Genomic DNA, 72089 nt, shown 5'->3' with positions numbered 1-72089 from the left:
TGGAATGGGATCTGTGGAATGAAACAGAAACAATTACTACTATTTATGATTTGACAAAATTATGGGAGGCTGGTGTGATGACCGTGCCCTGGCCCAGCAATCAAGGAGCCTCAATCCTCACCACTAACACCAGGGAGGTTGTCTCCTAGAAGAGGAAAGGATGACTAATACACACAGTAAAGTTGAATTTCCCTTAAGTGCACACAGAGATCACAGTCAGTCTGGGGCAGGCTGCTCCCTTGCTCACCAGATCCCCAATAAGACTCCCCACTGGCACAGCTATAGGGTCCAGGTTTTAGCCTAACTGGGCAAGCTAGAACTACCAGTACCCTCTCTGTCCAACCAGAGCTTCATGTCCCTGCCCAAGTAGCTGACACAACACACACACTTTGAAATAAATATTTATACAACTTCACAGACTCCTGGGAAAGGCTGACACAGATTCTCCAGCTGTGCCCCTTTACCCAGACTATACGGTAGTAATTACTGCCACCACCCAGTTAATAATATCAGCTACTAAAAGGCCCTTAAAAGGGATGGGAGAAAGGAAATTCACCCCGGGGATTACGTCAGTTGCCCTGGTAGACAGGGGTCCAGGGAAGTAAACAGTGTGGGAAGAAATAGCCAGGGAATTGTTATGGCTAGGCTTGTATAGGCCCTAGGGCTGGTAGTACCAACCTACGAACCTATGAACCTATGTACAATTATTACTGTGCAATATTAATATCCAATGGTAATGTGACTATACAGTCTAAGGCTTATTGGAAGGATTTAGACAGTAAACTCTATAAATATATAATGTACTCTAGTCTAAAGCATACTTCATCTCTACACAAACCAGCCACAGGTAGAAGGTTTTAAAAATATTTAATAATAAATAATTAAAACACAAGACAAATCTACTACACCACAGAGATATCTAAGAGTTCACAGATCACACAGAAACTTAAAATAATATCATAGGAAAGATCTGATTACACAGAAAAATACTTAATCTAACTTTCTAATCTTTAACTAATCTTAGAGAAAACACAATGCTACAATCCTACTTACATACATAAAGAGCATAGGCAGTGCTGATAAGTTAGATGTCCAAGATCAAAATTATCCAGGTCTCTTGTGAGAAATAGTATTTAAACATTACTAACAAACATGTCTCTAAGACCCACCCAAAAGTACATCATTTTTGACACTTAGGTTTTCCCAGTATTCATTTTGCATCATCTTAACACCTGGTATGAGTTCTCAGGCCACAAACTACATTATTTAACAATCTAACACCTGCACAGAAACTTACAACAATAGAAGACATTTCACATGTATATACTAACAGAAACTAAAGCAATAAAGCACCTTCCATATCTTAATTATAGTCATAAACTTTAGCCTTAAAACAATGGACATGAAATCTTTATCCAGCCGCCCTTGGGCCAAACTCTAACATGAAAGGATACAACATGCTTCACTGAGCCAGTAGAGTGCAATGTTGTCACATATTTTGCAGTTCCACATTTCACAGTGTTTTCTTACATTTAAAAACACAAGCCTATATTTTACATTTATTTATACAGTTGATAGAATTATATATTCAACTCTATTTGACTAGGCTGGCAGCCTTCTCCCATCTCACCCCGGTCGTCACAGACTGTTTAATGGTTAAGGTGTTTATCTTACAGACACAAGGTACAGGGTTTAATTCTTACATGGAGTGGGCTTAAAGTGACCCACAAGGGTAGTCACCCTAGTACTTATCTATGAACCTAATTCTTAAGAAAGCCAGACAAATTGTGTCTATTTTGGAGGTAATTATTTGGATCAGATTAAGAAAAAAGCAATTTACACCTGAAACAAATGTCTCTAACAGCTACTTTGGTATGGTACAATAAATTTATATAAAAAAAAACACCCAAATGAGGAATTTCTTGATTTCAAAACAGTATGATATGGAAGATGCTGATCCCACTTGGTACAGATGGGATGGATTTCCTCTTATGGACATAGTGGACATAATGCTGGATTTATTCTTCATACAGATTTGCTACTACAGATAAGCAACAGGATCCCCAAATTCAGGAGCAGCCTTAGGTCAACTGGAGCCCTAGGCAAAAGGGCTTCATGGCTCCCCCATCACACCACCCTGTGCCCCCATCCTGGTCTACCTACATTAAATAAATACTGGAAAAGTGCCCCTGCTAGAGAGGTGCCCTAGGTGACTGCCTAGTTGGCTTATGCCTAAGGCTAGCTATGCCCACATTAGAAAACTGCACAGGAGGTGATAAAAATGGAAAGCATGTAGGGCCAGAAGAAGGTAACAGGCACTGTTTTTCATAAAGGAGAAGGTGGCCTGGTGAGTCAAGGATTAAGTCTTTATAAAAGGGGAGAGGAGATGTGATTGATGCCAGCCAATAAAACCTTAAGTTCTGATGAGAAAATGGTTACTGCAGGTAAGTGGTGAGGCAAAGTGATGAACTCATTTGCGTAGAATATTGATGTGAATGTTATACAAAAATTAGCACATTTAGCAGTATGACTGGAAAAGGGAACTGACTGGCAAATGGTAATATTAATAGGGTGGGGGCTGCACCACCCAACTGCTGGTTGAAAAGTATCTTGAGATGCTTCTGCTGTATCTTATGGTAGATTAGAGGGCATTAAGGCTTGCCTCCTTCTTAAACAAAAACAAAACAAAATCAAAAACTCTCACACACACACACACACACACACACACACACACACACACACACACACACACACACACACACACACACACACACAGTGTAGAAACATAGGAATATCTATTCCCTACCCTTACTAATCCTAACCTGCCAACACTTACACATATACATGCATCCAAAGAGCCAAAACATTTGATATAACCTAATGTTCTTGCATTCTACTTAATCAAATTACCTTCCAGTAATGGGTAGCTGCACTTTAGCTTGCCTATAGATCACATATGATCTATTGACAGGCACCCATTTTAAAACTTGCAATTAGACCTCAGTACAGCAGCCAAGGCTTCAAGTGATAAACATATTGATTGCTTGACTCTCAAATTATTCTAAATTTAAAAGTAACAAACTGTGGAGAGGTCTTTGAGATAAAAGATGGGGACAAAGTGGAATCAACAAATCAGTGGCTAGACTCAAATGTCCTGTATATGTATAACAAAATATCATTGCATATCAATAAGTACATAAGCTGATATTCACCAGGTAGAACAGTAGTAAGCATATGTAGAATGTGTTACATGCCACCATGAAGTAGAAATGTATGTAAAATTATAGATGTTTATTATAAACAAACACTGATTGCAAGGCCACTCTGGTGCAGTTATTTGCATGAGGAAGCCCACAAACAATAACACACCCCACTACATACCCGGAAGCTTTTAGGTATATAGTAATGAAAAGGGATCAATAGCATAGTCTGTGATTCACAAACATATAAATAACAGAATATACTGTGGAGTGGGAACAGGAAGTTATGGCAGGACACTAGTGGATATATGGCAAAAATCTCTTAAGTGCTAGAAGTTCAGGAAGTTGTAATATTTTGCTCAACATAACATAGTTGAGCAGTACTATCATCATTACATGGAATGGCACTCCAAACAGATTAGAAAATTGCAAAAGGCTGCATCAGCACATCTCAATCTGTAGCATTTTGCATGCAAGTGCTGCAACAACCACGTCTGATCTACCCCAGTTCCATAACCCAGCTAAGCTCCTGTCAATGCAGGGAACTACCATACTTAATGTTTTCGACAACTATGGTTGGAACTTTCACGAATCAACCCTTGCCATGAAGGATTGTTGATGAACCACCAAGTATAAGTGGTCTTGGTCAAGACATTTTGTGAGATTTGACATATTCTGCTTTAAGCAGTGAACAAGTTAAAAATGGCTTTCAGTGGATTTGTCTGAAAATGAAAAATAAGTACTCTGTTTTCCAGTGTAGTACAAAAGTGCACATAGTTTAAACTCTTGGCAAAAGGCATATAGCTTGGCATTCATTTTTATTAGAAATCAGAAGTAAAATATTTTATCTTTATAAACTATGCAGTTTGTGAAATTTATTATCTAAGCAGGTCAAAACAAACTCTTGTATGCAGCTGTGTCTCATCAACAGGACATGCAAGATAAGAGCAAGGCCAAGGAGTTATACTTCAGGAACAGAATGTGTGAGATATGGAAAACAAATGGTCAGCAGACCAGCTTCAAAAGCAAGACTTGTTATTCTGGCAAATTCTCTAAACTGCTGATGCAGGCAAAAAAGAGATTATAATTGGACTTCTTCTTTTGTATGATACACATTGATTCTTACAGTTGATGCTGTAAGCTGAAGTATGATTTTGTTACATGTGTATCTTTCATTTTTATACTAGATGTTACTTCGTATACAGTAAAATGAATGTCATATCAGATTAAACCATTTCAATTGCCTTCATTGAGTAATGGTACAGACTACCTTTCAGTGTAGTAACATAAATTTTACAGTGGTGAGACCAGGCCAGTTCAAACAAAAGAGGGAGGTGTGACCTGCAGAGGTACCTCTCACAGTGTGACATTCCTGCATAGTTCTTCTTTTGAGTCGACTCTTCTTTTTTCCTACTACTTCATCCATTGCCTGGCGGACAGAACCATTGCGGTGCAGTACAGAGCAGTACGGTAATACCTCTTCAGACAGTTAGTAAGATACGAGGTGTGGATCATACTGCCTGACCTAACATCACAAGCATCTAGTGACTGACAACAGAAAATTCTTCCACAACTGATCTTTGTGTCAAGACTGGCCATCTTGACCTGAACATTTGTGGTAAATATTTTTTTCTGTTTTTCATTTAACAATGAATGCAATTTATGAAAATGCCAAGAAGTGCACTAAGTATTTTACTTTTAATGTATCTAAATCATATGTAGATGTGTGGAATTATTTAAATACACAGTAGTCTCTCCTTTGATAGTCACATTGCCACAGTAGTCAGGAAGTCCTTCTATGTAGCACACCTCATCATAAAATGGTTCTCATCCAGGAAAAAAGAGGTCATTGTTCCCCTCTACTTGACACTCATTAGACCCATTATAGAGTACAATGCCCCTTTTGGAATGTACCTCACAAGACATCTACAGCAGCTGGAAAGGCCACAGAAGTACCTCACAAAGAGGATCACTGGCCTCAAACAAATGCCCTACACTGACCACCTCAAGAAACCCAAGTTTTACTCCGTAGCATATCGCCTACTCCAAAATGATCTCTGCCTAACATATAAAGCTTTGTCAAACCCAGAGCTGTTGGACATGCTACACCTAAAGACATCCCAATCCCTCCGAGCTACATGCTCTAGGGACCTAATCCTTGTCACCACAATAAACAGGACACGGAGGAATAGATTTGTGTCCCAGAGACTTCCTATACTCTGGAACAAGCTACCCATCTATGTCAAGCAAAGTTCTTCATTAGCACACTTCAAGAAAAATCTTGACGAGTGGATGGGAAATAGGAAATACACCCCGGGAATCACTTCTATGTCTCTGCTCGACAGTGGCACAGGAAAATAACTTTCTTGGGTGGCGTAAGCCATGGAACCTTGCTGGCTAGGCTTATGTAGGCCCTTGGCTTGATAGCCTAGTACCTACCTATGAACCTATAATCAGCATGTTAGTACCTGTAAGTCTTTACTACATTGAGCAGAAGTGTCACAGAATATACAGAAATGTTTCAATTAAATGTTGCTTTTTGCATGCCTTCTCATAAATGTATTGTACGTGTTGTACAAAACCTGGAACAAAACCAGGGTAAAGTAATGCTTGAAGCACAGACAATGGTTCCTGTTTCTATATATCAAAGTTTGTACTTTACAGTCTGATTTCTAGGAGTTTATCTTGACCTCATGGGTCACTTTCAGATTTACTGTGATATATGCAATGTGTCTGGTAAAATACATGCTAACACTGCTAAATGTACAAAAGAATTTTCTCAGTTTTTGAAAGTCTCACAGACTAAAATTAAGACATAAACTGTCATTAAACAAGGTAGTAAAGCTATTTGTATAATAAAATGGTTAACTGTTCGTTTGCAATAAACATATGACAGGCAACTGGGTGACACACAGTAAAGCTATTTGTATAATAAAATGGTTAACTGTTCGTTTGCAATAAACATATGACAGGCAACTGGGTGACACACAGCATGACGTAATTGTTGCATGGGAGGAGACTACAAGCTTAGAGACACTGAAATCTGAGGCTGCTAAAACAGCATATTTAACTAATGTTAAAAACTGTCCCTACGTGGGATGAACAGAAGGATATTTTTAATAACATGATTACATTTAAAGCTTGGGTTCTTAAAACTGTAGGCACTGTATGCAATGATAAACTTAAGCGTCGCTTCTGGAATTTTATTTCTCAGCGTTTCATGGCTTATATACAGCAAAAGTGACAAAAAAGCACTGCACATTAACAGAGACGAGGTTCATGGTAAACTGACAAACCAATTTAATTAACTTCTAAGACATAGTCAGAGTGAGTTCAAAAAGTTCAGACAACATATGTAAACACTTTTTTAAAAGTGCATGATACCTTTAAAGTCAGCAGAACAGAATACTGACAAATATAATCTGGCTAGTAAAGAGTTAAAGCAACAGCAGTTAATTACGCTGATAGAAAATAATTTACTAAGTAGTTAAACGCAGTAAACATATGATGTCACATAATTGACATGCATGTATTTTCTTTTTATCTACTGTGCAGCAAAAGGCAAATGACAGCAAATATAAATATATCTGTTTTAAGCATGTGTTAGTTAAGTCAGTATCTATTTTGTTTCTTACAATACTTTGTAATCGTATGATAGCATAAAAAATAGCAAAGACTCCAGCAAAAACAGTATTCAAAAGCAGTATTATGCATAGTTTAGCAAGTTAAAGTTACAAGTATATTAACGAATGACTTAAGGTACGAGTAAGCGCTGAAGGAGTTATGGGTTAAGCATCTGAAATGTGCAGAAAGAAAGCAGAAAAAGTATGTAAGCTGAACTCTTTCTAGGCTGGAATGGGTAGTTACAAGGAATGTTGCATAACATAAAATGTTACTGGTACTGAAATTTATAATATCAAGGAAACAAGACTGGTTGCCAGGAAAAATGGCTTAACAAAAATCCTGTTTGGTAATTGTAATAACATGTCATACTTGTGTATACATGTCATTAATAATCTGTTTGTAAGTAGATACTGCTATAGCAATAACCCACGCCTGGGTGTGGGTAATGTGGGATTTACCCACGGTTGGCGTGGTTTGGTCCCGAGGGTGAAACAGTAAAAAGCAACGGAGATCTTGCTTTCTCCATTGCTTTTTTTTTTTTAAACCTGTGTCGCTATGTTAAATGGGTTTAACATAGCGAGACAGCTTTAAAATAAGCAACGGAGATCCCCATTGCTTATTTTAAAGCTGTCTCGCTATGTTAAACCCATTTAACATAGCTTATTAGGTTTAAAAAGCAACGGAGAAAGCAAGATCTCCATTGCTTTTTACACACTGTGTCACTATGTTAAAGGAGTTTAACATAGCGAGACAGCTTTAAAAAAAGCAACGGAGATCTCCATTGCTTTTTTTAAACCTGTGTCGCTATGTTAAACTCTTTTAACATAGCGAGACAGTGCTTTAAAAGAGACTTATACTAATGGAAAAAGTCCGGGCGACCGGACTTTTTCCATTAGTATAAGTCGATTTACAACGTGCACGCTGGCCAATCAGCGTGCACATTTTGGAATATTAATGGGGGGTCATGGTATAATATGAGTACAGTCAGTACATAGTATGCAGTTAAAATATGCGGGTACCTTTACAAAAAGGGAGGGCAGGTAACAACCAAAGGGCAAGCATACACTAAATGTATCTAAAACAAAAGAACAACATTCTACAGGTCCTTCAAACACTGCAGGAGGCAGGGTTTAAGGTTCAAAGTAAAAAGGTACGATTCATGTCAAGACATGCTTTTTAGCCAGAAAGAATTACCCTTTCTGGACTGGAGACAAAAAAAAAATACAGCTTTTTGTAATTTAAAGGCAGCATTGGTCAAGGTTACAGAGCTAGTAGCTCCAAGTTTAACACGTCCCTTTGTGTTACAGGCAGCAGCTGGACCCAACACACTCGCTGTTGTGCTTTTACAGGAGTGGCCTCATGCCTCTGATGCTAAAATGAAAAAGACTTTACATTCTTCAGTAAAAAAATGACACATGTTGAGAGGGAATATCAGCCGTGCATTCAGCAACTTTTGGCCATTTACTGGGGTTTAAAACAAACTGAATACTTAACAGCTTTCTCCAAAGACATTATAGTACAAACACCATATTATGCCACGCAGGCTTTGAAAAATAAGACTCAGTTAAATAAACTAATTAATGACGTCAGTCAAGCAGTGTTTTGCAAAATTGTTGGCATTATTTAGTGTCAAGCAAATTACAGTAAAGGCAGGAGATAAGTATTACTTATCTAACTTCATGGAATATGAAGGAATTTTTACGTAGTTAATTCTCTGCAGTTGCATATGTCTGCATGGGCAAGAAGAGGGTTTGTTAATAATATGGGCAAACCACTCAAGCATGCTTCTGTGTTACAGACTATTTACAATTTAGTTTGTACTCAGTCTCTTGTGGGTTACTACAGTATTTTAAAGGTAAAAGCTCATCAAAAAGCTACAAATGAGATTTTTCAGTTAAATAACTATGCAGATCAGATGGCAGAAAAGGCAGCCAGGGAAGGAATGCAATTGTATCCTACAGAACACCTTTCTGGTGTACCAGATAAAACTACTGCAGTACATGTCATACAGACATTTTCAGCTCAGAATTTGCAACATGATTTGCTGCAGATCCAGACTAAGTTTGGACTAAAAAATAATTAGAAAACTGTACTCTTGTAGGAGACAGTCCAGGGCAATATTATGCAAAATGTTTTAAAGAAGTCTTCCTTATATACCGTACCAACAGGCACGACAGTTAGTGACATTTAATCATCAGGTATTGGGACATTTGGGCACACAAAAAGTTATAGCCCATTGTAAAGAACAAGTAATGGCATCCACAGCTAAAGAAAATCTGTGATTTAGTGCATGCTGAATGCTTCATATTTTTGCAGGTTAATGCTCAATTGAAGAAGCCACAGTTACTAAAGGCAACTCCAGCGGATGGATCTTGGTATGCCATCCAAATTGGCATTACCCCCAGCTAAAGGTGGATACAAGTATATGTACTAATACCACAGTCATTACAGGCAGCATATATTAGGCATATTTTCTATCAATATTAACAGGTAAACCTACTCTGTTCATACAGACCATTTGGTTAAAATCCCTGCTACCTGTAAAGAGGTAGACAGACATTATCAAAAGGTTGTAGTTCATTTTAACATTACATTCCCAGACACAGGCAAATGCCAGTACAAAAGAGCTTGGTATAATACTCTGCTAGGATGCCTAGGCACAGGCATTAGAGTTATTAATGCAGCTGATATTGAAATTCTAAGTATTCATTTAAAAACAGTGAGGGAAGATATCTCTCAGATTGTACATTTACAAGCATCTTGGAATCCAGAGATACGGAAGGCACACTCTTCACAATATAAACTACCAGCAGCAATTTTTAGACAATTATGATGCCATGCAGTTACATCAGTTAAAATTTGATGGTAACATGACAGTTTTTGTAAATTGGACAAAATGCACTATGCAATCTTTGTATGTTGAAACTCAAAAAAATAATGTACAAATGGAACTGATGTTACAGAATGAAAATGTTTGGTGACAATTGTTTCATAAATTGGTACCTGATACAGATTGGATTAAATTATATACTGAAGTAACATATTGTACTCCTCAATACTGCACAGGACAGTTTTCACATTATAATTTTACTGATACCACTGTTATGTGTCAATTCATTTCTAGTTCCAGAAGGATATGAGTATTGGTTGCCACAATTTGAAGGTAATCATATAGATATTTGTGGACAGCATTTGCCTATCTATGAACCATGCTTACTGCAGCATTCTGTTAACTTATGTAAGTGGACCATTGTAGGTCATAATTTAAAATTACCTTTTGTAGGATGTGTATCACATGTTGATTTCCTTAAATGGAATAATCTGAGCTATGTGTTTACTAAAACCATAGAAGTAAATACTTCCATAAATTGGAGTTATGATTTAATACAGCTTTCCAATATATCTGTATCTTTGGATAATTTAGGAAAAATAATGAATAATACCAAGATTCTCAGAGAGTATTTGGAAAAAAAGAAATGAAAGTATTCTGTATTATGAGGCATTGAGCATCATTGCAAAAGATAAATTGCTTAGTTTGGCTGAAAAGACCAAAAAAGACACTGCTCAAAATTGGTGGGATATCTTTATGGGTCAGTCCACATCAGGAAAAAATCTGTTAAATTGGTTAATACATCCTGTACTAGTAGTGTTAGGCATTATAGTCATATTAACTATCTGGAATTGCTATCTAAGTTGTCATTTGTGAAAAACGTACAGAATCCAACAAGTCATGATGGTTAACCTGGATAAATTGGAAAAGGTTTCAATGTGTGCAACTGAAGTCGAAAATTAACAGTCATTTCCACCTTTTAATTGAAAAGAGGGAATTGTGAGATTTGACATACTTTGCTTTCAGCAGTGAACAAGTTAAAAATGGCTTTCAGTGGATTTGTCTGAAAATGTAAAATAAATACTCTGCTTTTGGTGTAGTACAAAAGTGCACATAGTTTAAACTCTTGACAAAAGGCATATAGCTTGGCATTCATTGTTATTAGAAATCAGAAGTAAAATATTCTATCTTTATGAACTATGCAGTTTGTGAAATTTATTATCTACAAGCAGGTCAAGACAAACTGTTGTATGCAGCTGTGTCTCGTCAACAGGACATGCAAGATAAGAACAAGGCTGAGGAGTTATACTTCAGGAACAGAATGTGTGAGATATGGAAAACAAACTGTCAGCAGACGAGCTTAAAAAAGACTTATTATGGCAAATTCTCTAAACTGCTGATGCAGGCAAAAAAGAGCTATAATTGGACTTCTTCTTTTGTATGAGACACATTGATTCTTACAGTTGATGCTGTAAGCTGAAGTAAGGTTTTATTACATGTGTATCTTTCATTGTTATACTAGATGTTTCTTCGTATGCAGTAAAGGAATGTTTATATCAGATTGAATCAGCTCAACTGTCTTCATTGAGTAATGGTATAGACTACCTTTCAGCGTAGTAACATAAATTTTACACATTTGTTGGGAACATTATAGTAATCCACCAAATGGACTATGTCCAGTGTTCCAGTGCAAAACACCTGCACTTCATAGAACATGCAACCCTCTGCATGCCACTATGTGCACTGTCAACAGCTGCTAGGACAGTGGTCTATAGTTAAAGAGAGGGTGAATTTTGCTTGAGCACTACCCACCAATGGTGTTACCATGTATGTGGTCCTACATTAGGATGATTCCTTTTTATGACTTGTCCTCTAGGGACTACTGCATACTACCTAAAGATCATATACCTCATTTATATGACTATGTGCAGTGCTTATGAATCCTCTTGCCCAAGAATACAAATAAAGTTGAGACTGTGAAGGAATAATCTCCAGTAGAGCTTGACGTGGATATAACATAAGGTTTATGCTAACTGAAAATGAATTGCTCAGTAAATGGAGCAGGCAGAAGTTTAATTTAAAATGAAGATATGCAGTGTTACATCTTTAAAAGTATAGTTTGTATAATAAACTTCTAAACATTCAATATATATGCTCTTATTTACATAAACTATAGTAGCTTCTTAGTATTCTATTTTAGTCATCAGCATTGCTGGCTTTGAACATATAATGAGGTGTGGTATTTTAATTCTTAAAATATATCTTTCGAAGGTTGTATAGTTTGCCATTAGATCCATTCAGAACCCAATATTATACTTCATGCCAATAGCTATATTCAGTAAATTTTCTAAGGATATTTTCACTACAGGAGACTGACCAGCAACAGTGAAGCAGATCACAGAGGAGGTGGTCCCTGTCTGACGTAGGGGAAGGGATCCTCATATCCAGTGATGCTTGGATGTGCGAGCTCGGCTGATAACTGCACAAATGCCTGTAGTTGATGCTCCAGATTAGCATAAGCCATTACATTGCCACATTGTACAGTGTAGTACATGTGTGGCAGGATTTATTCAGCAACAGGTTTCTGCATGACTGTCTTCCAGGTACCTCCACTTTCTACAACTTAGACAGCTTGCAGAACAAGGAATGTAAGTATCCATATAATATTCACAAATTCTGTCATAAAACATTATGCCTTGGGGAGTTGCTATTTATTACAGTGCTGCCATAGGAATCTTGTTTTTATACTTTCACAGGTTCTACTGATGGATTTTTCAGCACAATGAGGGAGCGCATGTTTGATGTCAGCAGGTCACCTATGGTTACTATTGATGGCAATGTGAAAATGACACAGTCTGATAACTTAGTAGATAGTGGCATGTTCAGCAGCACTAACGCTGGAGGTTTCATACATAGCCCTCCCACCAGCACAACCATCATGCAGAGAAAAGACAAACCCCAGCATCATCAGTGCATAGTGGGCATTGTGTAACTGCAAGACCAACCCAGGCTACAAAGGAGCCCACAGTCAAGATGGCATCTGTAGACCACATTGCTTCTGACAAATGCATGCACCCCACAGGGAAGAGGCATGGTGGTCTGTGGCAGTGCCAAAACTTCATGTCTGTTCCCAACCTGGGTGAAACACTTACCATTAATCACGGGATGTGCAAGTCAATGATCCAGGTGCAAACAACTGATGCTCACACCACTATGGAGATGGTAAATGTACTGCTTGACCAGCAGGATAAAATGTAACACCTATATGTCATGTAGGATGACATCCAGCATTTTCATGGTGACACAGAGCATAGGGACAGGGAGCAAATGGTGTTGGTTAGGTATCTGGTGGCTAATTTTTGTATCCATTGGTGCATCATTAAGTACACAGTAATAAATATCTGGTTTGTCTTTACTGGTCCTTGTGTCTCGGAGCATGGATGTGTTCAGATGCAAGGTGACTGTTTACTGGCTCTGGCAAGTCTCACATACATGGCCATCAATTATCGACAGGTGCCACCTCTAAGACATCTCCCTAGACTGCCCACTCTTCTTCCTATAGTTCAACAAAACAATATCCCCCATGAGCAGACAGAGCACTACTTTGGCTTGTTCCAGTCATATGGGTATTAGATGCCACACATCTAGCTGCATCTGACAAGGGACACCCTCCATCAATATGTACATGCATGCATGCATGCATACTTAGTTCTACACCATCTCTACCATGGACCATATCAAGTCCTGAAATTGCAAGTCACTACAGTACACATCATTAGTGTTTGCACCAGAAGCCCACTTACCCAACCTTATTCATGTGTGCTAACCCTATCCCCAAGTCCTACCCCTGCTTCAACCCTAATCCTGCTCATTACCTTACTAAAAACATACCCCTAACAGAGCCACTATGCTATCAAAGTCTGTTGGCAGCTTAGTGGGGATTTATTATAAATTAGAACAATATATACATTAATGGTGTTTGATTTCCAGCCCAGTTCCTACCTTGAATCTAAGTATTTTTTGCACACATCGTGTTTAGTTTTATGGAAAAAATATTGCAGTTGTTTCCATTACCTGTGCTCTGTGATAAAATTCAGTGAGGTTATGATCTTGGTTTTATGCTTATCACACACTTGCATTGTCCATCCGTTGAGTGATGCCAGATGAATCAATGTACACAGAGAGCCCATTAAAAAACAAGTGTGCCTATTCATGGCACAAAATCTGTGTGCCATGACTGAAATGTAGTTGCCATTAATTTCCATTCATTAACTGCAGATCTTAAAAAGCTGCTGTTCATGAGCAATGGAAATGAAAATAACAGAACGAACGCAAGTAACTGCAGCAGCAGTTTCAAGAAAGTGTGTCTGTGGTTTTTAATTTCTCCAAGTCTTTTGAGTTTCTAATACCATGATGGGAATGGACTCCATTCCTAAGTCAAAGCACGATTAAAGTTCATGAAATTAGTATTGTTTCACTCCTTGATGTCAGCCAAAAGTGCTCTTTGCAACACCCTCAATGTGCCCAGTAATGACTCCTTCTGCAATTGATATGGTGTTACATGAATTGGTAACATATCTAAATACGATTGTAAATTCTTTTTTATAAGACCAGTTGCTCCTACTACTATTGGAAATGTCTGGGTATCTTTCTTCTACATGGCTCTCATTTCTGCCTGCATATCAAGGTATTTTATGACTTTGTATCTCTCTGTACACAAGACACTGTAGTCACTGGGTGTGACGATTTCAATGATCAATGCTACTTTTGTCTTCTTTTCTTGGACCACTATATCCGGTTTTCTAGCATCTATCTTTTGAACTGCTGGTATTGGGTGATCCCATGTGATATAAACTTCATCATTTTCTACGATTCTTTGTGGCTCATGTTTCCAGAGTTTTTCAGCCACTTTGATACCACAATGTTTGCACAATCTCCAGTGTAACAGTCTCGCCACATTATTATGCCTTTCAGTATACAGTGCTTTTGCCATTAATGAATCACAACCAGCAACAAGGTGTGTGACTGTTTTCCAATTCGGTTTCACAAAACCTACATATGTCTGTTTCTCCCACATGTTCAATGGACTTTGTAAACCAGCGTGTATGTAGCCTACTATCTTGGGCTGCCAATATTAACCTTTCATTTCTGTTGTGAATTCACCTCTCATTAACCATTCCTGCATTCGTTCTTGATCAACATGAGACTTTTCTAGAAGTTTTCTATACTTGCAACTATATTTATGTTTTTTCCACATTTCTTACCTTCTCATCTGGTCCTTCACCTTATATTCTTTCTTTTGTTTTTTGGCACATTCAGTTGCTGCCTGTTTTTTATCTACCTCTGGTTTGATTTCCATTCCTGCTTGATGTCGATATGCTTCTGCTAAATTAATCAGAGATGTCATCTTAGATTTATTTTCCTCATGTTTCAAAACTTTCACTATATTGGGATCTTGTGAGGCCAGTAGATATGTGTGGAGTCCCATGATTGCAGGTCTATACATGTAATCAATTTCAAGACCTATCCTTCCTTCGGAATGGGGAATATATAATCTTGGTATACATTGATTTTTATAAATCATTTGGTGAGCATGAAGCATCCTTCTTGTTTTAATATCCAATTTATCCAACACTTTTTGGGGCCAATCAATCACTCCAAAACTATAAGTTAGGACAGGAAGAGCAAATTGATTTATGGTTTGGATCTTGTTCCTAGATGTCAATGCTATTTGTTTGTTTGTGTGTCTGTGTGTATACGGGTACTTATGGCCATAGGTTCATAGGTTCATAGGTTCGTACTAGGCTATCTGCCCTAGGGCATTTATAAGCCTAGCCAGAGTGTATGTGGCTTACACCACCCCTTAGGATGAGAATACTACGCCCTTTTAGGGTTTAGTTTACTATGCCTCTGTCTAGTAGTGACACAGAGATGACCCCTGGGGTAAACCTACGATCTCTCATCCACTCGTCGAGATTTCTCTTGAATAGAGTCAGTGAGGGGCTCTGCCTAACATGGACTGGGATTCTGTTCCAGAGTGTAGGGAGTCTCTGGGTTATGAATCTGTCCCTCCAGCACGTTCTATTTATTTCTGTGTTGAGGTTTAAGTCACTTGTTCTCGTGGCTCTGATGGATTTGGATTTTCTGAGGTGGAGCATGTCCATTAATTCAGGATTGGACATGGCCTTGTACGTCAGGCACAGATCACCTCTGAGTAGGCGGTATGCGACTGAATAGAGCTGGAGTTTTTTCAGTCGGGCAGCATATGACATATGTTTAAGACCCTTTACCCTCTTGGTGAGGAACTTTTGGGGTCTTTCCAACTGCTGCAGGTGTCGGGTGAGATACATCCCAAACGGGGCATTGTACTCAAATCATTGGCCTGATAAGAGAAGAGTACAGGGGCACAATGACCTCTCTTGATCTAGATGTGAAACCCTTCATGATAAGGTGGGCAATATAGAAGGTCTTCCTAACCACTTTGGCAATGTGAGTGTCAAATGAGAGGTTACTGTCAACCTGGGTCCCTAGGTCCCTGATTACCTCTTCCAGATTAATGGATTACCACCTATGTGGTAATTTGTCGGTACCTTGTTTTTCCCAAAGGGTATGACTATACATTTTTTGGTGTTCAGCTTAAGGCCATGGCTCTGGCACCAGTTATCCATTTCTATGAGGCCTCTCTGAAGGATGTTTGTGTCCGCTGGAGTATCAATTATGGCGCCCAGTTTGCAGTCATCTGCGAACTTTGTCAGCCACAATCCTCCTATGTTTGCCTGTACCTCGGAAAAATAAATGCCGAACAAGAGGGGTCCCAGGACTAAGCCCTGTGGGACACCGCTTGTGACTGGCTTAGAGTCTGACATAGCTCCAGCAACTCTGACCCTGTGGGTTTTGTCCTTGAGCCAGTTTGCAACCCATCTTGTGACATATGGGTTTACATTTAAGCTGGTGAGTTTGTCTATGATGCCCGAGTGGGGTATTGTGTCAAAGGCTTTTGCAAGGTCAAGGTAGGCTGTGTGAACTGCCTTACCCTCATCAATGGCCTTAGTGACTGTTTCAAAAAAGTCGACCAAGTTCAAAAGGCAGGATCTGCCCTTGACAAAGCCAAATTGGGTAGGATCCAATGTCTGTAGGTCCCCAATGTCTTTGTTTATGAGTTCCATAATGATCCTCTCCATAGCTTTGCAGACCAGGCTCGTCAAGCTTATAGGGCGGTAATTTCCAGGGTCCGTAGAAGCACCGCCTTTGTGAAGTGGGACCACTGTTGCCATACGCCACTCTTTGGGTACGTGCCCTGTAATAAGGCTATGATTAAACAGCAGCCTTATGTGTGGGTTTAGTTCCTCTTGGAGTTCATGTAGCACACAGCCCGGGACACCATCCGGTCCCATTGATGCTGTGTTTTTAGATTTAGAGAGGGCGGCTCTCACCTGGGCATCTGAGACGTTAGGGAGGCTACACTCTGCTGGGATAGTTATTTCTCCTTTTGCGGGGGAGGGGGAGGAGAAATTTGCACTGAACCTGTCTGCCAGAATGTTGGCAATGTCAGTGGGTTCAGTGTATTTTGTGTCATTCTGGACTAACTCTGAGCATATCTGGGAGTTTCCACCCAGGTTTCTAACATAGCTAAAGAAGGCCTTGTGATTGTCTTTTGTGTCTTTTGTGATTTTTCTCTCAAAGTTGGCCTTGGATGATTTTATGAGTGATCGTAGTTTTTTGCTAGTACTGATCAGAGATGCCTTCCTTTTTAGGGATTTTGCTCTGTCATGTAGTAGCTTCCTCCTCCTGTTGTAAAGTTTGTTTATGGCAGGGGTCCACCAGACCGGGTGCCTGCCTTTGGGGGAATGGGTCTTGGTTTTATTTGGGATTGCATGATCCATGCATTCTTGAAGGTGCCCATAGAAGGCATTTGCAAAGGATACAGCAGTGTGGGTTGTGGTTTCCACTGGCCCAGGGGCCTTGAAAGATACCACTTCAGTCTTAAGAAGTGTGAAGTTTGCTTTTGAGAAGTTCTTCACTGTGGTCTTTTGTGCAGGGGGTGGGGGCGGGATGTGGATTTCCAGTGAGATTAATTTATGGTCTGATCTTACCAAGGAGGGATGTACTTCCGGTGTGGAGCATTTTGTCCCCATGTTTGTGATGATCAGGTCTAGTATATTGTCTCCTCTTGTGGGAATGGTGACTAGTTGTTCCATTGCATTTGAGTTTATGAATTCTAGGAACCTTTGGGCTAGGGTGTTGGGGCTTGAGTAATGTTCCCAGTCTATGTTTGGGTAGTTGAAGTCTCCCAAAATGATGGTATTTGGAGAGACATTCATGCTCTCCAGTGTCTTCAGGAAGGCTGTGTGGGGTTCCTGAGTTTGAGAGGGTGGTCTGTAGCATGCTACAAACTGTAAGGCAGTTTTGCCTATGGTTAGTTGCACCTGGATAGTCTCCGATGCTTCATGTGTTGCCACTAACCTGGAGGTGTGGGTATCTTTGATGAAAATGGATACTCCCCCTCCTTTTGTGGTTCGGTCCAAGTTTTGGGGCCGGAAAGCATGATATGAGGTAAAACCTGATAGTGCTGGGGTGCTCTCAGGAGCCTTGAACCAGGTTTCAGTCACTGCACAGACATCGATGTTCTCCATACTGAGGAGGGCTTTGAGGGCATGCATCTTGAGGTTTAGACTTCTGGCATTGAGCAGCATTACCCTTAGTTGTTTTCCACTTGTGTTTTCTAGGGAGGTAGGTTTGTCATTTGAGCCTTGCCTAAAAAAGACACTATGGGAGTGGCAAGAGCCTTGGCCAATATCCGGAAGCCCAGGGGTGACAGGTGCAAGCCATCCCTTGCGAAGCAGCGTGGCTTGTCAAGCATGTCATCCCAAGCAGACAGACATTGGATCCCCTTAGAATGACACCAGTAATTAAGCCAATTGTTAAAACTGATAATTTTGTCTTTGTACTGAGGCATCATTCTTGGTGAGGGTAAGATGCTGCTCAGGGTCAGGGTCATACCGGCCTGGGCTACATAATCAGAGAGCTCCTCTATGTCTCTTTTCATGTAGTCCAGGGAGGTACATCTCAGGTCGTTCACACCGGCATGTACAATGACCGAGTCATATTTGTACTTGCTGTGGAGTGACCTGAGTGCTTGTGTTATGTGGCAGATTCTAGCTCCCGACAGGCAGCTTACTGTGACCCTCTCATTGTTCAGTCTGGTGAGTGGGATGTCAGTGTGCCTGACTATGGAGTCACCTATTACAAGTGTGTCTGGCATGTTGTTTGGCCTTAAGGGCTGTGACTGTTTAGCACACTGACTTTGTGAACTATGTGTTGCATGTGCTATGTCTTGAGGTGGTGGTTGCTTGGGTGTCTGCTTTGGAGGCCTCTGTTGTTTTGGTAGATTTTTAATCAGCGCCTCCGAGTATGTTTTTGTGTGTTTATGTGTTTGGTTTGCAGTTGTGATAGTTCTATGTGAGACTGGGTTTGTGGTGTGCGTGGTTACCTTCTCCTCCTGACTGGTCTTGCCAGTACTGAATTGAGAGAGCTCAGCCTCCAGTTTGGCTATATAGTTGCATCTCTCGCATATATTTGTATTTGTTGGGAGGAGGAGAGGGTTATTTGTGTACATGAGGCAGTTGTAACATTGCCTCAAGATTCCCAGATCCACCAGCTGAACAGGAGAGGACGCCAGCAACTGACCCTTCGACATGCTAAAAATAGTGAAAAAGATTGCTGTGTAACTGAGTCAGAAAGGACCTATAGGGAAATGGGTACTAAACAGAATTTAGGTGAATGAAGTACTTTAGTTTGTTTAAGAGTGCTTTACCTGTATAAAAAAATGCTTAAGGAGCAAGTGCTGAGCTTTGCATGTATGCTTCTACCAGTAATGACCTGAAATACATTATGGTGCTATTTATTACTTCATTAACCTGTTTGCAATCATGCATCTGATCTGCACTGAACCATTCATTGATTCTTTCGTTTTGGATGGATTGAAAAGATTAAGAACTAAAGTAGCAGTTGGTAGCTCTGGAAAATAATAGAAGGCCTGGAGAGTTTCATTATCTTGGTGAATATTTACTACTTGGCATATCCAAAATAGGGAGTTACTAATGATTAAATTGGCAAGTATGCAGCAAAGGTAAAGTATCTATCATTAAATGATGTGACCAAGACAAAAAGGGTGGTGAATGGCAATAATGCAGAACACTGGACCACAGCAGTGTTTTTGTGTAGCTTTCAGAACATTACTGCAGTTGTATAACATCTAGGAGCTGCTGCATATCATCTCAAACACAGCTCTCAACTACTTTGCTCAATAAACAAGGACAAAGCTAAAAATAATAGGTAGAAAACCCATTATTGTTACCCATATCTCTCAAGTGTCCATCATTATGAGGAATGTCTCTCATTTTGAGACTTGAATCCGTGTTCCTTATTGTTCCACATTTGAAGGGCTTGTTACACATTCGGTGTTAAGAGTTTTTCTAATTAATATCACAAACAACTGAGAGATGTACTCAGCCATAATGAAAAGCTTTTTACTTTTATCATATTTAATACCAGTAACAGTTTCAGGTGATAATGGAAAACACTGGACTTTGTGTAACCATGTCACTCATTCACCAGCTGATAATGAATAACATTGGTTGTGCATAATTGACTGACATGGATGGCCAAATTGGACAATGAAGTGTCTTTTCACATCCTAGCCATTTATCACAGAGTTGGCAATTGCTGGATATGTGTTGATGGCAAATATTCCTTTTGCAAAGTCACACTCATGAGTTGTTAAATGGCATGTGCCACTTTTGAGAAATATAACGCTGCCCTTCACTGGATTTCAGAATCAGAAGACCTGACTTGAAGAGCAGTGTATTTCATGAATAAATTCCTCATTATGAGGAATGCCACTGAAGTCACTACAGCAGTTGTGAAATCATCCCAATACTTTTGCAGGACTTTACAAGCTTCATTTTTGACAGGCAAGTTGGCATTTCTGATGACAGTTTTTAAAAATGTAGGGTTAGAAATTTATGCATCCTTCATTCTGTCATTCTTTTAGGTTGCCTGCAGACATGTTGCATAAAATGAAACTAAAAGTCAAAAGGTTAAAAGGTAAACAAAAGGACAGAGCAAGGGAAGTATATTATTTGGACTTTAATTTGCAGGGATGGCAGAAAGAATTGTTTAGTATTTTAAAAGTAAAAGTGGATAGCAGCGTGGAACAGGTTGTGACTGGTAGCCAGTCTGTCTTTTACATGGTGAAACAGCAATATGTCAGTTGGGGTAGGAGATAAATGAATCTACACATGGCATTAACTGCTGTTTGTAGTTTAGAGGTATTATATGTAGATGGTAAGGTAGTAAGAGGTTGGGTTACTTCTAGTCTTGGGATATATATGTTCTTGACCAGAGCTTTTTTGGCTTCTCTGATAATGTGGTTTGAAATGGAGTAAGAGCATTTCCAGTAAGTAATAACACTGTTGTTTGGCAGTATACTACTTAATAAAGTACTCTGTATAATACTTAATAAAGCACTCTCTTTTGGAAACCACAGGATTCAAGTATGCTATGAATTTTATTATATTGGTCAGTGATTTGAGTATGGACAAGAATGATATTCACCTATTTGATGTCCAAACTTCTACTTCAGTTCTAGAGGTGTCTTTGTCATCAGATACTTCACCATGGTTGAATAATTCATTACAAAATATACTGAAAGTAGTGACATTAGTACTGCAAAAAGCACCGGGTGTATCCCTGATATACACCTGTAAGCCGTGGTGTACACCTGTTAACTGGGGTAATCAGTTAAAACAAACTAAGCAGCAAATATAACTCAGAGGGGGTTAAGCAAGCAATAATGCCCAACAAGGTTTATGTTACAGTGTAAATAATTCACACCCAGGGGTACTCTGAGGCCCAATGCCACAGCAGAGAATGTCTGCACATGCTTCTGATGCTGATGACATTTTCAAGACTTAGTAGAAACGTGTAGAACAAGCTGTTTCTACAATGTTTACAAATGACCTAATAGAACTATATGACAGCCAAATTATTAAATAGACAGCGGAAGTATATCATTTTTTCTGTTGCAATGAACTTTCAAACATAAAAGGATTTCATAACAGTTTGATCAATGGTCTAGCATATTAACAGCTCTGTACTGAAATGTCGGCACTTGAAAGCCAAAAAAAGATCAAAAACACAGGGTGAGTGAATCTCAAAAACCACGCTTCTTTAAACTTCTTTTAGGCAGCACCACTATTCCCCTGCACCTCCCAAACTTATATATACCAACTCCAAGATTGCCATACCTTGGAGAAAAGGGAATATCCTGAGAAATGGCATCTTGGACTTGGTATATATAAGTCAGAGCTTTCAGCAATTCAATCACTGTATTTCGGGATCTGTTTCTTTAGAAACTGAATTAAAACAAAATAGATAATTTTCTTAGAAATGCTATAGAAAGGCTATACAGTTTGAGAACAATATGAGGAGCACTTTTATTTATAAAATATGCAACAAATGGGAAGATATTATACCACATGGTCTGTTCTCAAATCTTCTGATTTCAGCCATTGAGGATACTTTATCTGCTCAATACACTGATAAAGAATCATTTTCTTGCCACCAGCTACCAAAAAGGATAATTATCCTATAATTAAACTCTTTAGAAAATACAAGAGCAGCATTCACAGGTACAGAAAATGGGATGGACACCTCACAAATATTCCAAAACATGATGGCCAACAAGGCAAACATGGGCTAAAATACTTGACACATAATATTTCTTTATTTTTCTTTATTTTAATTGATAAACAATTGTGCTTTGGATTTGATTTTTGCAATGTGGTTATCAACCAGTTTTACAACCACACTGCAAAAATGAAATCCAAAGTACAATTGTTTATCAATTATCAACCATTTTTAAGATGCCGCGGTGGTTCAACGGTTAGTATTGTCACCTCACAGCAAGAGGTTCTCCCATTCGATTCTCGGCTGGAGCGCCTTCTGTGTGGAGTCTGCATGTCCACCCCACAGTCAGGTGACATTAACGACATGCAGGTAGGTGTGTGTGTGAATGGGTGTACCTTCTTTGGAGGTTGGGTGTCGGGTTGGCAACTCGGCACTGTAAAAATCCATTGCCAATCATTAGTGGACCGGAGTTCAGCTGTGTCGACCCCTAACTGGGAAAAGCTGAAAGACTTGGTTATCAACCATTTTTAAGGCCAAAAATGCAGCCAATTCTAAAATTATGTTTTGATTTATTCTAACTGGCTGTCTCAATCTATTTATATTTCCCCATTGCTTTATATGGCTCAAATACTAAATATTTTCAAAATCTGATTCACAAATGCTAAAACATATTATTGGCTGTAACAAGGTAGCCAACTTATTACGTTTGAAATATAGACTTGCATACAGAAGAGTTAAAAAGATTGCATAATCACTCAATTTTTGTAAAGGGTCCATTGATTTTGTTCCATGTCAACAACCAAAAACTCTTTTTTTTTTTTTGCTAAATAATTTTTATTTTTTTTGTTTGTAGACAAATTATGATACAGTAAATTTTAAATTACAATTCAAAATAAAAGAAAATAGTTAATAACTATAACAATATGTACAATATTTACAAGTGGTCCAATGAAAAGGATTAACCAATAAGGTTATAAAGAGGAATAATCTCATAGAACTAGTATAACCTTTACTGGCATACATTTACATAAGTTCATCTTAGTTTATGACATTTCAATTTCATGTAAAAGAAATTCTGTCCTTTTGTAATGTGTCTATAAGTATTAAGATTTTATTCCAAGGATTGTCTATCCAACGTCTGGGAAAAATTCTTTCTTCTTTGACTTTTATTTCTTTCTGTGCAGATTCCTTTAATAGAGATATGAAGTCTTCATAACTTGGAGGAACAGTGGATTTCCATTTTCTTGTTATACATTTTCTGGCTACAGCCAGAATAGACCATAAAAGATATTGATCACTTTTACTCATAGTTACTGAGTCATCTACATTCAAAAAAATTAAAGATTTTGTTAGAACAAATTTATCATTATAAATGGCTTGAAGAAATCTATTAATATCTTCCCAGAATTTTTTAATGCAATCATAAAATATATGTATCCAATCTGCCTTACAGTTTACAGTACATCTCCAGCATGTGGGCTTTTGGGCAGGGTCAAATTTGGCTATTTTATATGGTGTATAAAAGGCTCTATGTAAAATTTCCATGTGAAGATTTTCCATATCTGGAAGTTTGATGTTAGCTTAATTGACAACAAAAGGTCATTTATACCTTCAGATGATAGATTTATTGTCAAGTCCTTTGTTAAAATGTTCACAACATTTTGACCTATTTTGGTTTTATACACTATTAAAATTTTGTATAATTTAGATATAGAAATTAGCTTATTATGATTTCCATAAATCGATTCTTGCATATATTTTATGAACTTAGGTATAGTATTAAAGCTTGGACCATTAATAATTCTACATAAATCACTTGCATATTGTAGTGTTTTTTGAAGTTCTGTTCTGTCTATTTCAGATATACTAAACTCATTTATTACTTGTTGGGTGGTTAAAGTACTGTGATTATTTAAGCATTGAAACCAGTAAATAAAGTTTTTGGATTCCCAATTAATGAGTATTTTTTCTTGGATTTTTCTTTAAAATTCTTTGATGTTTTAAATGGTATTAAGAGATCGAACCATAATTTTATATCTGGATTTGTAATTATAAATTTTCTAAATAGATTATAAATATTATTCAGATATGATAAATTAGTGGGCTTTGTTGTTTTATTTTGTAAGCTATGACATAGTACATGCCAAAATATGTTGTTATAATTCTCCAAATCTATATTTTTTAATATTTTGTTTTCATTTAAGAAGAAAGTTAAATGTAAAATTTTCCATGCGGATGAATAATTTGGATTTACCCAATTTAGTATAAGTTTAATGACGGAAGCTTTAATATACGTTTCTATGTCTGGAAATTTAATTCCTCCCAAGTCCCAGGGTCTAATATGATGTGAGAATGCAATTCTATTCTTTTTTGGATACCAAAGAAAATCCATTAAAAGTTTCTGTATTGTCTTTATGACTTTTTTATCTGGTAAAATAGGGATTGCTAATGCTATATAGTTTATTTGTGGTAGTAATATCATTTTTATTAACTGTAACCTATCTTCCAAGTTTAACATTAATTTATTCCAGCTATTAACTTGTTTTTGAATTAAATTTTGGATTTTATTATAATTTAAGGTCATGGTAGTATCTATGTTCTCAGATATAAGAATTCCTAGATATTCTAGTGAAGAAACCTTTTCTCCAATTATTTGATATTTATTCAGATGCAAGTCATCTATTTTATTTAGAAGTATATGTTTTGATTTGGATTTATTGAAACAAAGACCTGAAATGGAAAAAAATCTTCTACTTGTTTCTCTAATTCTTGCATGGACTCTTCATTCGGTCTTAAAGTCAGCAATATATCATCAGCAAATAACATGATTTTAGAATTCAATTTATTGTAAAAGTTAATTCCTTCTATTTTTAGATCACTTTGTATTGCAGACGCAAATAATTCTATCGCCAGGGCAAACAGGATGGGAGACATAGGGCAACCTTGCTTAGAGCCTTTAGTTATTTTGAAAGCTTCCGAGGTAAATGGGCCTAATTTTACATAAGCCAGGTTGTCTTTATATATATTCTTTATTAAATTTATAAAGTTTAATGGAAATTCAAAAAGTTCCAAAATTTTAAATAGATACTTCCAGTTTATCGAATCAAATGCTTTCTCTATATCTAATGTGATTATAAGAGCTTCTGAATTGTCTCTGTTCAAAACTTCTATAATGGTTAAAATTCTCTGAATATTGTCATATGTGTGTCTTGTAAATATAAAGCCTGTTTGGTCTTCATTTATGACTTTAGTCAGGGATTTTTTAATTCTATTTACTAAGATAGACATAAAGATTTTATAATCATTATTAAGCAGAAAGATAGGTCTATATGAACTACATTGGGATGAATCGCTTTTATTTTTTTTATATAGGGGTAACTAGTGAATATTTCCAGGATGGTGGAGTAATCATTTGAGTTTGAATATCATTTAGCATGTTATGAAGTAGAGAAATTGCTGAATTTGGAAAAATTTTATATAATTCCATTATTATTCCATCCATTCCTGGTGATTTGTTGTTTTTACTTACTTTAATTATATCTTTTATTTCTTTTATGGAGATATGCTTGTCCATTTCTACTTTTAATTGGTCAGGTAGTTTTTTTATAAAGGAACTATTAAATTTCCGATCTGAAAATAAAATATTATTATCATTATTTCCATAATGCTTAGCATAATAGAACTTAAAAGCTTCAAGAATATCATTCACATCAGATACCTTTTTTTCCCTTTTCCTTCATGTATTATATTTATGATGTTATTTTCTAAGTTCTGCTTTTTAATTCTCATTGCTAGATTATGTAAGTGTTTTGGAGAAGTTGACATTGAAGCAAATTTTAGTTTTTCCAAAGTTAGATTTGTTTTATGAGTGAGGAATTAATTGTATTTTTTATTTAAATCTATAATTTCTTTTTTTTTCCTGAGAATCTATTACATCATAAAAACTTGTATTTATTTCTGTTATTCATTTTTGTATGTTATGCAATTCAGATTCCCATTCCTTTGTTTTATTTTTAAACCATCCTATAATCTTGCCATACAAAAAAGCCTTGAGTGTATCCCAAGTTATTATATTATTTGTATCTTTAATAGGATTTGTTTCTAAGAAATATTTGATTTCTGAATCTAGCCAAGGTTTAAACTCTTTTAATTTAAGGATGTAAGCTGGTATTCTAGTTATAGTGTTTAATCTTTTGAAATCAATTTGTAGTTTAAGAATTAAGGCATTATGGTCTGAAAGGGGACATGGGATAATAGAAAATTTTGTTATCCTACTGTTTAAATCAGAGGAGACCAATATTTTATCTATTCTTGTTTTAGTATTAAAGCGATAATCGCTATGTGTGTAACTTAATGAGTTAGAATCTTTAAAATTAAATGTATCTATTAGATTTAAGCTTTCTAACCATCTCTTGAAATATTTACTTATGGATGTGAGACGTAACTTTCTTTTATTAGTTGTTTCAGAGTTATCTAGAATACAATTGAAATCTCCCCCCATTATTATCATCCCTTTATTTACTTTGTTAATTAATTCTATGTGTTTTTTAACCGTAGGCAATCCTATTCCAGGAATCCAGTAAATATTTATTAAAGTCCAAATTCTATATTGATATTTTATTATTACAATTGATATTAACCCTTCTTTATCTTCGTGTTTGTAAATGCTCTGAGGAATAACTACACTTTTTTTCCATAAAATTATAACTCCTCTTGTTTTTTTTTTTGTAAAGGGAGTGAGAAAGAATTAGATAGTCACTAGGTTTCCATGTGAAATTATCATCTCTTTTAAAATGAGATTCTTGTATAAATATGTTTTGTGCTTTTTGTAATTTCAAATATCTTAGAAAATTCGACCTTTTTATAGAATTATTTAAACCATTAATATTTATAGATAATAAAGTTGTGTCTGTCATTTTTTTAAGTACTTATTTGTACTTTTGGATTGTTTGTTCTTGAAATTTTGTTTTACCTTGGAAGTTAATATGTTTTGAGTATTAGATTTATCCTTTCTTTTAAAAGTTATTTTGAAATGAATATATTTATTTCTATTTATGCTTAAAAAAAGTTTCAAATTGGACCACTGAAAAATGAAAAAGCTGAGGAACATTGCGTTAACATAAATTGAATAAACAATTAATGATTTTACCATTCTAAATCCCAAACATGAAGTGTCTAGCACCTCAAATCTGTTTGGACTTAAAAGTTCAAACATATTTACCCTCAATAATAATAGTTGCATTAATGAGGAAATGTTGCTTTAAATTGAGCTCCTCAAAAAAATGAAAACTAAAACCAGAGAACAAGATACACTTGTTATGTAAATAACATATATACCTAGTCTGTGAAGTTTTGTTCATTACTAATTAGATTCTAAAATGAGATATTATTTCAAATTGCAAACAATTTTAAATAAGACATTTGTTAATTACTTTAACAATATATTAGATGTTCATTTTTCATTAATATTATGAAATTTTTGCAAATTACCAATTGTAAATAATATATTAGCAAATGTCAGATCATTAATTGTCATTAGTGATATTTAACATTGTTATTAATAATAAAAAGAAGTAGAGTGAGTATGATAAATAGATACTGTTTAAAATAAAAAATATTTTTTTACATATTTTTAGATCTATATAAGGTATTACATCAGCATAGTGAAGTTAATTGACATATAGCTAACCACTTTATCAAAACCAATTAAAGTCTTTGCAGACAATAATATTCATTTATAAGATTTAATATAATAACAGAATTAAAGCAATATTTATAGTGCTTTACATTAAAGCATTTTCTCATTCTTCAGTCAATGTCAGTTTTATAACTCTGATAATTCCACAATCTAAAATTAATAAAATGTGTAAAAAATTTCACTCCTAAATTACTTATATGTGATCTTCTGCAGTTCTGTTATTAGTAAGTTATTATTCATAAGATTTTCTCTATTAAGTTCAATTTAAAGATCACACATATCAGAATATTGACTTCTGCTTATCACAAATGTAGTGAATGTCTGGTAACTAGTAAAGGGTCTCAACTTATATGTTAAAACTATAAAACAGAAAGGAGAAAGGTCAAAATTAGAATTATACTTGCAAAGGAAATATATCTTGATAATGGTGCAATAGCACTCTTGTCCCATAACTAATCATTTATAATAAGCATTTTACGTATAGTACTTCTTTTATACAATAACAAGTATGATAAAGCAATCTTTAGATAGATGAAAGTTTAATTCCCAGTAAGCTGGCACTCAGGATCTTCACCTTCCCTTTTCCATTCCCTCTTCTTCCATTTCTATACAACTTAACAACTATAAGAAACTCATCTAACCCAGTGTCGGTTAGATGTGTTCACAGAGCGCATGTATTATACTTTTACCAGACACTCACCCATTAAGACACAACAGTATTTAAATGATTCACTATCTTTCTTGTTATAATAGCGTTGTCTTCAAAGCAGATCTAATGCTATACTTGCATGAGATATTAACTGAGATTGATAATAAACCATAAATTTTTAATAAAATACGAAAGAATATATGAAGTGTGAGAATAATTGAAGCAAATGCTTCCTTTACTGTAATCAAAACAGCGGTGTTAAGGAAAGAGATCTGCGATAGTGCGTGTTTACACGCCATCTTGTGATCAGTAACTTAAATTGCATCTAAACACGCTAGGATATATCGCGTGCTTATGAATGTGAACGGTGAACAACTTTTCAGACAAAAAAACTGAAAAAGCCGAGCAGAAGGCTTATGAATACTGTCCACCTTCAGATAATACTTTAATGTTCTAGATGCTTCCCAAAATGTTCACGAGTGGTTCCATTTTATAATATTTTCATTAATATACTTTACATTAATTCAAATTAACAAATTGTAAATGTGTACCTCTAAGCTACATAAAAGCATTCACCAAGAACAACAATATTTATTCATGCAATGATAGCGCACTATTCTGGTAACTAAATACTTGTATAGGGAAGAAACAGCAGTGTTAGAGAGGAAAACTCTGCAATAGTGTGTATTTACACGCCATCGTCTGGCCAGTAACTTAAATTACATCTATGTACTGTTAAATATATTGTGTGCTATGTATGAAGCGGTGAACAACTTTTTAGATAAGGAAACTAAAAATAACTGAGCAGAAGGCTCGTGGATGTTTTTTTTTTACTTTCAAATAATACAGTAATATACTGAATGCATCTAAAATGTTCATGAGTGATTCTATTGTATAACATTTTTATCACAATACTCTACATCAAACTAAATCAATGAATTTTGAATGTGTACTTTTGAATAAATTGTTATTTTGCACTGTTCTAGTAACCAAATACTTGTATAGAGAAGAAACAGCAGTGTTAAAGAAGAACACTCTGTGATAGTGAGTATTTACACGCCATCTTCTGGCCAGTAACTTAAATTACATCTATGTACAGTTAAATATATCACGTGCTATGTGTGAAGTGGTGAACAACTTTTTAGATAAGGAAACTAAAAATAACTGAGCAGAAGGCTCGTGGATGTTTTTTACTTTCAAATAATACATTAATATACTGAATACATCTAAAATGTTCATGAGTGATTCTATTGTATAACATTTTTATCACAATACTCTACATCAAATTAAATCAATGAATTTTGAATGTGCACTTTTAAATAAATTATTATTTTGCACTATTCTAGTAACCAAACACTTGTATAGAAAAGAGACAGCAGTGTTAAAAAGGAAAACTCTGCAATAGTGTGTATTTATATGCTGTCTTCTGGCCAGTAACTTAAATTACATCCATATACAGCTAAATATGTCACGTGCTATGTATGAAGCGGTGAACAACTTTTTAGATAAGGAAACTAAAAATAACTGAGCAGAAGGCTCGTGGATGTTTTTTTACTTTCAAATAATACAGTAATATACTGAAAACATCTAAAATGTTCATGAGTGATTCTATTGTATAACATTTTTATCACAATACTCTACATCAAAATAAATCAATGAATTTTGAATTTGCACTTTAAAATAACATAAATGTGATTACTAAAAATGATAATATTTATTCAGGCATTGAAAGTGCCTTAATTTATCAACTGAGTAGTTGTATAGAGAAAACCATTTAAAAGGGCAGTTTATATTAAAAGCTTAGTGACAAAATAAAAAGAATGTCTAGTAGACTTCATTGGTTATTGTTTTCAAGTATTTAGAGAATATGTATATAGAGAATAAGTATTTAGAGAATAAGTATATAGATAATAAGTATTTAGAGAATAAGTAAATAGAGAATAAGTATATACTTCAGGGCTTCAATAAGTTATTAATTAGTACTAACATTTAAGTATTATATTAAATTAAACAATTAAGTAAGAAAAGAAAAAAGAAAAAAAGAGCTGCTTTATACTAGTGTATTAAAGAGTTTAGTTTTAATATATTATAATCATACCTTAGTTGATAGTTTGAGAGAAATAGTATCATCAGAGTTCTTTTTGTCAGTCTTTTGTTTCTTTTTTTCTCTTGCCTCCGACCAAATATTTTTTCCTGGAGCCCTTTTTAAAGAAGATGAATTTAACCAGTCCATTTCTTCAGGTAGTGGAATTATGTTATTATTCTTTATGAAAGATGTGGCTTCCTCTATGCTGTTGAATGTTCTCATGTCATTGTTATATTGGATTCTTATTTTGGCTGGATAAGAGAGCTGCGCTTTGATTTTATGTTGTTTTAAAAGTTTTACTAATGGCCATGTTTTCTTCCTTATATCCAGAACTCTTGTTGAATAGTCATTATCAAATCTTAATAATGACTGTTTATACATAACAGGACTTTTCCTCCATGCAGATCTCAGTATAAGCTCTTTATCCATAAAAGAAAGAAATTTAACTACTATGGATCTTGGAGCTGATTTATTAGAAATAGAAAGTGGCTTACCGATAGCTCTGTGTGCCCTTTCTATCCCATAAGATAAGCCTTCTTTTAGTCCAAGAACTTCAGGAAACCAAGAGTTCAAGAATGAGATAATGTCGTCACCTTCGGATTTCTCTGGAAGACCAAAAATCCTTATGTTTGTCCTTCTTTCTCTATTCTCTATATCATCAACTTTATTTATTAACCAAGTGTTCTGTTGTAGCAGAAATTGAGCATGTAGTTCACTTTCTTTTAACCTCCCATCAACATCACTTAAGGAAGTCTCAATGTCTGATATTTTTATTTGTTGCTGTTGTAAGATTTCTTTAAAAACTTCTGTTTGTTTTGGGCAGTTATCTTTAAGACTTTCTAGATTTTCAGTAAATCTGTCCATTTTTAGCGATAAGTCCAGCAAAGTAGCAGATATCTGTTGCATCTCTTTTTTTATAATAGAGTCTGAGTGTGAATTCTTGGAGTTACTCATCTTCAAACAGTTTGGAATGTCCTCTGTAGTATTTGACAGGAAAATTTCAGAATTTTTTCTTCAAAATTGGTAGTTTCGTTATAAATTACTTCATCTTCGATATTTACCCAAAATTTTTTTAATATATTTAGTTTTTCCTGTATTTTCTAGTATGAGTATGAAGAGCTCAAAATCAAGCTGCTCTCAGTTAGCCATTAGGCTCCGCCCCCAAGCCAAAACTAGCCAACCAAAAACTCTTGATGGAACTATTCTAAACAGTTGTTCATACTGTGGACATTATTTTTAATAATGATTTTTCATGCAGAACAAACAGATTATTTCAACAAATACATCTAAACATTATGTAATTTTTTTGTAATATTGATTGGCTCATTTATTTAGCTGCATCACACAGGAAATCGGCACTAGTCAACAACGTTACACAATATATAGACAGGGAGGATTATGATCGGTCACCAGTCATAACCATTTGTTATGCGTTCGAGACATGGACGCCAAGAAAATTCACCTGCATAGTGAAGCTGTTGAGGTGAATGTTGGCATCCATGTCAAGGACATGTATTAGGTTATGATCAGTGACACTCATAATTCTTGGTAGTGCATTGAGCTGTATCTGCTCCCTGTACTACTAGTTTGGGCTTTTAAAGCTTTTAGCGAGTGCTGTTAGAGAGGGAGTGTAATGCAATCTGTTACATTTGCACTTACTTTCATGCCTCTCAACTGTCTAGATTTTTTCAGGACATCCAAATTATTGCTTCATATTTTTGTCTGTTGTCCATAAAATCTGTGGTTTAAAGACAAGGGATTGAGGACTGAAGTCACTAAATAATGGCATACATTTAAGTTTCAAGAGTTTTCTGTCCTTCAGAAAATGGATGCTAACACAAATCCTGTTAGTCTACTAAGCTTGCTTGAAGAATTTAGGGACACATTACCTTTAGGACAGAAGGCAGAAACAAACCTTTAGTTCTGCCTTTGTCATTTGCTATTCAGTATTGACAGATTTGACTGCCTGGTGCAGACTCGACCTTAACAAATTTAGCAAGGAGTGTAATAATTGTTACAGTTGGGCCATGCGGCACTCTAGTGCTTAGCTTTTTTTTTTTTTTTTTTTAATATCAGAGCATATTCATGGTGCTCTCTGCACTACATAAAAAACTGAGTCATTCTGTTAATTCACAGGACTTCCTCAAAATGACTACATTAGCAAAATTTTAGAAATGCATATTTCTTAACTGTCCATATTTTCACCTCATACTTTGAACTGTTTGTCATAAAAGTTGCAGTTTTCTAACAAATCAGCGAGGAATTAATTCACTTAATAATGAGTCATTTGAACTTCAGGCTTGATATCTTTCAGAAAATGCATGGCAACAAAACCTTTTATTCTAGCCGCGCTTTAAGTTTATAAGAGCAGTATATTTAAAATGTGCTGCTATTTTTGGGCCATTGCCCCACCATTATTTTTGGCCTATTGCCCCACCATTATTTTTGGCCTTGTCCAGATTTTTGTGCTATGAGGTTGACAGGAATGGTTAGACTACAGAGCAATGAATATTAGTCATTTATCGAAAACATTTTTTTTTTTACATTTACAGTGAGTTGGCATATAAACCATTTTATTAAGTGTGTCTAAAAAATTATGTCTAAAATAAACCAATTGCACCCTTGCCTACACTCATCTTTTATTTTCATCAGTAAGTGAGAGATGCACCTTAGTAGGATCACTTTGTAACATAGCTTTTCAATTAGCAAAAAGCCTAGAATAGATATATATTACTCATATGACAAACCATGTGACTAAAACACACAAACATTTTAAAAACTATTTAAAACATAACATATAATTAAAAAATATTTTAAATACATAACAGCCTAGGTTTTTTAATAATGTATTTATTCTAATGACATCCAGTGGATTAACAAGATGAAACCACTAAAACATTTTACCCTGTGTTTCATTGCTGACCAGTGGTACATTGCTGTTTTGTGTTTTTAGTTTGGACTGAGCCTGAGGTCTGTTTTTGTTATTTAGCTACATGTTCTTATTCAGATTTCTTCAGCTTTCTATGATGGTAAGTCCTCTTGCCACTTTAAAACAAGTATATCCAAATATATTAGTGATATTAGCTCAAGGAAGGAGATTAAATTGATATAAAAGCATATGCTAAAACATTCAGGGACTAGTTTCAGATATCAGTTGATATAATCCAGTGTAATGCTCCAAAAAGATTAGTATGGCGAAATAAACTTTCAAAGAAGGAATGCCGACTGAAGCCTCACCCCCATCCCTCCAGTATTAAATAAAAGTTTATGAATTGCTGTTGGTTTTAATATTCTGTTTGCTATAATTTATTTGGTCAGCAGAGGGCAGCACTGTACATTACTATAAACTTCCCTGTTAATATTAATTTATAGTCTCAGTACATTTATACTGTGCTACATTTCATTGATAAAATATTACATTTCTAAAACTCAGTTTAAATTTTTTTGACTCTTTTGAAGTTTGTCATGCAACTGAACTTCACCTATACTGTTTAGATGTGCATTTGTTCTTTTATTGATTGTTGTTTGTCTTTTGGCTTTTCCCAGTTAGAGGTCGCCACAGCGGAATTCTGGTCCGCTACTGATTGGCACTAGATTTTCACGAACGCCAAGGTGCCAGCACCCCCATTTATGTATGTCTTTCGAACGCCCACCCATCTGCAGGGAGGATATGCAGACTCCACACAGAAGGCACTCCCCGCACTCCAGACAAGAATCAAATGGGAGAACCTCTTGCTGTGAGGCAACAACGCTACCACTGCACCACCGGGGATTCATAATTTCATTAAACTGTCTATAAACATGAATCTCTGCTGTTACATTTATATATGTACATGAAGAAGGCATGTTCTGCTCTGAAAGCAGTCTATTATTTTTGAAGATCAACTGGAGATAAAGAAGGCATTGTTTCCTACAGAAATTATATGAGGATTCAATATTTGGAGTGCTGATTAATTTATCATTACCAATTATTAAGCCAAGTATTTATACAGTCTACTAGCTGCTGGGTTGTTGTAGTATGTAATTTGTTAATGGTACCATTTTTGTTCATGCCACCTTCCACCAAGTGACACCATTGGGTGTGAGGAAGTGGCACTTACAACCAAAACGTGCAGGTTAAAGAATGCTGATGTTACTCCAAGGGCCAGATTCATGAAGGCTTGCACAGAGTGTAAGAGTAGAGTAAGACCCCATGCAGCCAACATGTCCGCCGAGCGATCCAGGAACAGCCGGTAGGGGCTTGCAACAGAGCTCTCAAAACTAGTCCTACATGGACAGGGCTTGGATACACAAATTACCTCAATTGCAGGCGAAATATATGGAAATGAGGTAAATTTGCGATCCAGGAAACCCGAACCTGTCCGAGTAGGAACTGAGTACAGTTCTGCAGATAGCAAAACGGAGCCGTGACAGCTCCAAAAAAACGGATGCATTTACAGAAGGAAGCATGCCAATGGCCAAAAATACGGCCATTGGCAATGTGAAGTGATGCAAAATAAAAATAAAATATCTTTTTTTTTTCTCCCGATCTCCTGGGTTTAAGCATAACGCAGCGCCGCGCAAACGCGCTGCACCCTAAAAAACAGAAAATCAATAATTAAGATCCACAAATGTGGATTTTATTGCTGATATGAATTTACAATGCAAGTGAATGGCAGGCTGAAAACAACATGGCCACCGAGTAGAGGTTGCTAAGGGAGGAAGCTCAGTCTAAGAGATGTAACCAAGTATTAGTAGGCAATCCTATGCAAATGAGGGTTAGGATAGTGAATCGCAAGTTTACATAGCAAATGAGCACAGTCAGTGGAGTGTAGGAGTAGGATAAGGGGAGTAACAGAGTAGAGGATAGGTGACATCACGAGGGGGTATGTATAAAAGAAGTGAAGCTCATTGGAGCAGAGTGGCATGTGTCAGCTGACATTTACATATCATTGACAGAGGTGTGTCAACAGGTAGGCTAGGTAAAGTAAATAAATTGAAGGTGTATGCCGTGGATAACACCAAAGTTTCTTGCTGAGTGTGCATGCGCGCATGTGCACGCCAGTAAACCCGAGTAAGACAGTGTGCGTGCGTGTTAGCGTGTATGCGTGCGTGTAAGCCGGAGTAAGCATATGTAAGGCTGTGTAAACAGTTGTAAGCATGTTTGCACCAGTGTGCACGTGTTTTAACAAGAATAAGCAAGTTTTAGTCCGTGTAAGCATGTGTGTGCGCGTGTGAGCTGGTGTGAGCGTGTTTGTGCTTGTGTGCATGGCGCTGCACCCCCGAGGAAACAGAAAGGGAAAAGGAAGCACACCAAATAGTAGGAAGTTACCAGAGAGTATTAGCAGAGCTAGCAGGTGAAAACAATCAGAATCAGGCAATTACACAGGCAGCACACTAGCCCAGCCCAGCCCAGCCCAGTCCAGAACTTAAAACTCTGCAAACAACAGTCCATTATGTTTCTCTCAAGAGACACTGCAACACTGCAGTAAGCTAACAGAAGTGAAAACTGAAAAAGCTTTACTGAGACAAAAAATGTTAGGGGCTGCCATTGCTGTTATAAGGTGACATATGCAACATGCTGAGGGTGGAGATAATGCAAATGCTGCTGGACAACCCACAGTGAGGAGACGGAGAAGAGTGTACAGGCCCAGGGTAACCTACCAGGGGCTACATGAGCTGGAGATAGTGGAGCGCTATAGAGTGGACAGAGACCTCTTGCAGCAAATTGTTGAGCTGTGCAGGCCACACCTCACACACAGAGTCAACAAAGGGGAACCCATCCCAGTGGAAACCAAGGTATGTGCTAGCCTAAGAATATTAGCAATAGGTACCTTCCAGAGACCAACTGGTGATATGATGGGGATATCACAGGCATCAGCATCCAGGGTACTGCACCAGTTCCTGGATGCCATGTCAGCACATGTCAGTGATCATGTATATTTCCCCAACTCCCATGAAGAATTGGCCAGCAATATGCATCTCTTCCAGCAAATAACGGAATACCCTGAGGTAGTGGGTGCAATAGACTGCACGAACATATGCATCAAAGCACCAGCCAGTGAGCGGGGTAGGGTCTACTTTAACCGCAAGGGCTTCCCCTCCATCAACTACCAGGTCATGTGTGATGCCCAGGGCATAATACTGAATGTGTGTGCTGACTGCCCTGGAAGCTACCATGATTCCCATATCTGGCATCTGACGCAGCTGTACCAGACATTTGCCAATGAGGACATCCCACGTGGTCACCTAGTGGGGGATGTTGGCTCTTCACTGGAGCCGTGGCTGATGACACCCATCAGAAATGCACACACACCTGAACAGGAATGCCATAATGAGGCACACGCACAAACACGAAATGTAATCGAGCGTGTGTTTGGGCTGCTCAAGTCATGGTTCCAGTGCCTGGACACATATGGTGGAGCCTTGCAGTACTCACCAACTATATGTACCCAAATTGTCATGGTATGTGCTATGCTACATAATATGATCCTGCGAAAACAGCTGCAGCAGGACCAGCATAGGCCTGGGCCAAACAGCCCCTCACCATTACCAAGGCCATCACAGGCAGAGCGTGACTCGGAGGAGGAACAACCTGAGCCTGCCCCAGGCAGAAGGAGGCATGCCCAGTATGCTTTGGCCTTGGCAAAGAGGCAACGCATAGCACATACACTGGCTCAGTAGGAACTCTGGAAATGATACCTCTCTCTGACTCGCACATTTAGTAAAAGGGATGCCTAAGCTGACACTACCTGCTTCCAAACATGTATAGGGAGTGTAGTATGTGCATCCGACATAGCCAGCCCTGGAATACCACCTGAGGCATGATTGCCATGTGTTAAGCAATATAAAGCAGTGCTAAACAACATTTACCACCATGTAGTATATGTAAAGAAAATCGCACACACCAACTAGCACAACTGTGGTCAATGTTGAGTAATACTGGGCAACGTCCAGCAATGCTGGTTAATATTGAGCAATGTTGGACAAGCTGGGTCTAAGTATATGAAGGTCTCTCCAAACACCATTATATTGGGTGACTTTAACTGCCCAAACATTGACTGGGAGCATTACTCAAGCCCCAACACCCTAGCCCAAAGGTTCCTAGAATTTATAAACTGAAATGCTATGGAACAACTAGTCACCACCCCCCAAGAGGGGATAACATACTGGACCTGGTCATCACCAGCATGGGGACTCTATGCTCCATACCAGAGGTGTTCCCCTCATTGGTAAGATCAGACCATAAATCACTCTCACTGGATATCCACATCCCGATCCCACCCGCAGCCCAGAAAACCACAGTGAAAAACTTCTCAAAAGCTAACATCACACTTCTCAAAACCGAGGTGGAATCCTTCAAGGCCCCTGGGCCAGTGGAAAGTACAGCTCAAACTGCAGAATCCTTTATAAACACATTCTATGGACACCTTCAGGAATGCATGGATCATGCTATCCCAAACAAAACCAAGACCCAATAATCCAAAGGCAGGTGTCCTGCCTGGTGGACCCCAGCCATAAATAAGCTGTACAACAGAAGGTGGATGCTACTACATGATAGAGCAAAATCCCTAAAAGGGAATGCATCTCTGATCAGTACTAGCAAAAAACTACAATCCCTCATAAAATCATCGAAGGCCAGCTTCGAGAGAAAAATTGGACAAGACATTAAAGATAATCACAAGGCCTTCTTTAGTTATGTTAGGAACCTAGGTGGCAACTCCCAGATATGCTCAGAGTTGGTCCAAAATGACAAAAAATACACTGAACCCACAGACATTGCCAACATCCTGGCAGACAGGTTCAGTACAAACTTCTCACCCCCTTCCCCCCCTAAAGAGCAGATATCTATCCCAGCAGAGTGCTGCCTCCCTGACATCTCAGATGCTCAGGTGAGAACCGCCCTCTCCAAAGCAAAAAACACAGCATCAGTGGGACCAGACGGTGTCCCGGGCTGCATCCTACATGAACTCCAAGAAGAGCTAAACCCCCACATAAAGCTGCTGTTCAATCTCAGCCTTACTACAGGATATGTACCCAAAGAATGGTGTACAGCAACAGTGGTCCCACCCCACAAAGGTGGTGTCTCTACAGACCCTGGAAACTATCGTCCCATAAGCCTGACTAGCCTGGTCTGCAAAGCTATGGAGAGGATCATCATGGAACTCATAAACAAAGACATTGGGGACCTACAGACACTGGATCCTACCCAATTCGGGTTTGTTAAGGGCAGATCCTGCCTCTTAAACCTGGTTGATTTCTTTGAAACAGTCACCAAGGCCATTGATGAGGGGAAGGTAGTCCACAGAGCCTACCTGGACCTCACAAAAGCCTTCGATACAATACCCCACTCGGGCATCATAGATAAGCTCTCCAGCTTAAATATAAACCCCTATGTCATAAGATGGGTTGCAAAGTGGGTCAAGGACAGAACCCACATAGTCAGAATTGCTGGGGCCATGTCAGACTCTAAACCAGTTACAAGTGGCATCCCACAAGGCTCAGTCCTGGGACCTCTCTTGTTCCGCATATATTTTTCGAAGGTTCAGGCTAACACGGGAGGACTGTGGCTGACCAAGTTTGCAGATGACTGCAAACTGGGCGCCATAATTGACTCTCCAACTGACACAAGCATCCTCCAAAAGGGTCTCATAGAGATGGATAACTGGTGCCAGAGCCATGGCCTAAAGCTAAACACTAAAAAGTGTATAGTCATACCCTTTGGCAAAAACAAAGTGCCCACAAATTACCACATAGGCGGGAATCCAGTAAGTACGGAAGAAGTAATTAGGGACCTGGGGACCCAAGTTGACAGTAATTTCCCCTTTGACAACCACATTGCCAAAGTGGTTAGAAAGACCTTCTATATAGCCCACCTTATCATGAAAGGATTCACATCTAGATCGAGGGAGGTCATTGTGCCCCTTTATTTATCCCTCATCAGGCCCATAATTGAATACAATGCCTCATTTGGGATGTACCTTACCCGACACCTGCAGCAACTAGAAAGACCCCAAAAGACCTCACAAAGAGGATCATGGAACTCAAACAGATGCCATATGCTGCTTGGTTAAAGAAACTCCAGCTCTACTCAGTTGCATACCGCCTACTTAGAGATGATCTATGCCTGACGTATAAAGCCATGTCCAACCCGGAATTAATGAGCATGCTCCACCTCAGAAAATCCAAATCCCTTAGAGCTACATGCTCGAGGGACTTAAATCTCAGCACAGAAATAAATAGGACATGCTGGAGGGACAGAGTCATAACCCAGAGGCTCCCTTCACTCTGGAATAGAATCCCAGTCCATGTTAGGCAGAGCCCCTCACTGACTCTCTTCAAGAGGAATCTTGACGAGTGGATGGGAGACCGTAGGTTTACCCCGGGGATTACTTCGGTGTCACTACTAGACAAAGGCACACTAAGCTAACCTTAAAAAGGGCACAGTAAAATCAGTTCAGAGGGTGGCAAAAGCCAAACACACCCTGGCTAGGCTTGTAAATGCCTTAGGGCAGATAGTCTAGTATGAACCTATGAACCTATGAACCTAAGTAGGGCATAGCTGAACAAAAGCCAATATGCTCATATTTGCTCTACTGGCCCTTAAGCAGTCTGGTCTGCTCACTATGAAAATATAAAGCAGTGATGGGCCTCGAACCCAGGATACTGTGCACTATAGTCATAATACTGAATCACTAAACCATGACAGTATTGCAGTGGTCAGCCTGTATGAAGAAATGTTGATAAGTCTATGCAAAGTATTCCATGGAAATCCTGCAGGCACAGCATAATCCCTGTCGAGTTATGACACAAAGGTGAGTCCAGCAGTCAGAAAAGAACCTGGCTTTCAACACACACAGTAGAAATGTTAATATTGGACATGCACACATACATCAACAAATGTAGTGGACCTCAGACAGCAACATACTGAAAGGTCACACTGGGCATGCTAACACACGAATAAATGAGACAAATGTCAGGCAACATAACACTGACAGTCTGAACTGGGCATGCTCACACACTTAGGCCATGTCAGAGTACAGCAGTGGGCCACACATATCAGGCAGTTCATAGGTTAGCACTAAGCTAACTGCATTCATGAGCCATTGTAAGCCTAGCCAATTATCCATTGTGAGACTCAAACTCTGCACTTTGTGTTTGTAAGGCAAACACCTTAACCATTAGGTCACCCTCCCATGTATTAACCCAGAAACCTCTCACTATCCAGCAATCTGCCCTGTGCACACAGTTATATGACAACAGACACATATATAATATAGTGGAACCTTGTCATAATCAAATATGTTCTGCAGATACCTAAGTTGTTCATAGAAAGTGGGAAAGCAAAGATGATAAAACCTGCAAACAGTATCAGCAATAAATATTGTGCATCCTGAACATTATCATAGGCTTAGAGGTTGATACTAGCCTATCTGCCCTAGGGCATGTACAAGCCTAGCCAGAGTGTGTTTAGCTTTCGCAACCCTGTCAAAGTAGAAAACTGTGCCTGTGAATAGTAGGTCACACAAGATAGCCCATTTATGTTTAGTGTATTGTGCCTCTGTCTAGCAGGGACCCAGAAGATATCCCATGGGTAAACATACGATCACCCATCCACTTGTCAAGATGTCTCCTGTAGGTGGTCAGTGGGTGGCTCTGCCCATGCAAAACTGGGATTACAATCCGGAGTGAGTGGCACCTCTGGGATAAGAATCTGTCCCTCCAGCGTGTCCTATTAACATCTGTGCTGAGGTATATCTCCCTGGAGTGTGTAGCTCCAAGGGAGTCGGATATCCTGAGGTGGAGCATGTCCATTAAATCTGGGTCAGATATTTCCTTAAACTACAGGCACACAACACATCTGAGTAGGTGGTAAGTGACTGAGTAGAGCTGGAGTTACTATATCTGAACTGTGCAGGACATCCGTGTGAGTCCCTACATCAGCTTGTTGAGGAACATTTGTGGCCATTACAGTTGCTGCAGGTGTCGGGTAAGGTACATTCCAAATGTGGCATTGTAACCAAGCATGGTCGTGATGAGTATAGGGGCACAATGACCTCACTTGATCAACATGTGAAATCATATGGAATAAGGTGGGCTATATAGAAGTTCTGTCTAACCACTTTGGCAATGTGATTGTCAAAGGCAAGAGTACGAACAAGTCGTGTCCCCAAACCCCTAACAATTACTACCATATGTAATGGATTACTACCTGTGTGGTAATGTGTGGGCATGTTGTTATTCCCAAAGGGGATGACTATGCAACTAATGGCATTTAGCTGTAGGCCATGGCTCAGGCACCAGTCATCCTATCTCTGTGAGACCCCGTTTGAGTATGCATGTGCCAGCTGGAGAGTTGATTATGGCACCAAGTTTGCAGTCATCTGCGAACATGGTCAGCCATATTCCTTCTGTGTTAGCCTGTACATCACACAAATATATACTGAACAAGAGAGGTCCCAGGACTGAGCCATGTGTGATGCCATGTGTAACTGATGTATAGTCAGACATGGCACCTGCAATACTGAGCATGTGGGTGCTATTCCTGATCTAGGTAGCAATCCATCGTGTGAGATATGTGTCAATATCGACGCCGGTGAGCCTATGCATAATGGCCGAGTGGGGTATTGTGTCGAAGGGTTGTGCCAGGTCTAGGCAGGCTGTATGGACAACAGTCCCTACACCGATGGACCTTGTAACTGTTTAAAGAATACGAACAGGTCCAAGAGGCAAGATCTGCCCACAACAATGCTGAAATGTGCAGGACCCAGTGTCTGTAGGTTCCCGATGTCTATGTGCATGAGTCCCATTACAATACGCTCCATAGCTTTGCAGAACAGGCTAGTTAGCCTTATAGGCCGATATTGTCTTTGGTCCGTTGTGGCAGCAACTCTGTGGAGTGGGACCACTATCGCTGTACGCCATTCCATGGGTACATATCCTGCAGTAACTCTGATATTGAACAGTGACATAATGTGAGGGTTATGTCTGTCATGAAGCCCATGTAAGACACAGGCTGGGACACTGTCTGGTCCAATTGATGCTGTGTTGTCCTCTGTGGGGAGGGCAGCACTCACCTGTTTATTTGTGATGTCAGGGAGGTTACACTCTGTTGGAATGGACAGTACCTCCTTAGGGGGGATGGGGGGAGACATCTGCACTGAACCTGTTTGCCAGGATGTTGGCAATGTCTGTGGGTTCAGGGTATGTTTAGTCAGTATGCAGTAACTCACAGCATATCAGTGAGTGTCCACCCAGGTACCTGAATTAACTGAAGAAGGCCTTGTGAGTGTCCTACGTGTCTGGTGCAATTGTCCGTTAGAAGCGGGCCTGATATAAATACATGAGTGATTGTAGCTGTCTGCTAGTACAGATCACAGATGCCTTCCCTGTCTGGGATTGTGCTCTATCATGTAGTAGCGTCCTCCTGTCATTGTATAGCTTATTAATGGCCGGGGTCTACCAGACAGGTCCCCTACCATTGGAGGATTGAGTCCGGTTGTTATTTGGGATAGCACAATCCATGCAGTCCACTAGGTGTCCATAGAATGTGTATGTAAAGGATTCAGCAGTCTGAGCCATACTTACCACTGTCCCAGGGTCTCTGAAGGATACCACCTTGGTTTGGAGAAGTGTGACATTTGCTTTTGAGAAGTTCACCAAGATTACCCAGGATAGGTGTGGGGACGGGATATGGATGTCCAGTGAGATAAATGTATGTTGTGACCTTACCAATGAGGGGTATATCTCAGGTTTGGAACCGGTTGTGCCATAGCATATGAGTTTACAAATAGTAGCAACTGTTGGGCGAGGGTGTTGGGGCCTGAGTACTATCCCCAGTCAATGTGTGGGTATTTGAAGTCACCCAATATAATGGTGTTTGGGGAGACTTTCATATTGTCCAGTGTTCCCAGGAAAGCCGAGTGTGGCTCCTGAGTTTGGGAGGGTGGTCTCTAGCAGGCAACAAACAAAAAGGCAGATTTGCACAATGTTAGGTGCATATGTATGGTCTGTGATGCTTTGTGCAGTGCTACCAACCCGGAGGTATGTGTATCTGTGATGTATATGGATACTCCCCCTATTTGTGTTGGCCATTCCGAGTATTGTGGTCAGAAAGCATGGTATGAAATATAACCTGGTAGTGCTGGTGTGCATTTGGGAGCCTGAACCAGGTGCCTGTTAGTGCACAGATATCACTGTTGTCCATACTGAGGAGATTCCTGAGTGGTCGCAATTTGAGGGTAACACATCTGGTGTTGAGCAGCATTACCCTCAGTGTCATGTACTTTGTAATGTCTATGGAGGTGGGTTTGTCTTTTGAGCCCTGCTTAAAAAAGGCAGTATGGTGGTAGCTAGTGCCTTAGCCAGTATTCGAAAGTCCAAGGGTGACAGGTGCAAGCTGTCCATAGGGAAGCTACATGGCATGTCAAGCATGTCACCCCAGGCTGACAGGCACTGCATCCTCTGTGAATGACACCAATATGTTAGCCAACTGTTAAACGTGATCAGTTTGTTGGTATACTGTGACATCATACTTGGTGAGTGTAAGATGCTAGATAAGGTCAGGGTCATACTCTATGTATCATGTCATGTGGTCCAGGGAGGAACGTCTGAGGGTGTACACACCAGCATGGACAATGATGGAGCCAGTCCTGTACTTGCTTTGGAGTGACCTGAGTGCATGTGTTATGTTGCAGATCCTGGCACCCGAGAGACAGCTCAAAGTGACTATTCCCTTGTTTGGCCTGGTGAGTGGGATGTCAGTGTGTCTGACAATAAGTGTCACCTATTACAAGTGCATTAGGTGTGTTGTTTAGCCCGAAGGGCAGTGACTGTGTGGCACATTGACATTGTGAACTATGTGATATGTGGGTATTGTAGTGGGGTAGCAGTTGTTTGTGTGTCTGCTTTAGACGTCTCTGCTGCTTAGGCAGAGTTTATGTCGAGCCTCCGAGTATGTTTATGTGATAATGTGGTTTGATTGCTGTTGATATAGGTTTATGTGAGACTGATATGTGGTGTGTGTGGTTACCTTCATCACCTGATAGACTATGCCAGTCATGGGTCGAGAGAGCTCAGCCTCCTGTATGTCAATATTGTTGCATCTCTCACATATATCTGAGTTTGTTGGGAGGAGGAGAGGGTTGTCTGAGTACATGAGGCAGATGTGACATTGTGTCAAAAAAACAATATTCACTAGCTGGACTGGAGAGTACACATGAAAACGACCCCTGGACATGCCAGGATACTATGATGACATACTCCGTAGCCTGATCACAATGGATCAGTAGGGTGTTAAGTGTGTAAAGGAGTATAACAGGGATTAGTGCTCAGGTTTGTTGGTGTTTTGTAAAGAGTAGCTGAGAAGGATTCCAGATTGAATCAGGACACCTCCTTCAGCTATGTCATAAATAGCAATGTACACTCATATATGTCCTGAGTCAGGGCCAACTGTACCTGACTGACAATGCCGACATCCTGTCAGACAGGCCCATATAGACATACCCACCTCCCACTGACGATAGTCCCAGTCATCATACCAGGAGATATCACATGTAGAATGGCTGAACAGCTCCCCCCAAAGCCAAAAGCATGGCAGCAATTGGATTACATTGTTTCCCAATATGTGTCATGCATGAACTACAGAACAAACAGACCCTGCACCTGAACAGTCTGTCGAGCCTCACCCTCTCCACAGGATTTGGAACCGTTGAATGTGTTACAGTAACATATGGCACTCCCCACAAGTGTTGGTGCGCAACACACCATGGGAAGTATAGCCCAGTAAGCCTATGAAGTCTGATCTGCAAGGCCATGGAGTCCATCATGGTTGAAGTCATAAACAAAGCTATTGGAAGCTGACAAACACACAACCCTACCAACTGTGGTATGTTCATGTGCAGATCATGGTTCCCAAACATGCTAGACTGTTTGCAAGGTAGACACCCAGGACATACATTACTGAACAGAGCTACACATATCCCACATAGACTTTGAATAGCCCTTTATCAAAATCCCTGACACATGTCGTATCCACAAAACCAACAACCTGTGCATAAATATGTGTTGATATATGAAGGAATGTCAATGTGTCCACAGATAGATCACACAAGGTAAGAATTATGGGGTCCTGTTCAAGCTGTTGACATCTGCTGACCCACATGGCTCATTCCTGGGATTGCATAAAACAAAGTGTACACACATTACCATGTCCAGTCTGATGATGTCAGCATCCTACAAATATAGCAGGAGAATAGCAACCACCCAGTAAAGCGTATAGTGTGCCGTGTTAATGTGTATCTCTCTAGTATCATAACATAGCTCCGTACGGGTTTGAATCCTGCAAACGCTATGTGTGTGTGATTTCTGATGAGAGGAGTGCCCTTTTTGGAGACTGGGAAAACACATTAAAAGAGGTACATTCTTCTTTGGAAAGTCTGATGATGATAGCATCCTACAAATACAGCAGGAGAACAGAAACCACCCAGTAAAGCATATGGTGCACCGTGTTAATGTGTATTTCTCCCGTATCATAACCTAGGTAGGGGTTTGAAACCTGCAAACACTGACAGTGTGGTTGTGTGTGATTTTCTATGAGATGAGTGCCCTTTCTGGAAACTGGGAAAAAACATTAAAAGAGGTGCATCCCTCTTTGGAAAGTCTGATGATGACAGCATCCTACAAATACAGCAGGAGAACAAAAAACCCCCAGTAAAGCATATAGCATGCCGTGTTAATGCATTATCTCTCTACTATCATAACATAGTTAGGTAGGGGTTTGAAACCTGCAAACACTGACAGTGTGTGTTTGGGTGTATGTGTATGATTTCCTTTGAGAGGAGTGCCCTTTTTGGAGACTGGGAAAACACATTAAAAGAGGTACATTCCTCTTTGGAAAGTCTGATGATGTCAGCATCCTACAAATATAGCAGGAGAAGAGAAACCACCCAACAAAGCATATCGTGTACTGTGTTAATGCGTATCTTTTTAGTATCATAACATAGTTAGGTAGGGGTTTGAATCCTGCAAGCGCTGACAGTGTGTGTGTGTGGGGGGGTGTATGTGTGTGATTTTCTGTGAGAGGAGTGCCCTTTTTGGAGACTGGGAAAACACATTCAAAGAGGTACATTCCTCTTTGGAAAGTCTGATGATGTCAGCATCCTACAAATATAGCAGGGGAAGAAAAACCACCCAACAAAGCATACAGCGTGCCGTGTTAACACTTATTTCTCTATTATCATAACTTAGTTAGGTGGGGGTTTGAATCCTGCTGACAGTGTGTGTGGGGTATGTGTGTGATTTCCTTTGAGAGAAGTGCTCTTTTTGGAGACTGGGAAAACACATTAAAAGAGGTACATTCCTCTTTGGAAAGTCTGATGATGTCAGCATCCTAAAAATATAGCAGGAGAAGCAAAACCAACCAGCAAACCATGTAGCATGTCGTGTTAATGCATATCTCTCTAGTGTTATAATGTAGCTAGGGAGGGGTTTGATTCCTGTAGTTGCTGAGTGTGTGTGTGTGTGACACAGTTGGTCAATGGAGTGTGGGTTTTGCTTTTACTATGGTATGACATACCATGATTAAAACAGTATGTGCATTGCACACATCAGGTATCTGCATGGCAAATAAATATGTGTACATGTGACCTCAATCAGTACATAGGTGTGAAGCCTGCATACTACATGAATACATTTGTTTCCTTTGACAGATTGTGCCGCTGCTTCTCAGATCGTAGGTCACATATGTATGTATGTGACAAGCCCAGCCATTGTAGTGATCTGTGTCCAAGGTCATCTGTACCACACACACCCATGACAGTTACTATAGAGTACTGTGAGTGAGGGTACATGCCTGGGGTATATGTCAGACATGTTCATACATAACAATGACTGGCAATAATGGACAGTCATTATAGGTGTACAACAGCCCTGTGGATATGCATTCAGGCCCCAAATGTCTTATGTGACACACCGAGGGACTCCACAATACCTATGGATATGTGGATACCAAGGGACAGATGACATAACACGTGGCTGTATGTACACATTGGTACCCAACATACATGTTGAGGGCTACCACCTATGTGGTACTGTCGGGATAGTATGTATAGTAAATGTGGATGACTATGCCATAGTCGGCTTACTGCTATACAGCATGTATTGGACAACAGGTATCTGTCTGTATGATACCCTTGTGTAGGATATGCGTCCCATCCAGGGAATGCATTGTAGGCCAATGAATGCATTTCCAGATGTGGATGGACATATCCCTAGTGTGTTTGCATGTACCTAAGAGGGCTATATGCCAAACAGGTGTGGTCCCAGGAACGAGTGGTGGTCAATACCACTGGTTACTGTTATAGTATAGTACCGGAAGGTTCCAACTGTTACTGAGTTCCCTACAACTGTGTGTCATTTGTCAGGACATCATCTAATGAGTGGTTATAGTCATGCTGTTGAGGTTGTGTATACTACCAGACTGCAAATCGTTGACAGGTATTAACAGTATCACCCACAGCATAGTGTCAACCCATGTCATACACACATGTGTACCCATGTTAGCACATATCTGTAGTATAATGCATACTGGCCATCAAAAGATACTATGAAATGTTAACAATGTGTACAACAGGGTATGTCACACGTCCCATGTGTCCACTATGCATGTACATGCAGACAGTGCGCACCCACCATGTTCACAGATGTACACCTGCTAATCTGTAATGCACACACCACACATGTACTGTCTACTCACTAACACATGCTGGCAACACTGTACACTTCAGCCAAGTGGCACATGGGTAGACAATACATGCTCAGACCTAACACTGGTGTAAGCAATGTTACATTGACAATCAGAGCTGTGATGCATAATGCCTGCTCAGATATACCTACAAGGATACCATTACACTTTCCTGTTGACAACTTGCTAATATTGCTACACTGCTATAATGTCACCCTGTGTATCAGAACCATGTTAGTCTGTTCCTCCATCAATGTTACAGATGACAGGAGGTGGCACAGGTGTCATCATATGCACAGGGTGTGTTATTGGTTTGCCAGATCCAGTCATTGACCCATCCAATCGACATGTCTGAGTGTGTGTGTGTGTGTGTGTGTGTGTGTGTGTGTGTGTGTGTGTGTGTGTGAGTGTGTGTGAGGGACAACAGTACAGCATGGGCCAATGTTGATGTAATGTGTGTGTGTATGTGTGAGCCCTAGTTGTTTGGTTAATGTGTGTGTGTGTGTGTGTCTGCATGCACACAGCTCGACCATGTGACTGCCATATACGGGAGGTTGTGGGACAGCCACAGACTGTACCTGCTAGGCTGTACAGATCATTGTCTCTGGGCACGGACACGGTACCTGTACATGGCAGGGGTGCTACGGGCAGTATCGGGTACCAACCCTGACTGGGTACTATCATCAAAGGCAGAGGTATGATGACTGGATCCATGTCCCTGCTGGGACTGGCCAGAGTCACTTGCACATGGTCTACTAGGACAGTCAATAGACAGGCCAGCCCCAGCATTGCTGGGGCTGGTACTGCCACTATGGGAGCGGCTGTGATCTGTGTGCCATCTGTGATGACTGCCAGCTGTTGCTGTTGCTGGCATGCATCCGTGTCGATGTCTCAGCCATCCCTCATGCCCCTGGCTCATGGAAGACACATTGTAGAGGGCATCTAATGTCTCCACCCCAATGTCAATCAATGACCTCGGTGTAATTCCAGATGGCACCGGCAAGGTCACGGATTCTGTCATTGATAGCAGTGTAATGGGCCCTCTGCACCCTTAGTCCCTGTCTGGTGTACCATTCCATACATACCTATGCCTGCATTACAGCCTGGAACATACTGGAGGTTGTAATACCTCTGGGGGCACGTCTGCCAGGGGCAATACGACCAGTGGTGCTCCCCCAAGAACCCCTGGGCATCCGCCTATTTGGTACCGTTCCAGGAATCCGGCTATGGCTGCTGTGTGGGGATGCAAGTGCCATGGGTACCACACTCTCCTGGTCAATGCCAACTGTATGCTGTCCCTCGGCTAAGGCCATTGGTGGCGAGGGATGTATTGGCAGTATGAGTGTGTGCATCGATGGGGTTGAATACTGTGTACTGTTGATTGTGGACCAACGACAGACCCTGTCAAACCTTCCTTTGCCAGAATACGTCTCATCATCTCCACTATTAGTGGCAGTGACTTCAGGTTCCCTGCTGCTTTCAGCCACCCCAAACTCAGCACCTGTGAGAGGAAGACAGGAAACACACTTTACAATCTGTACATGATGTTAGCACACATGCACACATGCACACAAGAACACATGCACACATGAACACATGAACACATGAACACATGCACACATGAACACATGAACACATGCACACATGCACACATGCACACATGAACACATGCACACATGCACACATGAACACATGAACACATGCACACATGAACACATGAACACATTCACACGCACACACACACATGCACACATGAACACATGCACATATGCACACATGCACACATGAACACATGAACACATGAACACATGTGCACATGCACACATGCACACAAATACACTCCTCACTACAGCACACACACACACACACACACACACACACACACACACACACACACACACACACACACACACACACACCAGCAATCCAACACATACTCAATAATGGGTGAAGGTGGGTGACAGTATGACAAGGCAAACAGTCACCTCACGTGTCAGCATGCAGAATATGTGTTACTCAAGACCATGCAGTGCAAGTGTAGACAGCCCTATTTAATGACATTATACATGGCTTTGAGGCATGTGTGTAGTTGTTCAGTGATTGGCTACACCCTGGAACACAATGTGTACACACAACATTGTTGTGCATGTATTATCAGCTCTGCAATGTTCTGTGCACCATCACTCACAGGTATACATACCATGGCTGCATGTGTTATCTGTGTGACACATAGATTGCCTTGTGTGATTACAGTGTCTGTGTCCATAGCAGATAATAGTGGGCACAGGTGTAGCACATGCATGCTATGTACACACATGGGATGAGTGGTGCATGTAGATGTGAAGGAATCCCAATGCTCAACATGGCACTTGTACAGTGGTTTTGGTGAGTGTGGGACATATTACAGATATGTCGGTGCCAGCCATGACATGACATGCTACATGACTGCAACATTAAACACCACACATACCCAATGTGTGTCATGTGACCTATACACCCAATAGCATTCCAGGACATATATGTGACACTTTGTACAGATGGCGACTACTGTGCATATTGTGTATACTGGCATATGTAAGCACACACATACAACACGTTATGCATATTGTGTATAGGTGCATATGTTTGCACACACACAACATTATGGTGCAAAGCAATGACTGCTATGTGCAGTACTGTGGTCACTGTAAATGGATGGGGTGTAGTACCATGTGTCATCATCATCATGCATCTTGTGGTCACTCACTGCTACTAATGTGTGACAGACCACTGCCTAGCATGCTGTACCTGAACTGCAGTGCCGTGGCTATGTTCACAATTACACAGCCACTTTGTACATGGGTGTGTGAGTTGCCCAATAGGCATTGCCTAACACGACTGTGTTATGTGTTGAAGAGTGTTGCATAGCCCCATGATATGCCTCTACCCCTGAGGTACATCATGTGTGTGTGGATGACATGTGGGATACTGAAGTGTGACCTTACAGCTGGTGTGTGGTAATGCCATATGTAGCATGTTTTTTGTGTACTGTGTATGATAAACATGCTATGTTGTGTACAGCTGTAGCAACTATCCAATGTGCAGTACGGTGTTGCCACAACTGTGTCTGATGCTCTGTGTATTGCATGTTATTGAGGCAGCTACTGACATTACTGAGCTGTGCAATGTCTTACAGCAAACATGCACGGCATGCATTATGCGTAGGTGTGTTACGTGTACATGGCCTACACCTCACCTATGACATGCACATTTCATTACCAACATTGCAGTTATACCACACTCACCAGCATGGATCGTCTGCCCTGCTGTCACATGAGAGACCTGCGAGAATATGGAGAGTTCGTCAGTGGCCACAACTGTGGCATTGCTACAGTGGGTATGCTAAACTACAGTAGAACAACAGTCAACAGTCACAGGTGTAGAGATAATATTCCAAATATCAGTATTGCACAACAGTAGGCAGCACAACTGCTAAACACACAATACACATCTCATGTAGACATAATCTAACAATACAGTTAACTGTAGTCTACAGATAGGGCATGTTACCTGCTCGCTCCATGTGAACATGCTGAGTGGCTCCGGCCTCCATGACAACACATGTCACAGGTTGTTGCTGCTGTTGTCCAGGAGCCACCACGCTTAGGAGCAGCTCCACCACACTGGTGAGGGGGGGATGAATGGCCACCCCACCACCTGTGGCAAACTGTTGTCTTTGGATATCAGACACATGCCGCCGGACATGTCTAATTAAATCACTGCAGTGATGGAGTACCTGCTCATATGTCCGGTTATGCATGCCTATGTCATTTACCCAATGAACAAGATCCTGCCACAGTGCAGTCCGCTCCTGCTGGTGATGGCTGCTTCGGGAAAACAGCATAGTCTACTGCTGCACCAGGCTTTGCACAATCTCATCTTTCTCTGCTGCTGTGTATGATGGATTGCATTGGTGGGCCATCTGGCTGAAAAAGATATGAACAATATGTGTGAGCGAGTCCTGTGGTACACTTTAAACCTTTAACCAAAGATATCACTTTACTGACATATATACCATCCATTTGTCTGTCAGAGGTTACACACGTTCAATACCACTTATTGGTTCTCAGGCCACAACTGACTAACAGTGCCTGGCACATTGTATATATCACACCACTATACAACAGTACCCAGCACACTGTTTGTGACACAATACACAACCTCGACACAGGGGTATATATCACACCAATGCACGAACAGAGATGTCATCCATTGCAATGAATGTAAAGTACAGTTACAGTAGTACCAGTCAACCACCCTAGTCATTGATGCCATAGCCCTGCTTAACATATGTGTACAGTTGTTACTATAGGTGGCATACTGCTCTAACAGAGTATATATGTTGCTGGATACACACATATACCCTGTAACACACATATGATTGCAGCCATGGTACAGGCATAATTACACACACATCAGACAAACATACAATGCACCACTGTATGCCATTAAAGATGAGCATTACCTGTGTACCATACAGTACTGTGTGCCACTACTTACAAAACCTTATGCCTGAGATTTGTCCTCTGTGCAGACTACAGAAAACACACAAGACAGTGTTTCCAAGCATTGTGAACACACACCATACTGTGCTGTTTAGGTCTACAGCTTCAGGTAGTACTACAGTTCATATGGGAGTTGGATTCACCAGCAGTACCACTCCCTAAGCATACATGTATTGCTTTAGCCTGCAATGAGACATCACAGTCGTCAACAAGGAACTACGTCACATCGTATGCCATACTATTATGTCTGCCTAACAGTACAATACACATCTTTTGCTGGCGTCACAGCTAGGATAGACACTACCATGTCAGATACAACTTCACACTAACCTATCACACCTTTACAGACTTTGCACACATTCAGCGTTACACTTATTCAACCTCACATAGCAGGTATTGCATTGAGTACATGTGTGAGTACATAGTGTCATAGGTAGGTAATATGCTATTGGCCCTAGGGCCTACAGCAGCCTAGCCATATGTTACCCTGGCCTTTGACACACATGTACTGTGATTTCACTTGCCCCTGCCAACCAGAACTACAGAGGGGGTTCCTGGGGTGTATTACCAATCTCCAAAACAATCATCAGGGGTATTTATGACAACTGCTAATGAGGATCCTTGTTTGCTATTGCTAGGTGGTCTATTCCAGTGTATGGCATATCTCTGAGATAGGAACCTATCCCTCCAGCATGTGCTGTTTAGTGAGCTGACGAGGTTTAGGTCCCTAGAGTGTGTATCCTGGAGGGATTGTGATATGTTGCCATGGTGGTTGTCACCCAGCTATGGGTGTGACATACCTCTGTATGTCCGGCAGAGGTCACCTCTGTGTGGCCGGTATGCAATACAGTCTAGATGTGGTTTTGTGAGTCAGTCTGCATAGGGCATCTGTTTGCGGCCAGTATTACCCTTTGTGATGTATGTCTGTGGCCTTTCCACCTGCTGTAGTTGTCATGTGAGGTACATACCACACAGAGCATTGTGATGAGTAGAGGGGAACACTGACCTATATTTCCCTAGATGACACACCTGTTGCCATGACACATACCACACAGACAGATTACAGGTCTAGTGTGGCACTGTCTTTATCAAAGAGGTGGCTACTGTCCACCTGTGTCCCATGTTCCCTTATCACACCTTCGGTGTTGGGTAGATCTCTACCTATGTGGTAGTTAATGGGTAGAGTGTTTTGGAAAGGAGGAATGGCACTGCAGTATCAACACTTGTCGACAGTCCATGCCTTGGTCAACACACACCTGTTGCAGTACATATGGCCCCATGCCTCTCTCTCTATCTGTGTGTGTGTATATATATATATATATATATATATATATATATATATATATATATACATATCTATACACATATATGTACACATTCATTGCTGTACACATAGATGTATGTATAGGCACATGGAGAGTCCACCTTTCATGGTGGGGATATCAGTTATGTGACAGTTGTGGGATGTACAGTTATGTGATTATATTGCACAGTGTTGTGCACAATGCATGTGGGTGTCCTCGGCCCATGTAGCTTTAGCAGGCCTCACTGGCTGTAACACAGCAGATCTGACAAATCAGTCCCACAGTGTTTAACCAGCACATGACATATATCAGCATTGCATGCTGTTTTCTATGCCACACACTACGACCTACATAGATATATGCACATAACTACCTTCAACGACAGATATCTGTCCACCCTTCACTAACAGTTGCAGTATGTCCCTTGCCCTATGCACATGTGCAGATACAGATAGATACATACTGCTGCCACACATGGATGATTTGCAGTGTGTAGAGTACTCTTCAGGAACATCTACTACATGCCAACACATACATATGAGTTACATATCTTACCTTTGTATTTCCCTGCTCCATCTGTTACAGTTTTGTAGTTTTTTTTTTTTTGGGTTGTTTGTTTTGGGTTTTCTCCCTCTGTTTCTGTTTCTGTCTCTGTTTCTCTCTCTGTTGTCTGTGTCTCTGTCTGTGTCTCTCTCTCACTCTCACTCGCTATCTCCCTGTACCTGCAATGATATTATTGCATGTGTGGACAGCAGGTACAGCCTGCTTTTCTAGGTATCTGCACTTGTGCATGTGACAGCCTCTGCACCAATTGCTGCCCACCATTCAGTAATTGCATGCAGCCTGCTGTGTGATGATTGCATTACTCACCATGATTGCAGCCCACTGCTATAAAATGCTAGGTTAGGTAGGCGTAGCCCTTTCAGCTTTGCAAGGTGGGGTCCATGCTTGTTTGTTCTGGACACCATTGTGTCAGTCAGAAGGTTGGTATATGTCTCTTATCTGAAGCTAGGGTTGTAGCCAGTGATACGCATGTTGTACTCAAACCTGAATGTTGCTGCTTCCAGTACACACTTCTCAGTGTAGACATGTACTCACCCCTCCAAATGCTAGCACAGGATACATGGGAGTATGTACTTTCTTTCTGAATTGGACATTTAACTGCCATACAAATGTGGTTAGTGCACTGTATTCCTGTGGCACATGCAGTGTTTGTGAACTGCTATACTGTAATTATTACTTTACTCACTTCTGAACAGTTTGTGGTTTGTTTGTGTTGACATTAGCACAGGCTGCTCAACACAACTGGACATATTTCAGTACTGAGTATGCCTACCTACACCCTGTTTTTTGCCTGAATACACAGGTGTGTTGTACCTTTGGGTAGGGGTGCAGAACTGCAAAGAGCATTTTTTATTATCATGTGAGGTTTATCTTGCTGAACATACAGGGTTGCTGTGTACCTGTTAGTCTATCAAGGCAAGTAGTTTGTCTGCGTAGCTCCCACCTGTGGACATATCCAGATGGTAGCTAGAGGTTAGCCTATTATACTTTGTCTGTGCACCACACCAGTCTTTTCAGCACTGGCCCATTGGCATTGTCACAGTTGGTTGCTAGCAGTACATGGCTACATCCTGTGATATTTCTGTGTTGTACTCCTACATAAGGGCATGCTTGTGGAACTCCTTCCAAAGCTATTTGCAGAGTGTGTAAAAGCAGTAAAGCTGATATGCCTGTGTGTTTCTGCCTCTGCCAGGCCTCAGATACTCTCAGGTACATATTTGAACGGCCTCAGTGAAAGGTACATATATGTTAGATACACCTGCAATATATTAGAGACATATTGCAGTTGAGACTTTCTTGGGAATCAGAGCATATGTATACCTACACCTTTTCTGATGTGCAAACAGTGTCTACTCTCACCTATTGACATTATTCATTACATGTGATTCCACACTTGTCTGCCTAAAGTTAGTACTTTCCAGAGTGATTCAGTGGGGCACAGCTAACATTTGTTTACAAATCAGGGACATCCCTGTAAAGCAGTCACAGTTGGGGTGTCTGGCCTCTGCCCTATTCAACTTTGCCAGTATTTATCCTGGTCTGATACTGTGTGGTGTTTGTAAGGTGCTACTGTAACATTATTCCCTGCTTGGATGGCTGGTTCTCTTTTCACAGTCATGTCTTGCAATTCCACAACAACTGCTGGTAAAGACCCACAAAACAGGATTTGTGTTATACCATTCCTAATTTCCATTTGCATTCCCTCATTGTAATGCATGATATATTTATTTCAGCACCAAGTGACTTGTATATTTGCTGTGGCTTAGTGGTAATTCATGCAGTCAATGGTCTGGGGTTTGAGACTGGCAGAGGTCTTTTCTTTTGCTGCTGAGCAGAACAAGGGCCCTTCCATAAAGTGACTAAGGCACTTTTAAGCAGTTTTAAGTGGGTTTGCGCGAGTTTGCGTGACGCTTAGTGATGCTTAGCTAAGCGCACACATGCGCACACTCGCTTAAACCTGCTTACTACTGCTTAAAAGTGCTTACTCCCGCTAACCCCCGCACTAATTTCTTTTAAAGAAAAGAAAATGAGTAGATAGGAAAGTGGTGAAAAAGGGGGCACAAAGAGGGAGAGACAGTAGGTAAACAAGCTCGGGATGTGCAAAATGGGTGTAGGGCACGTCCATAGCTGCTCATTTCTTTACCAGCAACAGCTGTGCATATGCAATAAATTTGGAGTGAAATTTGAAACCATCCACCCCTGGGAGAGGGATGAGGACAACAAAGTATGTTGTACTGCCAATTATAATTATCAGTTTACATGTCCAATGAACATGTGTGCAAAATGGGCAGCTATGTATGGGGTGTAATGTTTTTGTGGGTACAGATTGCCCTTTTTTTTTTTCAGGTGAGAGTGGAAAGTGAGGTAGAGGAAGTAGGTATGTTCGGGGAGGTAGGTTGGGGAGGTAAACAGACAAGACAGACAAGACTCATACAGGGGCGGTGTATGACACATGGGGTGGGTGAACATAATTGAAGGGGTCGGATGTTTGGAAATCGCAAGCCCATGAGCCTGCAGATGGTAACAGTGGAACTGAAATCCCCACCCATGGGCAGTCACCATTGCACCTTCACAGCCCCAAGGGTGGCTGTGCTGGAGGCTGTATAGGATGGGCAGGCTCACTCATGAGACATGCCACTCTTGCCTCAAGCTGGCATAGGGGATCAGCGACTGAATGCTGGATCTCCCTACGCACCACAGCCTGGACCCTTCGAAGGGTGACATGTGGCCCTTCTCCGCCCATGCTTGCACAGGGGGATGAGCCCCATCCCCTGCAACGCTTCCACCTGAAGATGGCACAGGACCAATGGAGGAGGGGAGCCCGGGCTGGGCACCAGACCTGCTAGTGCCAGGTGCACTCGCCAGCTGAGGAAGGACAGGTGGGTCCGCTGGGACCGGCCTTTCCATACGTACTGTGATTAGGTGTGTTTAATTACAACATAAACAACAGCATTCCAGATTAGTTGTAACAGCATGCAGTAATATTCTCATTAACCCAACACACCAAGGTTCCAACAGTTGAACAGCAAGCATAACACATGCATATATTGAACGACAGTGGATATTCCAACAGCATGCAGGGATGTTTGGTAGCAACAGGCCACCATGACTGTGGTGTTTGAACAGGGCACATGCATCAATGTGAATGCAAATATTTATAGAACAATAGGACATATGTCCCAACAAATATTTAATATTACACATACCCATTGAGGTGTGGAATTGCATGGTTTATGCACATACAGTAGGGTGTAGAAAGAAACCTTGATTAACATCTTATAATTACTTTTAGTCTACACTACATTCCTAGTGACTGCAAGTGTATATCCCCTACATGTATTATTACACTTGCCACCATGCATTAGGTTGTGTAATGGGTTTGGCTAGTTCAATATATGCCTGACCTATATCTGACATACTAACTGTCCAAGATGCAGATGTTACGGCTACATATTCCTTGATTGCATTTATATTTCTTTATCTACATATCTGGATGTTTTCACATGACATTTTCACTTCTATATGTACAGAACCCTGCATTTCTTGACACACACTCACATTTCTGGGGAACAAATTAACATGCTACTCGTGTGCCAGATTTACTTATGCATGCCAGCCAGTAACTGACTGTTGAGGACTGTATATATGCTTCACAGCTACTAGCACTTCCATCACCCACTTTATATGGGACTGCACAACTCTGGGTTGCCAGCACTTTTTAAAACAGTACTATTTGTATAATGCAAGGGTACAACATTTCAAACTAAGTGACACAGACACACTCCAGGTTTTAGACCTTTATTAATGACATTACACACTTTTCCACAGGCTCCCTCCTTTATTTGTTATAACGGTGCATATGGAAAACATATTCAAGACATATTATACCTTTATTAATAGGTTAGAACACTCTTTTTCAGGCTCACTCACTTATTTTATATGACACTACCTGCAGAGATATTATTCCGGACATATGTTACCTTTCTTAATGGGTTACTACACTCTTTTTCTGGCTGGCTGACTTTTTTATCTGACAGTACATGCAGAGGACGTATTCAGGCCATTTTATGGCTGTATTATTGCACTACAACACTTTATTTCATGCTCTCTCCCCTGTTTTATATAACAATGCATGCAGAATAATCACTATCCTGCCTGGTGGTGCAGCCTTAGTAGCCTATCTGCATAGGCTTGCTGATTCGCAGCACGGTCACCTGCAGCTGTAAAGTAAATAAAGGGATATTGATACATACCTATCCGTTATACAGAATCAATTATCAATTCTTACATACTGCATTCCATGGCTACGTAATCAGTTGTGGGGCATCCTGCATCCCACGGGCCTCCTGTATCCATTGGTTCAGGCGGTCCTGCTTCCGTCTCTTCAGGTCTGCATGGTGGTGACGGACCTGCTCACCAGTCCGAGGAATGCCTGTGACACTGGTGAGGTCATGAGCTAACCGGTTCCAAGCCTCTGTCTTGTACTCCATCCCTTGGAACTGGCCCTGCAGGACTCTTGACTCATGATGGTGGACAAGGAGCCAAACCGTGTATTTCGACTCCTCGATACCTCATTGTTGCGCTCGGAAGCGTGTACCCTCTCCAGCACCAGCCATTCTAACTGCAGATGTGAGCTACAATCAGTTATGGCGAGCATTCCCGCCTATGGGGCTTAAATATGCCGCATTTCCTGCACTTTTTTGTGATTGGCCATTTTTGAAAATTCTTGGCTGACTGCAGACCTGCTTAGTAATGGTTAATCTACCATTGCTAAATATATGTATGTTAACAGTGGCTGTTTCTCCTAAGTTGTCATGGCGTAGTGGTTCTGTACTTTGATTATAATGCATAGAGTCCTGGATTCGAACCTTGTTATTCATTTTATTTTCATACTATCCAGACAGGCTAGGGGGTGTGGCTGCATTTAAGCAACTTTGCTCTACGTTGCTCCACAGTGCCCTATGGTGCCCTGGTTGGAGTGGCGCGCACGTCCGAGCAAACACATTGCGCTGGTTAAAGCACTATTTCACTATGGGCACCTCTATTGCGCTGGGTAAAGCACTCTTACACTTTGGGCAACTCTATTACACTGAGTAAAGTGCTCTTACACTTTGGGCAACTCTACTGCACTGGGTAAAGCGCTCTAAAACTTTGGGTACCTCTATTGCTCTGGGTAAAGCGATATTAAATTATGGGCAACTCTATTGCACTGGGTAAAGCGCTGCTTAACTGCAAGAAATTATATATCAGGATCCTTTAAAAATATATATTTTATTCACTGATACATTTGTCATTTCACTGCTTTTTACTAATATTTTAATCATATTTGTCAGGTATTATTCCATATACTGATTTAAAACATAAATAAGAAGGGGAGTGGTAGGACTCAAACTGTGAATGCCTCTTCTTTGTGCAAACGCTCTACCATTATGCTATTGCCATTTGGTGTGATTTGCATAAACATTCTTTCTTATGCTCTTCCATATCGGAATTGCTAACTACAGCTAAGCAATGGGCACACCCGTGCACACATGCGCAAATACGGGCAGCTATTTCGGGAATTTAAAAAAAATAAAATTAATGTTTTACTTTTTATAACTGTGATGGGGGTTTACAATGTAGGGGGTGTGGTGCTGAGTGCAAGGACATTTGAGCGGACTCGCTCTTGTGTAATTTCATTTTACTTTTCCAAACCTTGCAGGGGCGTAGACATTTAGACTGCTCGGCAGTCGGACACGCCCCCTGCTTTCGTACACTGTCCTTGTAAGAATTACGGTTGAGTCAGCATGCCCTCATGAATATTCATGGCACGCTGACGTCATACCGTTCAACTGCAGCCTCCAAGTAAGACTTATTAAGTCTTACACGGAGGATTCGTGAATCCAGGGGCAAGTATCTCTGTTGCTTGTTTGTTTGCTTGTTCTGATGTGCTTTGCTCTTGCAGTGGCATACGAGATGCAACGATTTGGTTTCTAAAATGATATGTTGCACAGAATGATGTGTAATTCTACATTTAACACAATGGCTCAATCGATCTCTCACTCTCATACACGCATGCACAGACATAAACACAAACACTTTTTTTATATTTTATTTTTTTCTTTAATATTTTACAATCGCTAAACAGTAGAAGCACTGCTTAGCGAGTTTAAAATAATGGCGAGGAGACTGTTATTTTTTTTTTCAGGCCAAGTGTGAGGTGGCAGACTCGATTTTAGCGGGCATTACCTGTACATTAATACCCTGCTGGAGAACTTTCATTTTTCCATGAGGGTACCAGTATACAGTTTTGCCCAATCTATAATATATCATAACACTATTTTCTTACCTGAATGTCATCTCTGTGCTTTAATTTAGTCCCAGAGAAGTTGTAGTCCTGGAGAAAAGTTCAGTGATTACTGTAGCTCTTACATTCTTTGTAGATAATTGGTCTAAATCATAAAGACAGTAAGTGATTCAACAAAGCACCAGAGTGCATTTTTTAAGCGTACCAAAATATGTCTAGAAATAGTCACATATGCAGCTAAGACAAAACACCCACCAAATAGAATTTCTAAACACTTTCAATGTCCACTAGACTATGTTACCATATATGTACAATAACCTTCATCAGAGGAACTATCTGAACAGAGGAATTATTTTTTTACCACATCCCTATAATAAGCAACTCAAATTACTGAATATATTACACATGTTCAAATATAAATGTTAGGCTTGTCAATAGTTTGTCCTTTGCCTTAATTTTCTCATTACAGGAATAATCTCAACAGCTGAATTTTTTTTAAGAACATTAGCTTTATTGCTCAACCAAAAATGCACTCATTTGCAGTATAATGCAGCCCACACACTTATTTCTATTGTTTTTTCGGGGTATCTCAGCTCACTGCCTTACAGTTGTGCTGGAACTGTTGATAGCTTTAACTCAAACTTGTGACAGGTACATTTGCTATTGGAATAATGGATCATATAGGAGGTTACTAAAATAATTGCCCTAGGGCCTTTACAAGCCTAGCCAAGTTAACTTTCCAGGAGTGTCTGTCATGGGTAGACACTAATTCAGCACCTATTACCTGTATCTAAAAGGGACACAGGTGGAACCCCTGGGCAAATTTATGGTTTCCCATCCAGTCGTCCAAAGTATGCCTAAATAGGGTCACTGAGGGGCTCTGCTTAACATTGATTGAAAGTCTGTTCCAGAGATGAGGTAACCTCGAGAAATAAATCTCTCCCTCCAACAAGTTCTGTTTATGTTACATACCAGGTTAAGGTCCCTTGAGCATGTGACACGTGTACCATATTACTTGCAAATGTGTAGCATTTCCATTAAGGCTGGGTGGGATGTTGCCTTATATGCAAGGCACAGGTTGCCTCTAAGCAGTCTGTATGACAGTAAAGAGACAACAATTTCATTCTGTCCACATATGACCTGTGCTGGAGATCTTGAATTTTCTTTGTAATAAACCTTTGCAGTCTCTACAATTACTGCAGATGCTTAGAGAGGTACATACCAAAGGGAGCATTATACTCTATTATTGGCCTGAAGAATATAGGGAGGTTATAACTTCCTTTTTTCTGGAGGCAGTGCCCTTACTTACGAGGTGAGCAACATAGAATGTCCTTCTTACTACTGTGGGGACATGGTGATCAAAGGTAAGGTTGCTATCAACCTGCTTGCCCAGGAATCTCAACAGTGGTTGCATGCTTAAGATTTTGCTATTTATGGAGTAGTTTGCAGGAACATCACCCTTGCCAAAGGGGATGATAATGCATTTTTTGCAGTGAATGTAAGTCCATGACTTTGGCACCAATCATTAGTCTGTATAAGTCCTTCTTGCAGGGACTGAATTATGGCTCTTAGTTTGCAGTCATTGGCAAACTTTGTCAGCCCCAGACATTTAGTTTTTGTCTGCACTTCAGAGAAGTATATTCCAAACAGTAGAGGCCCCAGAACAGACCCCTGTGATACACCACTGGTTACTGGTCTGCTGGAGGAAACAGAGTCTCCTATTTTGACAGTATGAGTTCTATTGGTGAGCCAGCAACCTGCCTGACAATAAATGGGTTGACAGCCAGCTGATTGAGTTTATTAATAATGCCTGAATGAGAAATGGTGTCAAAGGCCTTGGCTAAGTCCAGGTAGGCCGTATGCACAGTTTTGCCTTCGTCAAGAGCTTTGGTGACTGTTTCAAAGAAGTCCACCAAGTGTAACAGGCATGATCTCCCTTTGATGAAGCCAAACTGGGTAGGGTTGAGTGTTTTTAGATTACCTATATCTTTATTGATAAGGTCCATGGTGATACACTCCATGGTCTTGCAGGTAAGTTCAGTTAGGCTTATGGGTCTATAGTTCCAGGAATCCCTGGATGCACCCTCTTTATGAAAAAAGGATGGCAGTAGCTGTTCTCCATTCATCAAGGATGAAACCTGTGCTAAGGCTGTGGTTGAACAAGGTACCCAGTGATGTTGCTAATTTCTGTTTTAATCTATTGAGAGAACAGCCTAGGATTTTGTCTGGTCCCATTGAGGCTGTGTTTTTAGCCTTGGAGAGGGAGTTTAAGACTTGCTCCATGGAAATACTAGGGTGGTAGAGATGCTTTGTGTTATATGTGGTGGGGACAGGGGAAGGAAGTTTGCACTGAACATGCCAGCCAGCAGGTCGGCTATATCCACAGGTTCTGTATATGTAGTACAATTAATCACAAGTTCTGTACAAATCTGGGCCTTTTTTTGAGGTTTTGGGTGTAGCTAAACAGTGCCTTATGGTATTTCTTAGCTATGGATGATAATTTGGATTCATAAATAGCTTTAGAGGACTTTACAAGATGTCTTATTTGTCTATTTAAGTTGAAGAGAGAGTGGTTACGGGTTTGAGAACTCAACTTCCTACTCTTAGACAGCAATTTATTCCTCTTATCTTATAGCCTGTTAATGGCTGATGTCCAGCAGGTAGGTTTGTTCTACCTTGAGGATCTTGCTTTGATCCTATCAGGTACAGCAGAGTTAATACAATTGTATAGATGCTCGTACAAAGCATCAGTATATATCCCAGCATAGGTAACCTCTCCATCAGTGGGGGAAGGGGTACGAAGCTGCGTATGCCATCACTTAAGAGGTTGTAATTGGCCTTGGTAAAGTTTTTCGGTATAGGTGCTGCTGGGGGAGTGTCTGGTGTTTCTGTTACTTCCAATATGACTGATTTGTGTTCAGACCTCACCAGGGAAGGCAGCACACGTGGGGTGGTACAACGATCCCCCATGTTGGTGAGCACCAGTTCCAGAATGTATGAGCCTCTTGTGGGGGTGTCAACCAGCTGGCCCAGGGCATTGGAGTTAATGAAGTCCAGGAATCTTTGGGTGAAACTGTTAGTACATGTATAATTAACCCAGTCAATGGATGGGTAATAAAAGTCACCCAGAAATAAGGTGTTTGGTTGTATCATCTTGACTGACTCAAGTAGAGCGAGGTAGGCTGATTGGGCGTCCTGCTTCATGGAGGGATTCCTATAGCTGGATGTGATTTGAAGATGGGTCTTATCTACAGTTAATTGTACATGGAGTAATTCATAGGAGTTGCTCTGTTTAACCAGTCTTGAGGTATATTTGACTTTTACGAATATTGATAAACCATCTCCCTTAGTTCTCACACCTTCAATTTGAGGTCTGAATGTGTGGAAGGAATTGTAACCTGGTAAGGCTGGGGTGCTTTCCACAGCCTTAAATGAGGTCTCTGTGACTACACTGATGTCTGCATCTTCCTCTATACAGACTGCTTCCAGTGAGTGCAGCTTCAGATTTCGACTATTAGCACTGAGCAACATAACCTTGAGTTTGTTTTTAGATGGTCTTATTACATTGGGAGTTTGTCCTTGTAATGGCGCCTAAAAAAAGGCACAATGGGGGTGGCAAGAGTCTTAGCCAGTAACAAAAGTCCCAGAGGTGACAGATGAAGACCATCTCTGGCAAAGCATTGAGGTCTGTAGATCATGTCATCCCAGGTGAAAGGTACTGTATACCCTTAGAATGACACCAGTCAATCATTTTTGTTTGTAATGAGGCATCATCCTAGCTGAAGGTAAAATGATGCTTAAGGCTAGAGACATACCTGCCTGGGACACATAATCAGAGAGCTCACTCATGTCTCTTTTCATATAGTCCAGTGAGGTACATCTCAAGTCATTCACACCAACATGGACTATGACTGAGTGGTAACAGTACCTGCTGTTGAGAGATTTGAGTGTGTGTGTGATGTGGCAGATCCTGGCACCTGACAGACAGCTGACCATGATATTTTCCTTTTCCAGCCTGGTGAGTGGGGCAGCTGCGTGTCTCACAATGGCGTCACCTATGACTAAGATGTTTGGTTTTGTGTTTTGTCTTAGGGACTTGTCTGTTGAAACACTGGTGCATCAGTTATTATGTGCACTGTGTTTCACAGAAGATGTATTATGAGAAACGTGCTTGTGTTTGGGAGGTCTCTGATGTTTAGGTATGTTTCTGATAAGAACCTCCACAAATGTAGGTATGTGTATTGTTGGTTTGGTGGTGAAGAAGGTAAGATGTGAGTGCTGACAACTTGCTCAATGTCATATGTACTGACTGGTGTGTGGGAGAGCATGGATTCTAGGTTCTTAATATAGATGCATCTCTCAAATATTGAATTTGTGTGAACTTCAATAAGGATAGTCAGTGTACAAGAGGCAATTGCTAAACTGGCTCAGGATGCCCATGTTGACCAAGCTAGCTGGAGCAACTGTGGAAAATTTTCTATCCAGAATGCAAGGTAAATCAATGTGGTCAGAACAGGAAGAGGACAGGATGGATCCCGTAAGGTAGATGGACAGGAAGGAGGTTTAAATAAGGATGGACTAGTGGGTGAGACCTGTGAGGGTACATCAGAGGCTATGCCTAATGTTCCACCTGACAGTGGAGCAGGACCACAAGAAACCTCTAAAGGAGCACTAACACTAGCCCAAGGGAAATTTAACAAGCAAGAAGTTTATGTCTATCAGCCAATGGTACTGACCCCTAAGCAGTGGTGCACATGCAAAGTAACTAATGCAAGAAAACCAATGAAAAACCTCAAACTGAGCTCTGAACCAATGAAAAACCTCAAACTAAGCCCTGAACCAGTAAACCTTTAATTAGATAATCCTACTATACTTCTCCTGCCACAAGGGTACAGGGGGCTTCTCCAAGAAAAGATATCTTGATTTTTAGTGCTCGGTCCCAAACAGAACTGGATTCAGCCTGTCTGAATCCAATCTATACTATGGCCAACAGAAGTGCAACAGAACACAGAATAAAAAAAGTAGAAATATTTTTTTTTCTTAAATTAAATAAGTAACAGTGTAAAAAGCAGAACAGCAGAACAGATTTTTTACTTAACGTATATAAAAGCAGCAGTTGGTACAAAGTACAGTCAAAGTGCAACAAATGCAGTAGCAAAAAATGAACTTAGCATAATGAATAAGGATGTTAAGAGGAAGAGCTGCTATTGCTTTTACTGATAGGATTGTCTTCAGTGCAGATGGCTTCATAATGTATCTGGAAGTTTAGTATGTTGGCAGTATACATAATGCTGCCATATGATTAACTTCCACCACTACTTTTAGCTAGTGTAGGAATCAGACTGCCAAGTAATGCACAACTTTGTGTATGGTTATAAAGTGTACAATGTCCTTTCAAAATGTTTTCCACTGCAGGTGATGGAGGATACCCCTGGAACCATGGCTGATATCAACATGCCACCTACAAATGCTAGTGGTACATTATTATGTCACAACAACCAGACCCATGCTATGCAGTATGTTTGGGTTATTCATTGCCCATTTCAGTTATTTTGACACCTCAGGAAGAGCACTTCAGTAGTTACATGACAAGGTTTACAAGATCATTGTTTTGTGTGTGTGTGTGTGTGTGTGTGTGTGTGTGTGTGTGAGAGATGCTACACAACATGATTGTTAGGAAACACAGCAACAGGAACCTCCTCAGCCACAAGCATAACAGAATGAGGAAATGGACAGCTCCTTCCTCATGGATGCACATCACTGTAGTGGTCAGCACACCTAAGTAACATTTGTGACAACCCACAAGTGGCAGAACCACAAAAAAAGAAACTGAAAATCAATATTGGTCACGATGCTGAAGAAAGTACAGCCTGTGTGGTGCAGTGCACGATTTATTTATTCACACTGTGTACCAGTTATTATTACCCAACAACCTAAGCTGATCAGTGTTACATGAGCCAGCACTCATCACTGAAGATCCAGCTCAAGATCTTCAAATGTGACTCGAGCAGATCATTGTTAACTAGAGGTAACATTATATGGTATTCCATGTGGTAGAAGAGTGTGGCTGTGCAGGAAGAATATACAGAGTCACATGGCAGGCCATGTCCTGGGATGGCACAGCATCTATCCACAGATGCAGACAGTATACCCCAGTTTCCTTCACTTTCTAGAAATGCACATACTAGTTTGCCAATAAGGTAGCCCATGCATGTTCAGCCTTTGCCATATCTGACAGGTATGCAGCTGTGTGGCACCATACAGAGGAGACAGCATATAGTAATTGTAACTGCCATAAGATGCATGAAGTAATACAGCCAGGTATTTTAGAACTTTTAAGAAACTTTTATCATGTGACCATCTCCTAGATGGCCTATGTGGGAAAAGACTATCCTTGGATGGGCCTCCTTGGCATCTGTCCATTTGGTTCCATTGAACCTATGTACCTATGTGGTGGTATGTTGTGTATGAGGATCCAGGAGTAACGTAAGGTTGTTGCAGGATAGGCACATTCCCAAATTGGATGACCATGGTACTGAAATGCACCCACTGCATGCACATCCTTTTCAGGGGTCTCAGGGTCCACAGCCCTCTGTGTGCCTTGCAACTTTGTCAAATTATGCTGTTATCCTACCTACATGAATTGTGCTCCAGTACACTGTTCTTCAAGCCACATGTAATGAGTGCACACTCAATGGCTGTCACAGACACAAAGCAGCATCATAGGACACTTGCATAGTATTCATAGCAGTCATATGTCCCTTGTTCAATAGTGGAATGCACATCAGCATCCTCAGCCGAAGTGCTTCCTGTGAAAGGATATCAATTAATTGATAAGGTACCAGCCCAAGTGAAGGTTTGATAAACTTATATGGATCATTTTTTCAAAAATAATGAGAGCTGTATAGTTCAGTTTGTCTACATGAGCTAAATGTTCAGCCAGACTATAGCCCAGAGGTGCCTAAAAATTAAACATTGTGCACAAGATACTTGAAACAATGGGGAGCCCACTGTATATATAAGCTGCATAGTATATGATCTTCCACCACCACCATCCACTGTAATCTGTGCTGCACAGAAATTCAATGCCTGTTAGTGAACATAGACAGTTGTGCCAACATCCTTATGTTACACTGTAGGACAGTCCTTCTATTATTACCAACTGCAATGACCTGCTATAGCAAATTCTGCTATAGCTGATCACACTAGTCCCAGGTAGCACCATCCATGCCCACCCTCTAGGGTCTGCATGAGGACTGCATGTTCTCCCTTAATAAAGCCTTTCTGCCTTTCTTAAAGCCTGGAATTTGATGTTGCCCAACCCACAAAGCATGCATGAAATAAAAGGCAAATAACCACTGCAGTATGTGATACAATGACAATTTATATACAATGTATTGTGACTATCCTGTAGTTTCACAACACAACAACTTATATGCAGCAGTGAAGATATAACACTAGCTAACCAACACAGTAAAAGTGCTAATACATGCAGCACCACGCCTCAGAATAAACAGTTAATAGTCCATAGCTTGTAGTACTTGCATAGTACTGCAATGACCATCATGCTGTGCACTCTGAAAATCATTATTTCACTTATAATTGTTGTGTGAACCATAGCAGTAATAGTGTAGTAATATAGCTGATATCATATGAGTGCTTTTTGCATACATAGATAACGCAGCAACCATTGTGGATTCTGGCCACTTTTTCTTAGCATATTTATACTGTGTTTGCATGATGTACAGCTAATGAGACTAATCTGATGAAACTCATCTGAAATGAATGATTCTGAGTCACTTAGTTATCTCCATAACTAAGATGCTCCATAGTAACTCATAGCAATACTGTCCTCTAACTGTGAAGATGAATGATAATTAGTATAGCAGTCCTGACTTCAGTGAAAAAACACGTATCTGCGATCCATTATAATGCCTCTTGTGGTTAACAATGTTATTTATATTGAAGTTAGTAATGGAATTCTAGTGCCACTAGACCCATTAGTTTCACTAGCCTCATATGTAAGGCTATGGAGCATATTATTTCAGACTTCATTAATCTGGACATAGAAAATCTCTCAACCCTGGACCTGGATCAGTTTGGCTTTATCTTTTTAGCCTCATTAATTTCTTTGAAAAAGTAACTGAAGCAGTGGATAATGGTTATGCGGTGCATACAGCATATCTAGACATGGCCAAGACCTTAGACACTATTCCCCATGCAAGTATTATTGATAGACTTGTAAATCTGAATATAAATCCTTATATTGTGTGATAGATAGCTAACTGGTTGTCTGACAGAACCCACGTGGTTAGAGTAATACGTGCCACTTTTTAAAGCAAAACAGATATCAGTGGTGTACCACAAGACTCAGTTTTGGGTCCTGTCCTATTTGGCATATATTTCTCAGACCATTAGGCTAGCACCTATGGACTATGGTTAACTACGTTTGCAGATGACTGCAAATTGGTGTTATTAGATCTTCAACTGAAACACAATTGCTCCGACACAGTTTAGACCATGTTAACAATTAGTACAAAGACAAGGGTCTTGAATTAAATGTAAAAAAGGTAGCATAGTTCATTTTGCTAGGCAAAACAGTTTCACTTGCCGTGTAGGAGATGCATCCCTCCAATCAGACACTGTTGTAAGGGATCTGGGTACTCTTGTTGAAAAGTTCTTATCATTTGATCATCGTGTCTCCACAGTAGTTCAAAAAGCATTTTATCTGGCCCATCTAATTTCCAAATGCAGCTTCACTAGATCCAAAGTCTTCATCCCCCCTTTACTCATATCTTATCAGACCCATTATTGAATATAATGCACCTTTTGGCATGTATTTATTGTATTTATCAAAACATAACATACAACTCGAGAGACCTCAGAGATTCATTTCTAAAATATCAGTGGCCTTAAAAATCTTAAATATCAAAAATTAAGTTAATTAAAAACAAAAAATTAAATTAATTAAAAACAAAAAAGGGGGTGGTGTAACCATCATCTACTCCAACCACCTCACCATTACAAGTATCATGAAACTTATCCCATCCTTTTCTCCTTCTGAACTACTTACAGCTAACCTTAAAAATCAATGACCACACCACTATCACAGTAGTAGCCATCTATATTCCTCCAGGAGACAACATTCCTCTGCTCAAAAATATTCTTTCATACTTTTCTCAACACATCTCCAATGAAACTATCCTCCTTGGAAATGTCAACATTAACTGGTTAACTCTCAGTAATCCATACTCTAATATTCATATTAATTTATATGGCTTTACAGAGCTAATCTCCCAACCTACCCATATAAACAACTCTGACACATCTAGTACTCTTATTGACTGGGTACTTGTATCTAATCCTTCCAAATATCATAACCCTGAAACCCTACCAAACACCCTGAATGATCACTCCCCTATAAAAGTGCTTAGGTTCACTCCCCACTTCTCCAAGCCCTCTAAATGTATCACTTGTCATAAACTCTCTAATTTCCATCCAGAAACCTTTGATGCCCTCCTCTCTAAAGTAAACTAAAATAAATTCCTTACCCAACTCCCACTAGAAGAAGCAGTCCCAGCTTTCAACTCCACCTTCCTTAGCATCTTAGACTCACTTGCTCCCCCTCGCAAATTCCAAATTAAGTCCACCATATCTCCATGGCTTTCAAAAGCCACTCGTACCTTTATGATAACTAGAGACAAATTATGGAAAAAATGGTCACAAACTAAGCTCTCTGCAGACTTACAAAAATCTAAAGAACTCAGAAATCTGACAAAAAAAAACTCATAAACAAAGATAAAAAGGACTTCTGTAACAAACCTCCTACAGCCCTAAAATCTAATCCTAAAAAATTCTGGAACTCTATTAACCAAATATTACGTCCTGGTAATCTTACCTCCCTCAATGCATGCCCAGACAAGACATCTGAAGAAACTGCCACTATCTTCAATACCTATTTTATCGATTCAATATCTAAGCTACTGAACCCGAACCCAAACTCCTCTACTACTATCATCTTCAACTTTTCTGAACCTACTCTTAATACTATCTCCTCAAATACCTTCTCCCTCAAACCTGTACCTACTAGCTACATCAAAACTCTACTATCTAAATTAAAATCATTCTCAGCACCAGCTGACAATATTCCTTCCACTTTTCTTCTACTAGCAGCTGACTTTCTTGCTCTCCTTGTATCTATCCTAATTAATCACTCTATCTCTGAATTTAAAGTCCCTTCCATCTGGAAACAATGCTACACTCTACCTATACACAAAGGAGGTACCTCCTCTAATATCTACAACTTTAGACCCATCACTATCCTCTCCTTCTCTCTAAAGTACTAGAAAAATGTATTCATAAACAAGTTATGCAGTATCTAATACAGGAAAATCTGTTTACACCCACTCAACATGGCTTCAGACCCAAACATAGCACCACTACAGCTCTATTATCCTTCCTCAACATTGTCTCTATAGCCATGGATGACCATAAACTTATTTCTTGCCTATTCTTGGACCTTTCAAAAGCTTTCAACACTGTCACACTCTCTTCTGCTGCACAAACGGCATAACCTCAACTTCTTCTCTGATACTGTTGCATGTTCTCCAGCTACCTCACTGATATATCTCAATCAGTGAGATGGCACTCTGCACTCACCCCTTGTCTCCCTGTAAAAATGGGTGCACCTCAAGGGTCTATCCTAGGGCCTTTACTTTTTAATATCTTTACTAATCAGCTCTATACCTCCTGTCCTCAGTCATCTTTAGTGCAATACGCAGATGACTCTACAGTCATCACCACAGCCAACTCTCCCTCTAAGCACTTCTCAGCTACTCAGGCATCTTTTAACTTATTTGAAACATGGCTGTCCAACAACCAGCTCATCCTGA

Source organism: Protopterus annectens, chromosome 8.part0 (assembly GCF_019279795.1).
Source record: "Protopterus annectens isolate FY-2018-M chromosome 8.part0, PAN1.0, whole genome shotgun sequence".
NCBI classification, from domain to species: Eukaryota; Metazoa; Chordata; order Ceratodontiformes; family Protopteridae; genus Protopterus; species Protopterus annectens.
This window is presented reverse-complemented; position numbering follows the sequence as displayed.